Source organism: Eschscholzia californica, unplaced genomic scaffold, assembly GCF_041429995.1.
Source record: "Eschscholzia californica isolate CP2 unplaced genomic scaffold, dmEscCali1.0.p SCAF_2, whole genome shotgun sequence".
Taxonomy (NCBI): domain Eukaryota; kingdom Viridiplantae; phylum Streptophyta; class Magnoliopsida; order Ranunculales; family Papaveraceae; genus Eschscholzia; species Eschscholzia californica.
Genome location: NW_028238309.1, coordinates 32,350,723 through 32,422,811, shown reverse-complemented (window position 1 = coordinate 32,422,811; position 72,089 = coordinate 32,350,723). Strand labels below are relative to the sequence as shown.

Genomic DNA, 72,089 nt, shown 5'->3' with positions numbered 1-72,089 from the left:
CGTTCGTCGTGTGAATTATGCTTGGCATGAATTTTTTCCCTATGGTATTTATTTACCCACTCTCACAAATGTTCTGTTTTTTTATTCTTTTGTATTTCGATGATAAATGTTCTTTCTTCAATGCAGCTACACACAACTATGGTGCCGTTGTTGCTCTCTGGGCTCCAGTAGTCTTGGTATAATTTACATTTCATCTTTGATAATTTTGATTCTATCTTCGCAGTACGGATTTTGGCTCAATTTTGCTTTTCAAGAACTTTTTCTCTTCCTTTGTACTTCAATGGATTCATGAAGTGGCAAGTTTTGTGCAGGTTTATTTTATGGATACTCAGATTTGGTATGCCATCTTTTCGACCATCTCTGGTGGTGTGTCTGGAGCATTTGATAGACTAGGGGAGGTAAGAAAGTGTGATATGCTTACAATTCTTGATGTTTTCTACTTGCATTAATGTTTCGAGGATATTATATTTCTAGGTTATGTTTGAGTGACAAAGAACAGCTTATTAACCGTATGGATAACTCTCTCAGGGCCTAGGTCATCACAACTATTTTTCCTCTTGACTCGATTTATGACTACAGATGAAGGACTACAAAACCCATAATAGTTTGTGAGCAGAGTAGCATCTGAATATTTCTTCCCTACCTCTTTCACTATTTTCTACAGCTAGAAACATCTGAACCTATATGTTATTATAGATCACCGCTCGAAGGAATCGCAATTTTCTGTTAGAATAATCGACTCCTATTCATTGCAAAGTCTGCTTAAAATTTTCCATTCGTAACACTATAGCTTAATGATTATCTATTGCCTTTGCTTTTGCCTTCTCATAGATAAGGACATTGGGCATGTTAAGATCACGTTTTCAATCTTTACCTGGAGCCTTCAACACATGTTTGGTACCTTCTGAAACGACTCGGAAAAAGGGCTTTTCTTTGTCAAAGAGCTTTGCGGAGGTTGTATCCTGTGTTTCAGTAATTCTGATATAAAATGCATGCTTGTGCATACAGAAGATTTTGTATTCTGATTTTATTTTCATCTTCTTTTGGCAGGTATCAGCGAGCAGGAGAACTGAAGCTGCAAAGTTTGCTCAGTTATGGAATGAAGTTATCTGCAGTTTCAGGGAAGAAGATCTCATAAGTGATAGGCAAGGATTAACCATGGGAAATTGGTTCTCTTTATGATTTTGTGTACCTTTCACTCTTTCAGTTCTGTGTAAGAATTAAACTAAGTTTGCCTTTTGATTCAGGGAAATGGATCTGTTGCTAGTTCCTTATATATCTGATCCAAGCCTGAAATTAATCCAGTGGCCTCCATTCTTGCTTGCCAACAAGGTTGGGTTTCTTACTTTTCGTTCTATTTTAATGTTTTTAGGGTGGCTATATTTTCTGGTGACTTTTAATTTTTGTCGCAGATCCCAATAGCATTGGATATGGCAGCCCAATTCCGGTCTAAGGACTCTGATCTATGGAAGCGTATATGTGCTGATGAATATTTGAAATGTGCTGTCATTGAATGCTACGAGTCATTTAAACTCATCCTGAACGTTTTGGTTGTTGGGGAAAATGAAAAAAGGTTGTTTTATTTCTTAGTGTCTAACATACCATACTGTTTACTTCAACTAGAAACAACTTAGGATTCTGGTTTAATGCTGCATGCCCTATACTCACATTAGATAGTTTAGGCTCCTACTGTTTGTTGTTTACTTGACCATTTTGGTATTAACATCTATTACTGTTTTCTATTTGACAGGATAATACATATTATCATTAAAGAAATTGAAGGTAACATTTCAAAGAATACATTTCTTGCGAATTTCCGAACGAATCCTCTACCTATTCTTTGCAACAAATTTGTGGATCTTGTGGGAATCTTGGTGGGTAATCTAAATTCTAAAACATACTATCCATTTTTGTAATATCTTCAGACGCTCTTATCTTCCATAATTTTTTAAAGAACGTAACATCGAGTTCGGTTTCCTTGTTTCAGAAAGAGGGTGATCCATCTAAGCGAGATACTGTAGTGTTACTGCTGCAGGATATGTTAGAAGTAGTTACTCGTGATATGATGGTTAATGAGATCCGGTTTGTGAAGTGTGCTTTTTTTGTATTTTTAGTTGAACCAAAATCCTCAAACTTCAGTAAAAGGTTTCAAGCTTACTTTGGCTCCTGTCCTGTCCAAATTGTTTTTCAGTGAATTGGTCGAACTTGGCCACGGTAGCAAGGATTCAGTACCTAGAAGACAACTTTTTGCGGGTACTGACCCGAAACCGGCTATTCTATTCCCTCCTATAGTTACAGCACAATGGGAAGAGCAGGTACGTAATTTTCCGCTCAGATTCGCTTTCTTCTGGGAATTTTGATTCTTATGTATATCACGGAGTTTCAATCATATTGTTTCAGATAAAGCGTCTCTATCTCCTATTGACAGTAAAAGAATCTGCTATTGACGTGCCAACAAACCTTGAAGCACGTAGAAGGATTGCTTTCTTTACAAACTCTTTATTTATGGACATGCCACGTGCTCCCCGAGTCCGTAAAATGCTCTCATTCAGGTATTATTTGGCTCTAATGCTGGAATAAACTTGACCTGAGTTGTTATCCTGTAGAGATACTTGTAGGTTAGCGCTGTATCACACTATCGACTTATTTATGTAGTCGCATTTGCTTAATTGCTTGTACAGACTTTTTTTTTGGTATTGTCAATCATCTTTTTGTTTCCAAGCATCTTGTAATATGGAAAGATCTGAAGCGAGCTTGCTGGATTAGCTCCTCTAGTGTTTGAAGTACTTATTTATTTTCTGCTCTATTTCCAGTGTTATGACCCCCTACTATAGTGAGGAGACAGTTTATTCCAAGAGTGAGCTCGAGCTGGAGAATGAGGATGGTGTCTCTATCGTATTTTACCTGAAAAAAATCTTCCCAGGTGAGAGCAACATATTCAAATAAACTGATTTTTACTTTTAATTTCCTAAAGGGTAAAGTATGGTAATGTGTTAATGGTTTCTCCTCCTTTACTTGATTCTTTAGATGAGTGGACTAACTTCATGGAGAGGCTCAATTGTAAAAGAGAAAGTGAGATTTGGGAAAACGAAGAGAACATCTTACATCTTCGCCATTGGGTCTCCCTAAGAGGGCAAACCCTGTCCAGAACTGGTAATAAACGAAATGAATTTTTCAATGACTTTATAGTATTTATGGAATATATTCTTATGGGTTTTGTTGTTTTTGCAGTTAGAGGCATGATGTACTACCGAAGGGCTTTGAAGCTTCAAGCGTTTCTCGACATGGCTTCTGAGAGTGGTAAATGAACAAAAGACGTCATATGTTTTGTTCGAGTGAATGTGGCTAATAGTATCTCATGATTTATTTTTGAATTTTTTCAGAAATTTCGGAAGGATACAAGGCAGTTACGGTTCCAACAGATGAAGATAAGAAGAGTCAGCGGTCACTTTATGCTCAACTAGAAGCTGTAGCTGACATGAAGTTTACATATGTTGCGACCTGTCAGAATTATGGAAACCAGAAGCGAGCTGGAGATCGTCGTGCAACAGATATTCTGAATTTGATGGTTAAGTATGTCCATCTCCCTAGATAGAATTCAAGGGCCTTTCTTTTCTATACATGTTTAAAATTCATTGCTAGGGTTATAATTTCATTCGGGAAGGTGGAAGCTAATCTCTGATCCTTTTGCTACAGTAATCCTTCCCTTCGTGTAGCATATATTGATGAAGTTGAAGAAAGTGAAGGTGGGAGAGTACAAAAGGTCTACTATTCTGTTCTAATCAAAAGTGTAGATAATCTTGATCAGGTAATCTTCCTTTACGACTTCATATTGAATCTCATACATACGCCACTTTCATCTACCACCATTTAATTTTTCTCGCTTCATTTTCGAGCTATTCTTTTCTAATCTAGACTGTGCTCCTCTTCGTACCACCACTTATCCATCTAAATTCGCCTACTAACGAGAATACTTGTGTTCCTATCGTTTTCTCCGAAAGGAAATATACCGGATAAAATTACCAGGGCCAGCAAAGATAGGGGAAGGAAAGCCTGAAAATCAGAATCATGCTATAATTTTCACTCGAGGTGAAGCTCTTCAAACCATTGACATGAACCAGGTAAGTAATTACTTAATTGTGCTTTGAGATTTCCCCCTCATCTGCTATGTAACTCAATTTCCCTTGGTTATAGGATAACTATTTGGAAGAAGCCTTTAAAATGCGTAATCTTTTGGAAGAATTTAACGAGGATCATGGAGTGCGTCCACCTACAATTTTGGGTGTCCGTGAGCACATCTTTACTGGAAGGTATGCCTAAATACATATAAGAATTTGCTATTCACTAGTTAGGAGTTAGAATTTTCTATTGCACGCATTTTATCATCTGGCAATGCTAACTGCAATTTTTTGCATGTGAACTACAGTGTTTCTTCTTTGGCTTGGTTTATGTCGAACCAGGAAACCAGTTTCGTCACTATTGGTCAAAGGGTCCTGGCAAGACCCTTGAAGTAAGTTCTATTTGTTACGTTCTCCTAGTTGCTGCCCTAATATTTGCATCAGTTCTAACAAAATATCTTGTAATTGCTTTCGTTTTGAGATTACAGTTTGCTTGACAAAACTATCTCTATGAGCCTATTCATTTTCTTTTGACGCGGGAAAACTTAAATTACAAACTGCCACTCACTGACTAATGTCTTACTCGCTTTATCTATTCCAGTCCCTAAGCTTCAATTGGTTAACAAATTTAATCTGAATAAAAATCTCAATAATAGTTTGCTTCGGCAGTCAGCATTTTAACGCAAGTATTCAGCAAAAAGTTACACATTCATCTGAATATTTGATTCAGATTACTAACATAAAATCACCTTTGATTTTACTAGCTGAGTGGGTTAAGGAGTTACATTATTCAATATTTTGATGCTCAGAGTATCTCGTTTGCTAATAGGGTTCGATTCCACTACGGTCATCCTGATGTGTTCGATAGAATTTTCCACATTACTCGTGGGGGCATCAGCAAAGCTTCTTGTGGTATCAATTTGAGTGAGGACATTTTTGCTGGTAATATGTTTATCTACACCTTTCCTAGATGTTCCTTGTTCAGTTGTTCCAACGTTTCTTTAAAGGTTCAACTCAAACTCTTTCTTCCTTTTCTTTCTTAGGTTTTAACTCTACCTTAAGGCGCGGAAATGTCACTCACCATGAATACATCCAGGTCGGGAAAGGAAGAGATGTTGGTTTCAATCAAATATCACTCTTTGAAGCTAAAGTTGCTTGCGGTAATGGAGAACAAATACTCAGTAGGGATATATATCGGCTGGGTCATAGATTTGACATGTTCCGTATGCTCTCCTGTTATTTCACTACTGTTGGATTCTACGTCAGCTCAATGGTAAGAAACTCTACCAAACTTACATATACATAGTAGATAATATTTGGATTCAGAAGAATTATAGAAGTTGATATTCAGCCACAGCAAATTGTACAGTTGCCGTTTTACTCGTTTCTCATAAAACATATCAGAACTAGAAAGCTCATGAGAAAACAGTATCTCAATCTGGAGTTTCACCATGAATTCTTCATGCATATAAAGGTCATGCATTGTCGAATTACAGTTTACTAAGAGTTATGGTGTTAATTTCATAGCTGAGAGAGTCAAATATTTGCTCCACCTGAAAAGCTCTCAGCATGTCTTGTATTTCAAATGTAACTTCATTTGAGCCTCAAAAAGATGGACAGAATAACAAGAAACAGAGAAGGTGTAGGAAATATTAGTAATATTCTTTCTTTGGTGATGTTACCTTTTGCAGATGGTAGTCCTTGTAGTTTATGTTTTCTTGTACGGAAAACTTTACCTGTCATTAAGTGGTTTAGAAGATTCAATTATGAAGTTTGCAAGGGCCAAGGGAGATGATCCTCTGAAAGCAGCCATGGCATCACAATCCCTTGTTCAGATAGGTCTGTTGATGGCTTTGCCAATGGTCATGGAAATTGGACTTGAAAGAGGGTTTAGAACTGCTATGAGTGACATCATCATCATGCAACTTCAACTGGCAGCTGTCTTCTTCACGTTTTCCCTTGGAACGAAGACCCATTATTTTGGACGTACAGTTTTGCACGGTGGAGCCAAATACAGAGCTACGGGAAGAGGGTTTGTGGTTCGACACGAGAAATTTGCCGAAAATTATAGAATGTATTCTAGGAGTCATTTTGTGAAAGGATTGGAGCTAATGATATTACTAGTTGCTTATAGAATATATGGTTCTGCTACTTCCGACTCTTCAACTTATCTTTTGTACACAATCTCGATCTGGTTCTTGGTCATATCTTGGTTATTTGCACCATTCCTTTTCAACCCATCGGGATTTGAGTGGCAGAAAGTATACGAGGATTGGGAGGATTGGTCAAAGTGGATACATAGTCGAGGAGGTATTGGTGTACCAGCAAATAAGAGTTGGGAGTCATGGTGGGAAGAGGAACAGGAGCACCTCCAATACACTGGCCTATCTGGAAGGATCTGGGAAATCATCCTCTCATTCCGTTTCTTTCTCTTCCAGTATGGAATTGTATATCATCTACACGTCGACAATAATAACAAAAGCATCGTCGTGAGTATCTTATTACTACGTACTCTTCCACCATATTGTTGCTTTTTCCCCGTACTAATTTTACGTTGCAATTTTCTCTTAGGTTTATGGTCTCTCTTGGCTTGTCATTGTTGCTGTTATGATTGTCTTGAAGGTGAGATAGATGTCCAATCTGACAGTTTTCTCAGTACATCAGAGAAATTCAATTTCCTCTCATGCTTAATTTTCGATTCATTCATTCTGTGGGATATTAATATACTTCCATACCTGTACAGATAGTGTCGATGGGTAGGAAAAAATTCAGCGCTGATTTCCAGCTTATGTTCAGACTGCTAAAGCTTTTCCTATTCATGGGTTCCATTGCAACACTTGGAGTCTTGTTTTCGTTGCTTCATCTCACTGTAGGAGACATATTCGCCAGCCTTCTGGCCTTCATGCCAACAGGATGGGCACTTTTGCAGGTCACTCAATCTAAACTGCATACCTGTTCTTCCTTTTAGAGCTTTCTTGTTTTAACACTCTTCATTCGGAATTATATATATATAAATTTAAATTTTTCTTTTTTGTTTGTGCAGATATCACAAGCGTGCAAGCCGGTTATGAAGGCACTAGGCTTGTGGAGTTCAATAAGAGCCCTAGCGAGAGGATATGAGTACATTATGGGACTAATTATATTTGCACCCGTGGCAGTTCTGGCCTGGTTCCCGTTTGTATCCGAGTTCCAGACAAGATTGCTCTTCAACCAAGCTTTCAGCAGAGGGCTTCAGATATCACGTATTTTGGCTGGTGGGAAGAAGCAGAACTAAGTCCAACTATTTTGATATTATTACTTCTAACACAAGATCATAGATCCTGTACACTTTCTGGCATTGCCTTTTGATTTCCGAAAAACAATTTGTGATTATATTATTATACGAAAATAACTATGTATAGCAATTGTTGGTCTCTTCGTACCCAGATTTCATTGTTGTGAGAATACAACAGATTAGTTCAGCCTAATGAGACCGAAATGTCCCAGTCTTATATTTACTTGAGGCAGAAACATGGTGGAGAAGTAGGGCTTTTTGGGTTTACCCCTGATACTAATTGGTAATTGAGTTTACCTCCCTCGGTAATTGGGATTTGAGTTTATTTTTTTTTGTTAAGAACACTAAGACAATGTTTCACACAGAATATGAGGCTAGAGTTCTAGGTTTGAGTTAAGGTAATGGGTAAAAATGTAATGTGAAGGTTGAAAAGAAGATTCAAACCCTCTCTCTGTGTAGAACATATTAGATACTGATTGTTTTGGCTCCCAATCTATCTATCAGATCTTTCAGGAAAGAAGAGAAATGGAGAAAGATTATCAAAAGTTGTTAACTCATTTTGAATAAGCATGTGCTTATATCTTGACTGAATCTAGCCTGTTACAAGTTCAATTGGCAATGGAAAAGGGTTTGCCTTAGGCGCCTAGGACAATTGTGCCAACCCCCTCAGTTCCAGGTTTGGGAGACTGACTTCCTTTAGATTCGACCTCCCTTGCTGACTTGACGTGGGTTGCCCCACGGGCTTTTGGCCTTCTCTTGACTCATTGACCATAGTCAACTGATGACCATTTTTTGTATCATCACGAGTCACGTCGCTCTTTGGTCGAAAGTAAAGAAGCTGAGGAGAAGAGATTAGAAGTCTTTCCTTTGGCTTTCTCTCGTGCATGTGATCCAAATGTGGATTATGATGATGCCATAAATAATTTAAATAGATAATTGAATAAGTCTTTAAAGTTTCGAGTATACTTGAGACAGGGCTATGCGTGAAGGCCGACTGTTCTCCGTGTGACTTAAATATTTAGGTAGCGCTGATTGTAAAGTGTGCGTATTTTAGAACTCTTTTTTAAGGGCTGCATTGCAGGGTTGTTTTGCCGAGCTTGACTTTACCGAGCTCGTCCGCGTGTCTATTTGCATTCGTGTATCATTAAAACTTTGCTTCGAACGACGAATTTCATTCCTTTACTCTTTGATCTTTTGATGTTAGACGCTTGATCTTCTGATCACGCGCTTTCTGAATTCGTCTTTGGGGTAAACTGATCACGTTACCTTCTCTATTCGCGTGGGACGCGTGTTTTTCTTTTATTGGCGCACGACTCTAATCATTTCTTGCCAGTTTAATGTCATGTCCGACTGAGTTAGAGTTCCGTCGCGATTTCTTGTAGTGTCATTATTACTTGGTCAATTTTTGACACACTTTTGATTCCTTAACGTTTATGTCGAGGCATTTTTCTCTTCATCTTCCCTTTATAAATACCGTGTGTGGTGTTTTTTTCTTCATGGACAACTTTTCCTAAGTTGTTCTCTTTCCTTAGAATTTTTCTTCAAGTATCCTGATTTCTTTGAATTTAAGGATGAGACCTTTATCTGATTTTCGCCTTAAAGTCCTTTGTTCTTTCATTTTTCGCACAATAGTGATATTTAAGGGGATTGTTTCGCATAATAAGGATGTTGACCTGGGATACCAATTGGGGTCTCTTGTCCATGAGGTACGTGATTCGGGCATTAACGAAACATATTGCCTGAGTTGTTCTCTTGAAGAAGTCTTGCCAGTAGTCCCTTCTGAAATCTTATTGATTTGGGAGAAGCCTTCAAATCTTCGGAATCTCTATACTTCAGAGTGGTCGTCATACTTTACTTGAGTGGTTCATTCCCCGCTCTTTTTCCCTTTCCACTGGCCAGGTTACAGGAGGTTTGATAAAATTTCTTCAGCTCTCTTACAATTTCTTCTGTAATAGACTTGAGCAGAAATGCTTGTCCTGCTATCTTTAGTTGTAATTTCTTCTGTTATAGATATTATTGTGATAAATAAAATCCATCGCATTTACTTTTTGTTAATCGATGGTCTTCTGCCTTATTTTAACTGTTTTAATTGCATTCATTCGTTTTACCACACGATCTCCCTAGTTCTTGACTTGCCATTATATTTTTTCAATTGTGGTGCCCGGTCATTCCAAATTCTCAAAGTGGTTGTATAGACTTCTTTCAATCATGAAGGACGAAAATGCTCCTCCTTACATGACTCCTCTCGTTGTTCGTCTTACCCTCCCCTTACACAACATCGGTATGACATTATTTTTGACTTTCTCAGGTCCTGACTTAACTATTGATACTCTCCAAGCAGAGGTAGAAGGATAAGGTTTTGTAAGGGTCCTACGGTTGGGGCTGATTGTTTTTTAGAACTTCAGACTCTTCTTTAATGTCCATCCCTTCTGCCCCCCTATTACAATCCGTAAGGGGTGTCCTGCTGATTCTAGACGGGTTATTTTTTAGGTGATGGGGTATCTTGTTCGTCCGAGAGGGATACGCAGGCTTGTGGCCTTGGTGGTGTTGGGTTCAGTCACTTTGGTCCATCCTTTTTTAGCATTATTTTTGAAAGTGTCTTGAATATGGGTTGATATCGAACCCGGTTTACGACCCGCCAACCCGCAGAATTTTGGACCCGTTAGCGGAGCTGATTACCGGGAGAGGGCTGGTATGCGAAGCAGGGCTATGAGGCAGAGCGGGACTCAGAGACAGAGCTGGGCTCAGAGACAGAGCTGGAATGCGGAGCAGTGCTTGTGTCGGTTATTAATGTTAGCGTATCCATGTGTATTCGGATTTAGAAAGAGAGAGTCGGTGATGCGGTGGGATTAGGGTTTTATTGTCTATATAAACTAAAACCCTAGGAGATATCAGTAGCACAATCTCACGAATCTCTTGCGTAACTTGTTTGCTTATCATAGTGGAAATCATCGCGCGGTTGTCGCCGTGGAGTAGGTCTCACCAACCGAACCACGTAAAGCTCTGTGTTCTGTTCTTGATTGTTCTTTATTTCCTATTGCTTCTGTTTGATTACTCGTTATTGATCACATTAAACCCAATTATGATAACAATTATCTTCATCCTCTATAGTGTAAATTGATGACTTTTGATAGTGGGTGTAATAATTTTCCGAAACTTCTGTTCCTGGTTTATCTTCTTACGCAATTTTACCTGCATAATTGTTCTTAGAGAAATAAATATTAATGGGTTAGTTTAAACCATGCATGACCTATGCTTACTATTTATACGCCCCAGCTAACTAGGGTACCAGATTTCTCCTTTGAGATTTCCTGCAAAATCCAAAAGATGTTAGTACTATAGATAACCTGTGAAACTTCATAGATTTGCCTGCCTAACCATGGCTTCTTTCGTAATTATTGCTTAGCCATTGCTTGGGCTACTAGGGCTTTGATTCAAGCCTGCGAAGTGGGACTGTATTTTTATTTTTGTGTAAGATGGTCGTAGCTATCAAGCTATATTTAATGATTTTGGGAGCCTGCGATGCAGAGCCTTGGTATTGCTCGGTTGACGAGACTTTGTTTTTTCACGGTGTGTTGCCTTTGGATGCCTGTTGAGCAGGGTTTATCTTGTCTTTATTAAGTTTCTAATAGGACTTCTCCTTCATTTGAGTTTCAACTAGGACTCCTTTTTAGGCATGTGTTAGCAAGGCTTATTTATTTTGGTGGCCAGTTCATCACTTGTGCTATCCAAGCTTACTTTTAATGAATTTCGACTATCGCTCCCCCTTAGGCCTATGTTAGAAGGGTTTATTTATTTTTGTTGTCGGGTATTGCTTTCGCTATCCGGGCTTACATTTTAACGAGTTTTGATTAGGGCTCTTCCTTAGGCATGCGTTAGCATGGCTTATTTATTTTGGTTGTTGTCGGGTTATGCTTGGGCTATCCAAACTTACGTTTTAACGAGTTTCGACTATGGCTCCCCCTTAGGGCTGCATTAACAGGGCTTATTTATTTTGGTTGTCGGGTTATCGCTTGGGCTATCTGGGCTTATGTTTTAACGAGTTTTGACTAGGGCTCTCCTTTAGGCCTACTTTAGAATGGCTTATTTATTTTGGTTGTCGGGTTATTGCTTGGGTTGTCCAGGCTTCTGTTTTAACGAGTTTCGACTAGGGCTCCCCCATAGGCCTATGTCAGTAAGGCTTATTTATTTTGAATGTCGGGTTATCGCTTGGGATATCTGGGCTTACGTTTATGTTTCCAAGTACGACAAATGAATAATCCTCTTAAAATTAAATACTTATATATATATATATACATATGCATCATTTTCCCCTTTTTAATTTGAAGAGTTATTTAAGTAATGTGGAGTACCTTATTTGTCTTCATCATCTCTCATGTGTATGCTAGCCTGGGGTGTCCAACGTTCCATGGCCAGGGTAGTATGTTCTTTGAAGCATCTTGTAAGATAAACGTTCCCGGGCGTAGAACTTTGATTATCTCATAAGGGCCCTCTCAGATTGGGTAGAGCTTTGCTTCGATGACTTTTTTAATGAATCTGGAATTTCTCCAGACCATGTCTCCTAGCCTGAACTTTCTTTCTTTCATTGCGTTTCGTGGTGCTTTACCGTCATGTTTTTTAAACGAGGTTTTGTGTTTTACTTTTACGGCGTAGTTTGTTCCAAGTTTGGGGATGGCGATGAGCTGATGCGGCCAAAAAGGTGCAAACCCAAGTGGAGGTATCAAGTAGTAACTCGGTAAAACCGAGGTCGATCCGCAGGGATAGCTTACACGTAGCTTAGCGACTGAGTGTTGATTTTATCCGCAAAGATAACTAAAGACTGACCTAAAACCTAACTAACTAAAACAAGCAAACATGAAGGTTTTGATAATTAGGCACAAACAGAAAAGAAACAAAAGGAAAATGACTAAACTCAAATCTATAACTAAGGGCTTATTGGGAGGCTTAGGGTATTATTCTAAATATGATAGAGGTTGAGGATTTCGGAATCCATCTTGACATGATCATGTGTATGCTTACTTTGGTCCGAATTCGAATTCGAGTTATTCTCGACTCTAAGGTAGGCAACCTAAATACTAGCGTATATCTCTTGATGATACCTAGTTAGAGGATGACATGTTCAAGTAACATCGGAGATAATGCCTAACGAACTATGATGGATGCATGACATACAACATGAAATGGGTTTAGACATTTAGTCGATCATGAGATATGCATCGAATTCAAGAATCATACCATAATAGACACATACAATAACACATCAAAATTTCATCATAATCCTCAACGAGAGGCTTAGCTAGACATATAAAGATTATTGCGTCTGAGCCCAAATGATAGAGTAATTAACATCATAAATGTCATGGAACACATAATCATACTCTCTTGATTTCTAATTTCTCTATACATAGGATTTATTTAGCAAACAAGTAGTAATTAACTCTAGAAAGATTATTTGTTAACTTTGAATCAAGTATGAGAGTAGTTATTCACAAACATAATAAAATTTAAGCATGATAACATAAATCACTCATAAAAAATACTTTATCTCTTTAGAATTTATCACAAACAAGTCTAAATAGCCAAATACAAGCCTAAGAATAGCCTAAAAACCTTAGAAACTTAAAGGGGAAGAAGATACAAACAAAAGAACACCAAAAGGACCAAGATTTTGGCCTTGCCAAGCCTTGCAAAGGGGTGGCTCAGCCTTGCAAGCTGTTGTCTGGTCAGATCTGGCCGTGATGGAGGCAGCCCATGCTTCTCCTTGATGATTTGGCCCTTAGTTCACTCATGGTCCAGGCTTGGATGCTCCTTCCTTTGCCTTTTACCCTTCTTGTTTCTCCTTTGTCTTTAGATCTTCAAATCTCCATGAACCTTTGTCCAGGCTTGGATGCTCTATTGTTATTTTCTCTCTCTAAAAATCAGCACATAAGGAATAAGATGAAGTTTTGAGACAAAGTTAGGGCATTAATGTGACCCCCCGTGTCCCAAAAAAGACACGACCACGCCCCGGCAATTCACAGACGAGACTAAAATCCGGCATAGTCTCCTCTGTAAATCGAACCGGTCGCACCTGCAAAACCTTTCATGCAAACCATACATTCGCATACACAAAGAAATAAACTATCGAGCGAAAGCTAAACAAACCCAACTCAGTTTCGGGTAAAAACCCGAACCACAAAAATATAAAAGGCTCATAAACATCGATACAATCGATAAACAACTCTAAGTGTTACGTATATACATATTAGAGTTTGGTTTCTGCAATAAATACATAAATTGGAAATAACGAAAAGTCAATAAACGAAAGCCAAAGAAAACGACGCAACACCACTAGCCTCGTCAGACAAGATGACCGGCTGGAATACAACTCTGCCTCGAGGCTACGACACAGCACCTGCACACTAACAACTGGTAGGTGGTCATAATACTCACCGACACGAGTTATTCTGGTAGAAGACCAATCCAAAACCTATCACGTTTTTTAAAGTTCATTTAATAAGTTGTAAACATCATGACAAAATGAGTTATCAAACCAGTTACCATATATACTATATACAAAACCATTTTCCTTAATCTAGCAAGCAATAGCATGATTAGCTGCCCACCCATGGTGAGCTCCCAATTAAGAGGAGAGTTCCTCAAGAGATCTTAGAGTGCGTTAGATAGTACCTGCCCATTTAGGCACTAGCTAATGCACTAACGTCTCCTCGAGAAAGAGACTTACCCCTAGCCAGTAAGCCCCTCTCCCACTAAGGGACTCCGCAATCATTGAAGAGTTTACCTCATGGTACATATATACCTTAAATATCTAAATACGTTTTTTGATCACCGAGTTTGAATAAGAGAGCCGTCCCCCAATTACCATTGAAGGACTTGAACCTCATTCTCTTCGGTACCCTGACATGCATCTAATGCGATCTTTCAAAATCAGTTTCATACATTTATCTAAACCAATATTCATATTCAATTCATTATCTTATCAAACACGGAAGTGGAACAACCAATAGCCATATCACACACACAGCAGAGGGATTCCCAATCAATGTCACCTCCCAGGCGAGCTGTCAGATGTACGTCCCTGAGCCTCGAACTGGAAGCACGAGCACCAATGGCCAGCAAGTGAAGCACTCTACTCCCACGGGTCTCATGACTAGTGTCACCCACCTCACCGGTCTCACACGGGTCACACCTGTGTCCACATGTCATCCTACCCTCAATGGCTACATGCCTGTAGGTTGACATAATCCGCAGTCGGGTACATACAAGAAAATCCCAAGTAGTTCGCAATCACTGTAAAAACAATTCGAAAGCATTTTTCATATTGCAGTAAAACCATTCAACCATATTTCAGGTCATCACATAAATCGAGTTTAATGTTACCTAAACTCTAGTTATAATGGCGCATATATAACGATAGAATCTAGCATATTCATTATCTATAAAATCATGTTGGATAAAGGATTCAGAACCCCTACCTCAGTCCTTGCATCACCAAAGACCTCCCGCCTACCAGACGATCAAATTCCTCCTCATTCGCATACTCTGGGATAAGGAAGAATAACCAAAATCGAAAAGAAACATTAGGTTCTTATACTAAGAACCTTCGTAAAACAAAAACAATAGACAAAAGAAAACAATGAAAACATAAAATATAAAAGCAAATTCGTCAACTTTGGAAGTCTTCGAGTAAATTTATTCGATTTTCGATCAATCTTTAACTTTTATAGCCATGTCCATTGAATACCCGAAATGCATACAAACTAACCAACCAACTTCCCATAAACTCTGTTTTTTATGTTAGAGTCTTCATAAACTGACAAATCCTATAATGAACCTCATAATATAAACCTATAACTGGAATTGTCCATTCATATGAAATACGGCAAAATTCGGGTAACCATCTCTATTCCAATTCTTTTCTATACTATTCCAAATATGAAATTCGAGCACTAAAATAATTCGGCAGCACCCTGTCTATATTTGGACACCCCGAAAAAGTCTATAATCTCCTAAACATGTTTCTAAACACAAATCATTCGAAGAGATTGAATAATAATCGTCTATATAGCTCCAAATTTTGATCCCATCTCATCACCTCTCTCTACCACCTCATCTTCACGCCATCCCATCATCTTCTCCGACGAAGGTTGCCGACCGGCCAATTTTCCGGCCGGTGACCTTCAAACATTAAAAAAATATATATATATTTTCTCTCTCTCTAAATTTTTTTTTCTCTCTCTAGAACAGATCTAGAGAAAGAGAAGGTATGTTCGTGAGAACATACCTTCTCTTTCTCTAGATCTGTTCTAGAGAGAGAAGGAGAAAAGAAAAAAAAAATTTAGAGAGAGAGAGAAAATAAATTATTATTATTATTATTATTTATGTTTGCCCGGCCGGCGACTTTCGCCAGAGAAGATGATGAGGTTGCGAGAAGATGAAGTGGCGGAGAGAACAAATGAGATGGAGGAGAACTTCCAAAAAAATGTATTCTGTATTCCCTATAAAAATTTATTCCCCGGAGAACTTTCAAAAAAATCTGGATTCTCTCGAAGAATTTATTCCCCGGAGAATTTTCTTTATTCCCCAAAACTGCGGCCTTTACAGTGGGTTGGCTTCATTTATAAAGATAAGAAAAGTGGTTTTGGCGACATGTTATAGAATTAATTGCAAGTCCCTCTCTCTTATAAACTTAATGAACAAATACCCTCATATTTGTATACAACTAAATTAACCTCCATTAATTAACATTTAGCCCCCAAATTGACATTTTTTAAATGCCAAATAGTCCCTCTTCTAACCGTAGTCTTCTACATATTTGACCGAAAAACGTGGGATGTTACAATTAATTTCTATGTCCTACCCAAAAGACCACTTTGCCCTTCCTTAGTAGTTATAGCCACTCCTTGGTCTAGTTTGACTTCTTCAAGTTATTTTGGCTTATTCAATGACTCCATTTAATTCTAACTTGACTAAGGGCTCTCTAGCTTGACTAAAGGGTGCAAAATGACAATTTTGTCCTTGTCTTCTAACGTGTTCATTTCTTATGCTTTTCATCTCTAGTCTTCACCAAAGTGATAATCATGTTTCCAAGACTTCATAGACCTTCTCAAACTATATTTTGACCCTCTTAGGTGCAAATAACCATAATACCCTTGGTGAGTCTTTATCTCCTTACTTGCTCCCTTTTGCTCCTAGACTTTAAGGACTTATTCTTAGATTCTTTTAAGTGCTCTTGACTCTTCTAGGGTCTCCTTAGCTCATTTCCTTGCATAGTTCTTTTATGGTACCTTGTCATGAATATAAACATAACTTATTAGAATTGAAGCATAAAATGAACTAATTCATCTAAGATAAGTGACCTAAATGTGATGTATTTACATCACATCAAACATCCCCAAACTCAAGCTTTGCTTGTCCTCAAGCAAACAGTAGAAAATTACAAGTTATAGCCAGCCTCCCTGTATGATGTGATGTGATGTTCTCACATCACATCATGAGCTTGGCATCAACTTGGAACCTCTTTATACATGAGTTTTGATAGTATCATCCTTTTATCTCCTCCGGTTATGTTAATATCTCTCCAATATTCTCTTTAAATTGATGTGCCTCTTTATCTTTTTCCGAGTATATGGTTAGAACATTGAGGACAATGTTAGTTTAAGTTTGGGGATGCGAGATATGACCATAACCAATGCATGACCATGGGTTTCAAGGACAAAAAGGGTTCAAATTAGCCAAAATTTGAATTTTTTTAACATTTTGAGTGGATTTGCATGTGATTGTAGTGATCGTTTTAAGAATGTTGATGCGTATGTGTCGAGTTGATGAGTTTTGTGATTGCTAATGACCTTTGGATGAAAGTCGAGTCTTTTGGTGTTTGTGTTGTACCATAGGAGCGACATCTTAGTGAAGAACAAACATCTCTAAGAGGCCTAGAGTAATCATTAGTGAGGCCAAAGTCGAGGCGAAATGTACTAAACTAGGAATCAAGGCTTTGTGGCTTCGGAACATAGATGTTGATCGTTATGGTATGACACTTGCATTTTAGGGTAAGACAATTAGTAAAGAGGCGTTTAGCTTTTACATATACTTATTTGCTTGATCATTATGTGTTGACATGCTTAAACCCTTTACTACATGAACTATGCTTATCTATGATTTGGATGTTGGACCCTTATGTATTTCAAAACACGATGTTTGTGAGTGTCATCAATAGAAACCCTCACGAGACAACAATCCTCCTTTAGGGGTAACCTATGGGTTTAAGGCTTGTTGCATATGCTAAATGCAACCAGGATTCCTCAAAAAGTGAGTTGGGTTTTTATTTTGTTTCATTTTGCTGGAGGATTAGCAAAGTTTAAGTTTGGGGATGTTGATGTGACATGAAAATGTCACATTTGGAGCGCCTAAGTTAGACTAATTAGTGCGTTTTGGATGTTATTTCTAATACCTTATGCATGTTTTCATGATAGGTGACGAACATGAAGCTAAGCATGAGTTTGGAATAAAACGGAGCAAAACATCACATTTTCCTCTCATATAAACGTGAAGGGCGAAAAACGGAAGTAAGAAAGCTCATAAATAAGATCGTAAGGAATCAATTAGATCAAAGGAGATATTATAGACATATGGGCGAAACGAAAGAAAAGAACGCCAAGGGTATTTTGGTCCTTTCAAGAAATTAGAGATGTAGAGACATAAGATGAAGTCAGCCCCCTTGGTTTCTAATCAAAGCCCAACTCCAAAAACCCAAAGAAGGATTTTATGAGCAACTCTATTTATGTGTCCAAGTCAACAAAGTCTAAATAAGTTGATTAAGTCATTGGACCTAGGGTTTCATTAAGAGAAAACACAACATCAAGTTTGAAAGGAAGTTAAGGTTTCAAGTTCTTGGTTGGAGTTTGAAGCTTAAAAGTGAAGGATACTCCTTTGTAAAGGAGATGCCCTTCGACCAAAGATGCAATGCGAGCAATTTTTCGGATAAGACAACCGTGAAGAAGATCATCAAGTCCGGTCGATTTAGGGGGCGTAGTGTTGAGCTAGAAACCAACTACGATCGTCGAATTACGAAGTAATTCACGGCTAACTTCGACCGGATCCTACATCAGGTTACACATAAGAATGTCTATTTGATCGGATGATCTTCGCCGCCTCTTAAGCTTATAAAAGGCCCCCAAATCGTCCTTCGAAGGACACGATCTCTAAACCCTAGAAGGTCACAGTTAACTCTGAGTTCTCAAGACTGGCCCCCAAAAGGATCGATCAATATTCATTCTTTTACTGCAAAGAGCACCCTGACTGTCTTGAGCGTCGGAGCGGTTTTCGAACCCTTTGCAGGTTTTTCACCCTTGAGAATAGACGAACAGGAGCTCGAACAGGAGTAAGGAGCAATAAGCAGGAGCAATAAGCGAGGAGTACGAGCAAGGAACAGGAACAAGGAGCAGGAGTAGAAAAGCAGAGAACCAGAGCTGGAAGCAGGAACACCCTACGGAATATAACTTAACTTAACAGAACTTTCAAAATAACGGAGGTTGTCATGCACCAACTCCCTGTTTCATGCTGATATAACGGAAAGCCATTTTTTGACATCAATATTTGGCGCAAGAATGAGGGGATCTCTCCAGTAAAATCATCAGTCCGGTAACCCGAACTCTTTCCATTACTTTTTCAGAACTAAACCGTTTCTTCAAGACCCTCAGGCAAACACTTCCTCAGAGGAGCACACTCCACGCGGATTCCAGAACCAGATACCCAATGCAGTTGAGCTCATTGCCACAATTGAACAGCTTAAGGCCGACTGCAAACGATGGAACTAAGAGGTAAAGCTATTACACAAAAGCCTCCGTAAGGCTAAAACAATCAAGAAAAACACAACAACGGAGAAAACATAGGAAGCAATCATGATGCACCCCCGAAGACTTTTCTCGCCAGGTAACGCATTTTCGACCGGAGCTCTGGAATTACAGCCTGGCGACCAGATGCACTTAGAGAGCATCTTAGACGAATATGGAGTACTTGACCATAACCGCCCATACGTCCCCAAAAACAAAGGGATCAGCGAAGGATGTATCGACGATCCGACAGTCCGCGAGGTGCTCATACACCAAGTAGGGGAGCTGACCCGAGAGAGAGAGGGAAAGAGAAGAAGTGGGGAAGAGCAATGATACACCAGCCCCATTTACGTCGGGAGATATTGGAGTCAGAAAAACCAAAGAACTTCAAATGGCCGACACTCGACCACTATCACAGTTTGGAGGATCCAAGAGTATTCATCAATAATTAGACCTCAGTGATGAACCTTTATACTACCAACCAGAACGTGTGGTGTGTGGTTTTTCGCCACCATACTGAAAGGACCATCTCAGGCATCGTACCAAGCATTGTCACCGGGTTCAATCAAATCCTTCGAGCAGCTCGCCCAAGTCTCCTGTGACACCTTCCAAGGAAGCACCACAATCAAGAAAGAAACCGACGAACTGTTTAGTATAGTCCAAAGAAGAAACGAACCCCTTGTCACCTACTGGCAAAGGTTTCGGAACCTCATGGCACAGATTCCCGAATCAGAACCAAAAGTTGCGTTCGCCGCCTTGAAAAGGAGTCTCCGACAGGATGATATCATAAAAGAAATCTCTAGCCGACGGTCAGACACGCTCGGAGAACTGATAGAAAAGGTCCAACAATTTATAAGAAAGGAGGAAGATTATCGAAGAATGAAGGAAGTGGCCAACATCCCATACGAAGGAGAGTTACTCAGGAGGAAAGAACGAGAGGAAGCAAAGCCCCCCAGAGAGCGAGACCGGAGCAGGAGATCAAGACCCGATTTCATCACGTACACCCTGCTTACAAAGGGTAAAGAGGAATTTCTGCAGATATTTAAGTCAAAAGGAAATGTAGAGCTGCCCAAACTTAATGACGACATAGAAGAGTTCAGCACCAGAGACATGACTGCATAATGTGCTTTTCACTGAGGATATGGTCATAACACTAACGATTTCCGACTCCTTATGAACCTCATAGAAGAAATGGTAAGGAAGGGCGAGCTAGACAAGTACATCCGGAAAGAGCAACAAATGCCTGAATATAGTAACAAGTGGTTAGCAAGCAAAGGAGGAATTAGGTCGGGATTGGACACCAACACACATTTCACGAGCTCCAAGAAAGCGGCTAAAGGATCAGAAGAGAATGCCAGAGTAATCGGCGACATCAATACAATTGTCGGGGGGCTAACCCTTAACGAAAACACCAAAGGAAAACAGAGCCGATACCTTAATGAGGCAAAAAGCATGCCAACCTTGTTCAGTAGGCCAGCGAGGAAACGCTGTCCATCACCTTCACTGATGATGACCTAGTACGGGTAATCACTCCACACACATACCCGATGGTAATAACAGCAATGGTGGCAAATTGGAATGTCAGACGTATTCTAGTCGACACAGGAAAATCAACTGAAGTCATGAGCCGCACATGCTTTCGAAAGCTCGGGGTAAGTCCTAAATCCCTTAAATCGTACAAATCTTGTTTGACAGGTTTCGGCGATAATCAAGTAAAAACCGACGAAACAACGTCGTTACCTATGCTGATAAGAGACAGGGAGGTAAAAAAGGCTATGATGCTAAACTTTGCCATAGTCGACAAAATGCACGCCTACAACATCATACTAGGAAGGAACTTCCTAAGGGAATCCGAAGCCATAATCTCCATGAACCACCCAATGATAAAATTCCCAGTCCCTGGAACCAACCTCGTAGGGAAGATGAGAGGGAATAAAGAAGTAGCTCGAGAATGCTATCTGATCTCGGCCCAAAAATGTGGAGAGGAGACAACCAACCCGGCGACCGTAAGAGGATATAAAGTTTTCTACGGAGACCCCACAACGGATATGCCGGAATAAAAGCCGCTCAGGTATGACGAACAATTACTACATTATCATATTCTTAATCTAATTGACAAATAAAGCCGTTAGGCGGGAGAATAACACTACAAGCTAGAGTTTTTATCAATAAATGGTATTTTTGAACGAAATAAACTCGATCTAGGAGAAGTCCTAACGAAACTAATCAATTCAAGCCGACGAAAATAGCTTTGGTAGCCCAAGCTACGACCAGAGGTCTCAGGGAGAAGTCCTAACGAAACTAGTCGAGCTCAAGCAGACGAAAATAACTCTGGTAGCCCAAGCTACGACCAGAGGCCTGAAGGAGAAGTCCTAATGAAACTAGTCGTGCTCAAGCTGACAAAAATGAATAGCTTGAAGGAGTTGAAGGAGATGTCCTTCGACCAAGATGGAAATGCGAGCAATATGTCGGCTAGGACAATTGATGAAGAAGATCATCAAGTCCGATTGATTTAGGGGTCGTAGCGTTTAGCTAGAAACCAACTACGATCGTCGAATTACGAAGTAATTCGCGGCTAACTTCGATCGGATCCTACATCGGGTTACACATAAGAATGGGTATTTAATCGGATGATATGACTAGTGGGAGTGTGATATAACATTGGGAATGTCCCATAAACATATCTCACAGGCCTAAATAGAATTTGGGCAAAAGATAGCAAAAAGGCCCGAAATAAGGGTTTTGGGTCTAGGCCGATTCGGGCACTTTTAGGGCTCGGATTGGGCTGATTTTTGGAGGGACGTTTCCTTATGTTATGAACATTAAATCTGCAAATTTTGGCTGGGTTTGGACGTCTTCTCCTTAGGGAATTGAGAAAATATCAACTAGTTGCTATTTTCGACTATTTCCCTAAATCTTTTTCTAAAGGGTGTTTTAGGAAACCTAAAAGGAGGTGTATTCTTATTAGGGTTCTATATAAACACTCTTAGGGCAGAGAATAAGGTGTGGAATTTCTCTCTAAGATTTCTTACTCTACCACATCAAGTAGAGAGGAGAAAGTGAGCTAATTCCCAAGCTATCTTCTAGTCAAGCAAGAAGAAGGTCTTATTATCAAACCACCATTGGAGTGCTAGCAAGCTTTCAAGGAGGGAGATTAAATACACTATTCGGTGTCCCAAGTAGAGGAGCTACGTTTGAAGCTCTTGGTCTTCTTTAATCTATACAACTAGTTCGAGGGAAATAGCGATTAAGGTAATCTACTATCTTCTTATTGGTTAATTACTAATTTTGCATGATGATCTTGGGGATACTAGTGTTAGACATTAGATGTCGTTATCCGCTATAAACACTAATATAAGGGTATAATTACCTTCATAGCTCTGGTAGCCCAAGCTACGACCAGAGGCCTCAGGGAGAAGTCCTAACGAAACTAGTCGAGCTCAAGCCGGCGAAAATAGCTCTGTTAGCTCAAGCTACCGGAGGCCTCAAGGAGAAGTCCTAACAAAACTAGTCAAGCTCAAGCCGACGAAAACAACTCTGGAAGCCCAAGCCACGGCCAGAGGCCTCAAGGAGAAGTCTTAACGTAACTAGTTGGGACTCAAGCCAACGAAAACAGCCCTAGTAGCGAAAGCGACGACGAAGGGTCCTGGGAGAAGTCCCAGCGAAACTAGTCGTGCTCGAAGTTGACGAAACAACCCTGGTAGCTAAGGCCATGGCGAGGGGCGGAATCCAGACATGAAAATAACTCGAAAACAATTATACAGGGTTAGTTTGGGCTTTATTTTGCAGAAGGAATTAGTCTGTTAGGTCATGCTAGAATAAAGTAATCAGCATCATCTTCTTCATTTAAAACCCACCACCATTAAAGCTTCACCAAGCTTCCTCTCTCTAAGCAATTTTCAACCAAAATCAAATCAAATCATATGGGAAGCAAGCCAATGACATAGGGAACAAAAGCCCTAACTTTTCCGGCCAAACTAATGGCCGGAAAAGCTAGAAGCTCTCAGTCAAAGAAAGAAAACTAGGGTTCGGCCAAGGCAAGAGTCCGGCCAAGAAGCTGCTGTCGCGGCCGTCCCTAGCACTCCCGTGCACGTCCCGACCGTCCCGAGCTATGAAGCAGCTATCCCGAGCAGATCCGAGCATGGGAAGCTTCCAAGGGAGCTGCTGTCGCGCCGGAGCAGCTGCTGGTCGCGTCTGCAGCTGCTGGTCGCGTCTCCAGCTGCTGTGCGTTGCTGCAGGTGCGACCTCCATTGCTGGTTCGAGCTGCTGTACGTCCGTTCGTGCTTGCTGGTCCGAGCTTCTCTATGCATCTGGCCTGCTGCTCCACAGAAAATCCCGAGCTTCTTGTGTGCTGGCCTTGCTTGGCCGGCCTAGGGCTGGCCGGCCAAGCTTGGCCGACTGCCTCCTAATCTCTCTTTCCCTCTCTTTCAACCTTCAACCTTTCAAGAAACCCTAAATCTCAAGAACACCTCTCTAGCCTCTTTCTTGGTGAAGAAGATGATGAATAGTCCCCCCTTCATTTCTTTTTCTCACTTGTGTATACACAACCCTAGACTTAGTCAAACTAAGTCTTAGGCCATTTTGACTTGGACCAAAAAGGTGCCCATAGAATCTCTATTATTCTCTTCCTCTTTGGGCTCTTGGGCTGGGCTTCTTTCTAAAGCAAGGGAGTGCCTTCATCGAATCCTTGTTTCAAGACCGAACCTCCGCTTCTTTCCTTCACAACTTCTCCGGCCGAACTCCGAATCGACTTTCGTTTTCACCGTCGGACTCGTCATTGACTTCACTCGTTGTTTGACTTTTGATTTTGACCAAAATGACCAAAATACCCCTGGTGCTCTTTTCTTCCCTTTTGCCGCATAAGATGAAAATGTGATAATTCGTTCTCTTTATTCCGAATTACACGCCAAACCCCAAATAAACTACCTAGCAATAAAAACACATAAATAATTAGAAATAAAACTCGAAAAGAACTAACTAATCAAAGTTAAGTGACCTAAATGTGGCATTTTCACGCCACATCACATGCTAGAATAGGTCTAACTTTTCATTTGTGCCTGAGCGATCATCTGGAGCATGCGTATTAAGATAGGAGAATTGCATCAGTAAAATTAGGACTAATCAAACATGCTGATGTCAAAAAATGGCTTTCTGTTATATCAGCATGAAACAAGGAGTTGATGCATGACAGCCTCCGTTAAGTTGAATGTTCTGTTAAGTTAAGTTAGATCCCTAAAATTAGGACTAATCAAACATGCTGATGTCAAAAAATTAGGACCAATCAAACATGCTGATGTCAAAAAATGGCTTTCCGTTATATCAGTATGAAACAGGGAGTTTATGCATTACATGCTGGATCCCGTAGGGTGTTCCTACTTCCAGCTCTGTGATGGGCCTAGAAGGTTACCCTAAAAGGTCTATACCCGCAAGTATATGGGCGTCGAGTAATAATTCCGGTAAGACTGGGTCGATCCTCAGGGACTACGTGAAACATATTCTAAAACTCAGAAGTAGCATGGTTTTTGTTTTTGAAAGTGGTTTTGGTGGTAAAATACTAAAAATACTAAAATGAATAACAGAAGTGAACTCAAATGGGGGAAAAGTCTAGGTAAAATCTTCAATCGAGTCTCCTACTTGCAAATTCCAAAAAGATATCCAGCTATCTCTCTCGATAAAATCTTCAATCGAGTCTCTCTCTAGTCTCTAATGTAGATTTCGAAATCCAATCTTCTCTATAACCTTGCTGTCCATCAACGCCTTCATTGATCTCTCTCTGTTGTCCTTATTTTCCAGAAGATAGAGATGAGAGAGGGATGAAGAAAGATAATATCTCATCAATATCTCTCTCTCTCTCCAGTTTCTGTAAAAACATCTCATTCCACCTTCTAAATAATCTCTCAATCAATCCTCCAATCCTTCTCCATACAATGCCAAATCTCCAGCCAATATTAACCCAGCCCTCTATACAATGAATATGTTTATGGGAAGATTTTTTTCTCTCTTTAGCTTTATATTTTGTTAGAAGATGGTGAGAAAGAGAAAAAGGGACGTTTAAAGATGGGGATGGTGGTGGGTCACGTGTGCAATTCCTATTGGATTTCAATTCCAAGTAGACTTCACGTGATCAGGCAAGCTGGTGAGGTGCAAGATTCCACGGAGCAGGGTCTAACGAATTTATGTGCGACACGTGTATCAGAGAATTAGTTGTTGACCTTGGTCAATGGACTTTCTACCCAATCTTCGACCCAGACTATCTTGCTCGTCCGGACTCCGATTTGACCTCCGTTTTCACCCACGGGCTCGTCTTGGACTATACTTTTCACCCTATCATCAATATTGGCCCAATTTCCAGAACACCCTCATCTCTAAATGACCAAAATGCCCTCAAGTGTTTCTTTTCCCCGATTTTAGCTATTTTTCACACAGATCTCCGTAAAGACACCTGAGAACGAAAAATAAGTAATTCATCAGAACAGCTCGAAATGGACTAACTAGCCCTAGTTAAGAGATTCAGATGGGACTTTTTCATGTCTCATCACTCAGGTTCTCTGCTTTTCTACTCTTGCTCCTCGCTTCTGCTCCTTGCTCCTCGCTCCTGCTCCTTGTTCATGCTCTTTGCTCCTTGCTCTTTGCTCCATGCTCCTGCTTATTGTTCCTTACTCCTGTTCCAGCTCCTGTTCATCTGTTCCTCAAGGAGGAAAAACCTGCAAAGGGTTCGAAAATCACTCTGATGCTCAAGACATTCAGCGTGCTCTTTACAGCAAAAAAATGAATATGGATCGATCCTTTTGGGGGCGAGTTATGAGAACTCAGAGTTAACTGTGATCTTCTAGGGTTTAGAGATCGTATCCTTTGAAGGATGATTTGGGGGCCTTTTACAGGGTTAAGAGGCGACGATGATTGCCGTTGAGGGGAACTTTCCCTTTGTGTTTATCTTGCATCCATGATATATGAAAGTTCCTAAGTTCAAGGATCTTTCGTAGATATCATGCCGATGTGATAGATCTTTGGAGAGAAGTTTCCTCCCTTGGACACGTGAAGTCCACACTTGCTTAAACACTTAAAGATCTATAGCTGCCTGAGATCTCCGCAGAGATTTTGGGATTAAGTCGGTAGATTGCTGGTGCGCTTTGCCTTCCCAGTTCTGGGCGTAAGATATCGACCGGACCTACGTGGACCCCCCTCATTCCTTTAGAAACCCCAGGGCTGATCTGTTCATGACATATCGTCAAGGATTCAGCTGACCAGTTACCTTAAGCCGGGTTGACCAGATAGACTTCACGTTTGATTTTGACTCTTTAGACGTTAGTCAACGTCTGGACATTTTGTGCATCATCATGAGTCCCGCCACTCCTTAATCGAAAGTAACGAGCCTGAGGAGTAGAAGTAACTCGTGTTTCTCAAACATAGAAGACCCTGAAGACAGACGGTTTACCTGGACCAGAGTTGTTTTGAGAAGCTTGGTCTTTCCTTTTGGTTTTCCGGATCTGCGCATTCTTGAGTTGCTTTGTACCGAGCCCTTCGAGGTACTTTATGAAATCTTCTTTCTGATCAGTACTGATAAGATCTTTTTTACTTGGCTATCTTTGGCCAGAGTTCATTTCAAGAGGTATTTGTTTTCTCCGACATGAGGTTCACATCTTTTTCTAACGTGACACGTCTCCGGCTCTGCTAGAGAGAATCAATTTTCTTTCCATGCGTAATTATATGATGTCACAGATTTGATCTTCTGATCGCGCGTTTTCGGCGATAATCCTTTAGGTAACTGCGCACGACAGCTTTACTGACATGCGTTGACACGTGGCGTTTTGCGATCGGAGAAGTTGGTGCGTCTTCCTAGCCGTTACTCAAGCCATCAATGGTTTGATTGGAAAAATAAAAGGGCCTTGGGGCCTTCTCAATACACGGTGACTATTACTACGTGTCCCTGTTTCATTGGTCATTCTTCCCCTGCGCGGATTCTTCGCTTCCTTCTCCGATTTGGGAAGTTCCCCATTCTTTAAATATCTCAACTATTCAGTTCGCTTTTCCTTTCCTTTCCTGCAGATCTGGCGTTTATCTTCTTGCTTTGTTTCCTTCCTTTTCTTTTATTTATAAAAGATATGGCTGCTCCTTCCTCCAACGCTAACTTTTCCGGCCAGATGCATTACCCGAGCCGTATGACTCAAGAAGGCGGTGATGGTCTTCGCGCCGAGCATGTGATTTCGGCTACTGTCGAACTCATTCTTCCCTCTCCGGAAGATCGCATCTGTTTCACCGATGATCGTCGTGTTGGTGTTTACGAAATCTTCTTCAGTATGGGTCTGGTGTTTCCTTTTCCGTCTTTTCTCTTGGAATTAATGAATTACTATGGGCTTTAACTGTTTCAGTTAAGCCCTAATGTTGTGATGACTATTATGGCGTTCTACTTTCTCTCTCTTGGAAAGGGTGAAAAGGTAAGTCTCTATGCCTTCGATAAGATCTTTTGTCTCAAGTCCAGTGATCGTTGTTGGTACTATTTCTCTTTTCGTTTTGGACCGTTCTTCTTTGCTCCTTCCATCCGCAAAGATTATAAGGAGAAGTTCCTTTTTGTTCGTCCTACTTTTGCTACCGAGGATTTCAATTTTGCTGTTCATGCTACTAATTCTTCCGTTGATCGTCCCTAACTCATCACTGACGTCGAGAATGCCAGATGTTTGGAAAAACTGATCAGCTTTGAATAAGGGGAAAGAGGGGCCAGTTCCTGAAAATCTTGCTAATCTTCGCAACTTGCATCAGACCCAAGTGGTTCCATCTCTTCCTAGTATGTCAGTTAACCTTTCGCCATATTGTTTAAATTTGTTGTCACTTTTTCTTGTAAAAGTGGTTCTTTCCGGTATTTCTTTTTGTTGTTTGTGTTTTTGAAGAAAAGGGTCAGGACTGACGACCCACCGTCTTCCTCTGTTGCTAAGGAGTCTCGAGTTAAGTCGATAACCGATCGAAGTTTCGCCGGTATCGTCATTCGCGAACTTGGCATCTCAGCTACTCCTCCGGCTCCTTCATCCTCGTTTAGGACGACGCCTCCACAGGATACTGTTGCTTCTCGGACCAGGGCTGGGATCCATTCCTCCGCTAAGAAGAGGAAAGCTCTGCCTGTCCTGGTTTTGTCGGCAAAGATGGCTCTTTGGCTTAAAGGTCTTCCTTGTTTCGTGGTTTCCTTGATTAACGGTCTTGATCACTATTTTCAGGGCAAGGTATTGTCTTTTTTCTTAGCCTGTGTCTCTGACTCATTGTTTGTCAACTAGTTACCCCCTTACTATTTTTTTCTTTCTCTTTCAGGGCTTCCAAGCCAGCCAGCAGAATCTTGCATCTTACCTAAGCCAAATCGAGCGTCTGGAGGCTTAGTTTTCCCGGGCTGAAATAGAAGCCCTTTTGTATAAGGCTGAAGTCGAGATTTTGACCAATGATTTGAAAATCACTGCTGCTGACCGAGACTTCTGGAAGCTAGCAGCGGAACAATCTCAGGCTCGTGCTGACCTTCAATCTTCCTAGTCTACTGCTCACGTTTCTACTCTGGAGAAGTAGCTCGAGGCCCTTAACGAGAAGGAGATTGCACTGGAACTTCTGAGGGAGAAGGACAAGGATGCCCTTAAAGACTCTCGCCGTAACACTTTTGAGCTTGCTGAGTTGAGCAGGGCAAAGGTAGTGGCAACCTTCAAATGCGGTGATGAATTTTTGGCCATTATGGGGAAGCAACGCAAGTTGGGGTTCCAAGTCGCCTGGGAGGCAGCTCGACGTTTTTATACTCCTAAAGGCTCTGTCCCTCTGCGACATATCAACAAAGACAGGGTGGCCATATTCGTTAATGCGGTGACCGCTAACCGGGGCTCCAGAGAGGACTTCCCCTTTAGCGATTGTGAGTGGGATAGCGAGGCAACTACTTCTGTGGTTCCGGTGGATGATGATTCTAATGAAGGATCTACTTTCTCTGTCCCTCAACCCAATCCTGATGATCTTCCTGACCCTCCTCCTTCTGAGGAGGAGCTTTAATTGTTTTGTTCCTTGTCCTTCCTTTTGTATTTTGTTACATATTTTGACTGTTCATGTTTGGATCTCATTTGGTTGTTGACTCTACTTTTGTTCTTATTTATTCCTGCGCTTCCTTCGTCTAATGCTGCACAAGAGATCTCACAGAACTGATGTTAATGTATCTTAGGCTTACTAATGCAATTTTCTTATCTCACTACGCATGCTCCGAATGATCGCTCCTGCACAAAAGAAAAGTTAGACCTATTCTAGCAGGACCTAAGTGACTAATTCCCTCTGCAAAATAAAGCCCAAATTAGCCCTATATAATTTTTTTTCGAGTTATTTTCAGGTGCGGATTGCGCCCCTGGTCATGGCCTTAGCTACAAGTGATATTTGGTCGGCTTCGAGCACGACTAGTTTCGCTGGGACTTCTCCCAGGACCCCTGGTCGTCGCTTCGCTACTAGGGTTGTTTTCGTTGGCTTGAGCTCAACTAGTTTTGCTAGGATTTCGATCTCATTAGACCTCTGGTCGTAGCTTGGGCTACCAGAGTTATTTTCGTCGGCTTGAGCTCGACTAGTTTCGTTAGGATTTCTCCTTGAGGCCTCTGGTTAAAGCTTGGCCTACCAGAGTTGTTTTCGCCTGCTTGAGCTCGACTAGTTTCGTTAGGACTTCTCCCTGAGGCCTCTTGTCGTAGCTTGGGCTAGCAGAGCTACTCGTTTTCGTCGGTTGAGCACGACTAGTTTCGTTAGGACTTCTCATTGAGGCCTCCGGTCGTAGCTTTGGCTGCCAGAGCTATTTTCGTCGGCTTGAGCTCGACTAGTTTCGTTAAGACTTCTCCTTGGGGCCTCTAGTCGTAGCTTGGGCTACCAGCGCTATTTTCGTCGGCTTGAGCTCGACTAGTTTCGTTAAGACTTCTCTTTGAGGCCTGTGGTCGTAGCTTGGGCTACCAAAGTTGTTTTCTTCGGCTCAAGCACGATTAGTTTAGTTAGAACTTCTCCTTGAGGCCCCGGATGGGAGGTCGCCTTTTAGTAAAATGAGATTAACTAGGTCTCCTCGTATTTTAAATAAAATATTGTTTTCAAAAAAAGGTCCGCAGCTGGTAGCACTGCTCTACCGTCTAACGACTCTTAGGTAAATTATAACTTTAAAAGTATCGTAGGGAAGTCTATCCTACCTGAGTGGCTCCGGTCTTATTCTTGCATGTCCTCCCTGTGTTCCCGAGGGGTGGCCTTTTCTTCGCCTATGATGGTAGGGAAAAACTTGATGCACCCGAAAAGGTTGCAAACCCAAGCGGAGGTATCAAGTAGTAATCCGGCAAAGCCGGGATCGATCCAAGGATAGGAATGTAGCTTGGATATCGAATAATCTTATTCGTCGGTTTAGATATCAAAGGCTTACTTGGACAAAAGCGAAAATAAACGAAGATAATGAGAGGTTTTTAAACGCATAAGCAATAAGAGAATAAAACAAGTAAAACAAACTAAATTAGCAATGTAAACAAGCGAGAGATATTCGAGAGAGGAATTGAAGGAACAAGTGTAGGGAGGCAACAAATAAGTGAGAGAAGTGTCGAGGTCCGGGAATCCTTTGTGGTGAACCTACAACTATTTACGGTTCGATCGAATGGATTGATACAAACCTAGTCTCGATTCCTACGGTGGATGTTCATAAGCACTACGTATGTCCGGAGATAGTACTTAGTCAAACAAACTTCCTAAACGATTAAAGTCGAATCATCGAAAATGTCGTCTAGCCGCCTAACTATGTGAAGTGGATGACAGGACACATGAAATTGGGATCTAGACTACGATCGATATCGATCACTTTGCCTAATCGATTAACTATGCGAAGTACTTGATAAGACACATGAAAAACGATTGAAACAAGTAATCAAAATAAGAGAACATCAATTTATTATCAAGCTCATTAAATCATCTCAAACATAGTCATAAAATTCATCACATTTCATCCCATAATCGACACACTTGATTTAGCTAAACATGGTGAATTAGTAATAAATGAAAAGAAAATGATAAGAGAATCCCCCTTTTCCGATATGGTTCAAGGCTAGGTTCGTCGAAAAATTTGAGTAGTTAAGGTGCAACCGATCTCCCCTTAGCAAATTTCAGGGTTCCCCATAGCGACCACCATCATCTTCTCCATTTAGAACACAAACTCCATTAAAGCTTCACCAAGCTTTCTCTCTCTAGACATTTCAAATCCAAAATCAAATCAAACCACATGGGAAGCAAGCCAAGAGGATGGGGAACAAAAGCCCTAAGGTTTCCGGCCAAGAAAGTGGCCGGAAAACCCTTCAAAATCCGGTCAAAGAAGTGAAGATTCCGGCCAAATATGGAGTTTCCGGCAAAATCAAGCAAATCCGAGCCGCAGCCGCACATCCCATGCAAGGATCGATCTGTCCGAGCAACTCCCGTGGGCAGCAATGAAGATCCCGTGTACAGCAGCTCCAGCCCGTGCTGTCTCGTGCACGGTTTTGAGCTCCGAGCTGCTGCCCCTGCGTCCCGTGAAAGCTTCCCGATCTTCTGTTCCTCCTCCCGAGAGCTGCTGCCGGAAGCAGCCCGAGCTGCTGTTGAAAGCAGCCCGAGCTGCTGTGAAGACAGCAACTCGGCCGGCTAAGCTAAGCCGGCCTAGTGTGCTGGCCGGCCTATGCTTGGCCGGCCCTCCTCCTTCCTTCTCTCTTTCTAGCTCTCAACCCAACCTTCTTGATGAAGAACCCTAAATCTCAAGAACTTTCAAACCCTAGAGCCCTCTTTTCTCTCTCTATCTTCCTTCTTGGTGAAGAAGATGATGAATAGTAGTTAACATCCCTTGACCTCTTTCGCTAACTTGTGTATACCCAAGCCCTAGACTTAGTCCATCATTAAAGACTCTTGACTTGGACCAAAAAGGGTGCCCATAGGATCTCTATTATTCTCTTCCTCTTTGGGTTCTTGGGGTTGGGCTTCTTTCTAAAACAAGTGAGTGCCTTCATAGAATCCTTGTTTCAAGACCGAACGTCAACTTCTCCGTTCGAACTCCGAATCGACTTCCGTTTTTACCGTCGGACTCGTCATCGACTCCACTCGTTGTTTGACTTCTTATTTTGACCAAAATACCCCTGGTGCTCGTTTGTTCCCTTTTGCCGCATAAGATGAAAATGTGATAATTCGCTCTCTTTATTCCGAATTTAACATCAAACTCAAAATAAACTACCTAGCAATAAAAACACAGAAATAATTAGAAATAAAACCCGAAAGGAGCTAACTCATCAAAGTTAAGTGACTTAAATGTGGCATTTCCACGCCACATCAAACATCCCCAAACTTAGAATTTGCTAGTCCTCGAGCAAACAAACAAAACAAAACAATAAAGTAAACCTAGCTCACTCTCGGAGGACTCCCGATTGCATTTAGCGTATGCAACAAGCCTTTAAACCCTTAGGTTACCCCTAAAGGACGAGTTTTGTCTCGTGAGGGTTTCCAGTGAATACACCCACAAAGTTCGAGATTTCCAAGAGACATAAGGGTTCAACTATCGATGCAAATAAGGTGATGATCAACAAGTGAGAGACTTAAGTATGTCAAACATATGAACCAAACCAATAAACACAAAATCATGCTAAGAGTCTCCTCACTAATAGTTTCATACTCAAGTGCAAATGTCTCATCATTATGAGTATCATCCAAGGCTAAAGTTACAAAACCTTGTTTCCTATCATAGCACATTTCGCCTCGACTTTAGCCTCATGGTCATACGCTCTTAAACATGAAATCACTCAAAATCGAATTGTAATGGTTCACTCTCATGTGTGAGCATGGAATAAAGTAAACTTAACACATACAAAATTAAATGAGGATATCAAGTTCTAAAACGAAATGATCTCTTAGGAATGGAAACAACCACTAACGGAATGGGGAAGCTCACTCACCCTTCTCACCCACTCTACCCTCTAATAATGTCTCCTAAAGGTAAACGGATACAAGTGATGGAATGGAAGATGATGAAATCCCGAGAATGTCGACGCATTCAATGATAAAAGAATACTCAAACAACCTTTAAACTTGACTTTTTGCCTTGGATACTTTATTTTCCACAACACTTACACAAACACAAAATAACACATATCAACACTTTCTTTTTTTTTTTCTTTTTTTTTTCTTTCTTTTCTCTTCTTTTCACTTTTCTCTTTTTCTTTTTTTCTTTTTTTACACACATACCCAAACACCAAAACAAAAATACAACTAGTATTCTCAACAAATCACCTTTACTTTCACATTTTGCTTTCACCTCCTTTCTTCTTTACTTTTCATGCCGTCATTCTCGAGAGTAGTATGATGAATGGATGGTGGAGTATCCGTTTCCCTAAAGTTGACACCATTATCAGGTTTCATGGATTACAAGAGTAAGGTTTATTCGTTATCCTGATGTCACTCCTAGTGGCTAAGGAAGTTGAGCTCATGAGATCGTCTAAGCTCTATTGAAAGTTGCGAAGTTGAGTAGCTCTTCATTCTACTCGGAGTTAGCGCGGAAGAGTACAATCAAAGGCAATAAAAAGGCTCAGATATCTCACATGGGTTTAAGTCTCCACTAATGACTATTTTAGGTCACTTAGAAGTGTTCCTTCTTCCTTAAGATGATACTCACATGATAGCACACGAACACTAAAGGACTCAACATTCATGAAAAGACTAAGAGCATGCATAAGATTTATCGAGAAAGAGCCATATGCATCAACATACTTAAGAATACCACTAGAATCATACCAAATCTACCCAAAAAATTTCAAATTTGGTCAATTTGTGGAACCCTCTTGTCTTTTGAAATCTAAGGTCATGATGTCATGCGACTAAATGGTCGTATCCCCATCCCCAAACTTAAAACTAACATTGTCCTCAATGTACTAAGCATATACTCACCAAAAGATAAGAGGTACAATAAGTTAAAGAGAATAGTGGAAGGATATTACCATCGAAGGAGATAAAAAGTGATACTACCAAGACTTAAGTATTCGAGTTCCAAGTTGATGATAAGTCCATCGCCATCCCCAAACTTGGAACAAACCACGTCCCAAAAGTATACAAATTGAGAAACGCTCCTAACACATCAATAAATAGAATAAGAATGAAACATAAGCATGACCATATAAAAATGACCACTCACGCGGGATCACTCGATTGCATCAAGCTATGCAACTAGCCTTTGAGTCTCTCGTATGCACGAGAGCACGAGTTTTGTCTCGTGGAAGGTTTCCAGAGATGATACCCACAAACATCAAAACCTATCTTAATCGGTTCAACGATCATAAAGCAAAAGACGAAAGATTTGGGGATCAACCCAAATAAAAATATGTACAGGTGCTAATCGTCTCACAATAATATCAACGTAAAGAAGTGCACGTGAGACGACAAAAGAAAAGAAGCCATCCCCAAACTTAGTGGGTGGACAATCCACTAAGTAGGCATAAATACAAGGAGTGAAGACTAAGAAGTCATCAAAAGGATCAACATGCAAGTGTAGGGTCAAGAGGTCAGTCGAAGGCATAAAATCATCTGCAAGCTTAGTGGATAAAACATCCACTATGTCTATAGATGTCTTCGGGAAGACGTCTGAAATGTCCCAAAAGGGATCAACAATCGAGTCTGAGATTGTATGGAAGGTCAGACGAGGCTCTAAGGATAATGCAGTAGGTTCGGGGACCAAGTTAAGGTCCATGATTTCCTTAGGTAAATGGTCTGAAAAACTATCCAACATGTCTCTAACTACTACGTCATCAATATCCTCAAAGGCATGTAGAGCCTCGCAGTAAGTTATAATATCAGGCCTTCCTAACATGGCATCTAAGACTGACTCCTTACAAGTGTCAAAACTCGGAAAGTTCAGAATAGTGTCATTCCCAAACTTGCTCATATAGCCATCATTTTGAACATCGAAGTCTTAGTGTAATCCTATCATGGTGAGACGATAATGGTCCAGGTAGCGAGCAATAAGGGTCATCGATCAATTCATGCTCAAAGGGTCTACCAGAAACATCTTCGACATTTAAATTAAGACTAGGGTTAGGTGTATTACCCTCACCATCATTCCTAGTCTCCTCTTGAGTTTAGGGTGGGAAAACCCCTTCCTCGTCGACGATAAGCTCCGACTCAATTGTATCAACAATTTTGAGCATCCATTCCGTGATCTCAGTTACATCTCGATTAAATCTAGTCTGGTACTCTAAATATGCTTGGAGACTATCTTGAGAAGTCTCCTCGTAATAAGGCATATGAGTATAACTAGATGAAGACTCTCGCGGAACACGGGGCATCGGACAATACTCGGTCAAATGGCTTAAGCTCGCACAAATAGCACAAACCGGGTTAATGGTCTCCATGGTCCTTTCTTCACTACCCTCACGTAGATACATAGGCTCGACTCTTTGAGTGGAATCATCGAGTCGGGTATTTTCATCACTAAATGAGCCATTCATATATGCTTGTCGATAGTCACGAATACTTCGACATGGTCGATCACTGGTAATACAACTACGGGCATCATCAAATGACAAATTCATACATGAAGGTGCGGTCAACCCAAATGTTTGTTGATAGTCTCGAAGACTCCTACGGGATTCGTTACCCTCATGCTCATAATCCCTAAGACCATATCCATCTCTAGTCTGACCGTCTCTATACATCTGTCGGTATTGACCCATGGTCATCCGAGGTCGGTCAGGTTCAAATCGCATATTCCCATTACTAGTCGGGTCGTGCCTATATGCATGTCTATTGTCTTGGAGACTTCTAGGTGGTCGACTAGTATTAATGGCATGGGGATGACTAATGTAGTCACCATCCTCATCGTAAGGCCAATCATTAAAATAATGTGCCATTTGTACCAATGAGACGATACTATGCAACTATTTTCAATGATGATAACAGACAAGCTATGAATGGAAACTAACACTTTTCCAACTAATCACACACAACTAAGAAAGAGAGAATATAATACGTAACTAGCGAAAGCCTCTTGCTTTGTTCCGCTTCTCACTTTCCTACCCTTCTTGATTCCTTTCTTTTCCTCCACTCTAATGTCTGTTTTTAGCTCTTTTCGAAGAACAAGTACCTAAAAAATAACAAGAAAAAGTAAGAAACTAAGAAAATAAAAGAAAAAAAAACGCCTAAGTAAGCAAATAACCCTAAACTAATGAACAAAACAAACAACCTATATCCAAACTACTAAAACTATCCCCGGCAGCGGCGCCAAAAACTTGATGCACCCGAAAAGGTTGGAAACCCAAGCGGAGGTATCAAGTAGTAATCCGGCAAAGCCGGGATCGATCCAAGGATAGGAATGTAGCTTGGATATCGAATAATCTTATTCGTCGGTTTAGATATCAAAGGCTTACTTAGACAAAAGCGAAAATAAACGAAGATAATGAGAGGTTTTTAAATGCATAAGCGGTAAGAGAATAAAACAAGTAAAACAAACGAAATTAGCAATGTAAACAAGCGAGAGATATTCGAGAGAGGAGTTGAAGGAACAAGAGTAGGGAGGCAACAAATAAGTGAGAGAAGTGTCGAGGTCCGGGAATCCTTTGTGGTGAACCTACAACTATTTACGGTTTAATCGAATGGATTGATACAAACCTAGTCTCGATTCCTACGGTGGATGTTCATAAGCACTACGTATGTCCGGAGATAATACTTAGTCAAACAAAGTTTTTAAACGATTAAAGTCGAATCATCGAAAATGTCGTCTAGCCGCCTAACTATTTGAAGTGCATGACAAGACACATGAAATTGGGATCTAGACTACGATCGATATCGATCACTTTGCCTAATCGATTAACTATGCGAAGTACTTGATAAGACACATGAAAAACGATTGAAACAAGTAATCAAAATAAGAGAACATCAATTTATTATCAAGCTCATTAAATCATCTCAAAAATAATCATAAAATTCATCACATTTCATCCCATAATCGACACACTTGATTTAGCTAAACATGGTGAATGAGTAATAAATGAAAAGAAAATGATAAGAGAATCCCCCTTTTCCGATATGGTTCAAGGCTAGGTTCGTCGGAAAATTTGAGTAGTTAAGGTGCAGCCGATCTCCCCTTAGCAAATTTCTGGGTTCCCCATAGCGACTACCATCATCTTCTCCATTTAGAACACAAACTCCATTAAAGCTTCACCAAGCTTTCTTTCTCAAGACATTTCAAATTTAAAATCAAATCAAACCACATGGGAAGCAAGCCAAGAGGATGGGGAACAAAAGCCCTAAGGTTTCCGGCCAAGAAAGTGGCCGGAAAACCCTCCAAAATCCGGTCAAAAAAGTGAAGATTCCGGCCAAATATGGAGTTTCCCGCCAAATCAAGCAAATTCGAGCCGCAGCCGCACATCCCATGCAAGGTCGGATCTGTCCGAGCAACTCCCGTGCGCAACAATGAAGATCCCGTGTACAGCAGCTCCAGCCCGTGCTGTCTCGTGCACGGTTTTGAGCTCCGAGCTGCTGCCCCTGCGTCCCGTGAAAGCTTTCCGATCTTCTGTTCCTCCTCCCGAGAGCTGCTGCCGGAAGCAGCCCGAGCTGCTTTGAAGACAGCAACTCGGCCGGCTAAGCTAGGCCGGCCTAGTGTGCTGGCCGGCCTATGCTTGGCCGGCCCTCCTCCTTCTTCCTTCTCTCTTTCTAGCGCTCAACCCAACCTTCTTGATGAAGAACCCTAAATCTCAAGAACTTTCAAACCCTAGAGCCCTCTTTTCTCTCTCTACCTTCCTTCTTGGTGAAGAAGATGATGAATAGTAGTTAACATCCCTGGACCCCTTTCTCTAACTTGTGTATACCCAAACCCTAGACTTAGTCCATCATTAAAGAATCTTGACTTGGACCAAAAAGGGTGCCCATAGGATCTCTATTATTCTCTTCCTCTTTGGGCTCTTGGGGTTGGGCTTCTTTCTAAAATAAGGGAGTGCCTTCATAGAATCCTTGTTTCAAGACCGAACCTCAACTTCTTTTATTCACAACTTCTCCGTCCGAACTCCGAATCAACTTCCGTTTTTACCGTCGGACTCGTCATTGACTCCACTCGTTGTTTGACTTTTGATTTTGACCAAAATACCCCTGAAGCTCGTTTGGTCCCTTTTGCCGCATAAGATGAAAATGTGATAATTCGCTCTCTTTATTCCGAATTTAACATCAAACTCAAAATAAACTACCTAGAAATAAAAACACATAAATAATTAGAAATAAAATCCGAAAGGAGCTAACTCATCAAAGTTAAGTGACTTAAATGTGGCATTTCCACGCCACATCATAGGGACGGCCGCTCTTTTGCTGTAATTCCGGGCGGAGACAACATAACATTCCTTAGCTGTTGCCTGATCTTCCCTTACGACTCCCACGAGGCTCGTTCCGAGGATCGGGAATTTCATCATTAGGTGGTTTATGGATATGATCGCCTTCGATTCCCTCGGGAGGTTTCTTCCCAAGATGATGTTATAGGCGTGTAGTCTGTCGACTATTGTGAAGTTTAACATTATTGCCCTACAGGTCGTTCCTTCTCCGATGAGTATGGGTAAGGCGATTATTCCTCCGGTCTCTACCCGGTTGTATCCGAGTCCCGTTAGGTACCGCTCATAGGTTATCGTATGTTGTACCCTTACTTGGAGCTTTTGCAGGCACGCTCTGCTTATGACCTCGGTGGAGCTCCCAGTGTCGATTATGATGCACCCGATACTCCAATTAGCTACTAGTGGTGTTATTACCAAGGGGTCAATATGAGGCATGATTATTCCTCTTAGGTCCTCATCTGTAAAGACTACAGGGGGCGTTTTCTCGACACGCGGTGTCGCAAACGCCATGGTTTGTCTTCCTGTCTACGCCTTTTGTTTCCTTTGTTTGCTTCGTGAACTGGGCCTCCGGCTATGACGTTGATGTCGTCCCACGTTCACGGCTCTAGTTCTGCTGTTTTTCTCTTCTGGCTTTCTTCCAGGTTGATTTCTTCCTTTCGTCTGAGTTCTTCTACAAGTGTTTTGGTTATGTCGTTGAGATGTTGTATCAAATCTGATTGGCGTTGAGCCAACGTCTCGATAAGTGTTAGGTTACATATCCGTTCGAGGTTCGCCTCTGCCTTTTGAAAAGCTCCTGATCTGACCATGGTGTTGTGACTGTTGAAGTCTGACACTTTGTGATCGCCAGGACATCTCCTATCAGGGGGGGTTTACTCGTCCTTCGATCAGTTTACCTATGAAAGCCCCGAGAAAGGCTTGGGCGAGTTCTTCGAATGATTTTATGGACCTGGGGGCCAAAACCTGATACCACTTCTGCGCTGGCCCTTTCAAAGTTTTCGCAAAGAACGGCGCCAGACATCTTGATTAGTCGTGTAGAGGCTCATTACCACCACGTAGTTCATGAGGAATCTCCCTGGGTCCTCTTGTCTCTGGTACTGTTCCAAACTGGGAATCTTCAGGTCCTCAGAGCTCCTGGATTCCGAGGCCTCCTGCTCAAGAGGGGACTGGTGGGTTTCCCGTGCCACCTTCCTCATTATCGCCTCGGCTGTGCGGAGATCTTCTCGCAGCCGCGCAATCTCCCTTTCTTGTTGCTGGCTTTCGATTTTAAGTCGCTCCATAGCTGGTACAAACACGGTCTGGTTAAGAGACATCTTCTGGGCCCCGCCAGGTGTGTAATCTCTCAAGGACATGTCTATCTGATGAATTTTTAAGAAGCAGTCAGTTCTGAAGAGTAACGAAAAAAGTTTGGGTTGCGGGAGAGAACCCCTCCTTTTAGCGCCAAATGCTGGTGTCAAAAGATGGCTTTCCGTTATATCAGCATAAAACAGGGAGTTGACGCATGACAACCTCCGTTAAGTTGAATGTTCTGTTAAGTTAGATCCCGTAGGGTGTCCCTGCTTGCAGCTATGGTTCTCTACTTTTCTATTCATGCTCCTCGCTCCTGTTCCTCGCTCCTGTTCTTCGCTCCTGTTCCTCGCTCCTTGATCTTGCTTATTGCTCCATGCTCCTATTCTAGCTCCTGTTCATCTGTTCCCAAGGGGGAAAAAACCTGCAAAGGGTTCGAAAACCGCTCTAATGCTCAAGACAGTCAGGGTGCTCCTTGCAGTAAAAGAATGAATATTGATCGATCCTTTTGGGGGCGAGTTATGAGAACTCGGAGTTGACTGTGATCTTCTAGGGTTTAGAGATCGTGTCCTTCGAATGAAAATTTGGGGGCCTTTTATAGTCTTAAGAGGCGGCGATGATTGTCGTGGAGGGAAACTTTCCCTTTGTGTTTATCTTGCATCCAGGATGGATGAAAGTTCCTAAGTTCAAGAATCTTTCGTACATATCCTGCCGATGTGATAGATCGTTGGGGAAAAGTTTCCTCCCTTGGACGCGTGAAGTCCACACTTGCTTAAACACTTAAAGATCTGTTGCCGACTGAGATTTCTACGGAGATTTTGGGATTAAGTCGGTAGATCGCTAGTGTACTTTGCCTTCCCAGTTCTGGGGTTAAGATATCGACTGAACCTACGTGGACCCCCCTCATTCATTTAGAAACCCCAGGGCTGATCTGTTCATGCCAAGCGCGTCAGAGGGCTGGTTTCCTCTAGCCGACCTCCCTCTTAGGCGAGTACGGGACGGATCGTCAAGGGTTCAGCTGACCTGTTACCTTAAGCCGGGTTGACCCGATGGATTTTAGGTCTGATCTTGACTCTTCAGACGTTAGTCAACGTCTGGAAATTTTGTGCATCACCAAAACATAATGTGTATTTGTTCCATTATTTTTGGTTATTTCCCTAATGGCCACCTACTTTTTGACCAGCTTCCCGCCTGGCACCATACATTACGAGAAATACCCATATGGCCCCCTTCCGTTATAACATCGTCACTCTCTCTCCTCTATCATGTTTTCTCTCTCTGCTAAGTCACGCCACATCATTTGTTACGCCACCTCATCACCTTCTCTGGCAGAGGTCGCCGGCCGGAAATTCCTCCCTTGGACGCCTGAAGTCCAAACTTGCTTAAACACTTAAAGATCTGTAGCCCGACAGAGATCTCTATGGAGATTCTGGGATTAAGTCGGTAGATTGTTGGTGAGCTTTGCCTTCCCGATTCTAGGCGTAAGGCATCGATCGAACCTACGTGGACCCCCCTCATTCCTTTAGAACCCCAGGCTGATCTGTTCATGCCAAGGGCGTTACAGGGTTGGTTTCCTCTAGCCGACCTCCCAGTTAAGGGAGTACGTGACGGATCGTTAAGGGTGCAGCTGACTTGTTACCTTAAGCCGGGTTGACCCGATGGACTTCAGGTCTGATCTTGACTCTTCAGACGTTGGTTTCGTCTAGACATTTTGTGCATCATCATGAGTCCTGCCACTCCTTAGTCGAAAGCAATGAGACTGAGGAGTAGAAATAACTCGTGTGTGTCAAACATAGAAAACCCTGAAGACAGAGGGTTTACCTGGACCAGAGCTGTTTTGGGAAGCTTGGTCTTTCCTTTTGGTTTTCCAGAGCTGAATATTCCCGAGCTGATTTGTACAAGCTATCTGGGGGTGCTGTGTGAAATCTTCTTTCTGATCAGTACTGATAAGCTCTTCATTACTTGGCTATATTTGGCCAGAGCTGATTTTGTGAGGTATTTATTTTCTCCGAGATGAAGTTCACGTCCTTTCCTTGTACGACACGTCTCGGGCTCTGCTATAGCGAATCAATTTTCTTTCCATGCGTGATTATGTGACGTCATGGATTTGATCTTCTGATCGCGCATTTTCGGCGACAATCCTTTAGGTAACTGCGCACGGCAACTCTGTTGCCATGCGTGGACACGTGGCATTTTGCGTGCGAAGAAACCGTCGCGTCTCCTCGAGCTCTGCTAACGCCTCTTCTCGAATTGACCGATTCGAGCCGCGAGTTTCTCCTAGTCATTATGACTCCGCGTGTTTCCGAGGTGCGTTTATTCTTCTGTCTTATTTGTTGAGGAGGTCCCTTTGTGACTATAAATAGGATCCTCTAGTCCCTAACTTCTCATCCATGCTTTCCTCTTTTATTTCTTCTCATGTTTTACTGTATTTTTATCTTCAGCTGCTAAAGTTTTCAGATGAGGCCCTTGTTTGAGTTTATGCTTGTTGCCCGATTGATGGACGATTTTCGATAATGTCCGTGGTAAAAGGTGGACTTCTCCATAATGGTCGTGGTAACCCTATGAGCCATTCTGGTAGATTCCACAAGGAAGGAGGGATACGAATGCTGCCTCCAACTGGGGTGCAGTGCCGAAGGTGACGTCGGTGGAGGAGAATCTTTCCCCTCTAGGTTGTCTTCTTGCCTTGGCAGTTCTTTGGAAGACAGTTCTTGGTGGTCTTTTGACTTCTCTTTTGACCGAATCATGCGATTGTTTTTTGGTTTTTTTTTTCTTGCCCCGTCTCTTCGTTTTGTGGATTTTTTATCCATCTTCTCTTTTTTGCAATTTCTTCTGTAGTTAATAGATCTGAATAGTCAAATTTTTCTTGATGTACTTTGGTTGCAATTTCTTCTATAATAGGTCCTGCTTTAAGAATTAATAGAATCAATTTTTTGCTTTCTCGTTGTTTCTCTATTCTTCCGCACGTAAGTCTGTTGACCTTCTATTTTTCACTCGCTTCTGTTCGCCGTGACTCTTCGATGGTCGTGCCCATTCGTGGCTGCCCTTTGTGCTATAAATATGCCTGGAAGTGCAGTACGAGTATTTTGTAATCCTTGTCATGGATATCTTAATGGTTAATGGAACTTTTTCTGGTGGCGACATTGGGATGACCTTTTACATGGCTCTCAACAACGATGATTCCTCTACTGAGAACTTATGCATGGAAGTGGCTGGTGAAGATTTCATCGAGGTCCTTCGCCCTCGGGACCTGTTGGATGACGACAATCTTTCGGCGTTGGCCGTAGCAACACCTCTTTATCCTCTGGTTTATTCGTTAGTCGGTGTCACAAGTGCCTCTGAACCTGCCCTTTTTTCGACTGTTAGATTTCTGGTTCGTCGTCGTGGGGGTGGTCGGTTGGTTGCCATTATTATCAAAGACTCGGTGGTTATTGGCAGCCCTCCTCCTGCTCCTTCCTTTTCTTCCGATGTATAATTATTATAGCTTCTTGCATGTGATTGTTCCCTTTTGTTCCTTTTACTCGCTTGTGTTTTTTTTTGCTTCTGTACAAAAAGATTATGGAACCAATACACATTATGTTTAAATAGTCCTAACCTTACTAATGCAATTCTCCTATCTTACTACACATGCTCCAGATGATCGCTCCTGCACAAATGAAAAAATTAGACCTAGTCTAGCATGACCTCACTGACTAACTCCCTCTACAAAATAAAGCCCAAATTAGCCTTGTATAATTGTGTTCGAGTTATTCTCAGATTTGACTTCCGCCCCTGGTCATGGCCTTAGCTACCAGGGTTGTTTCGTCGGCTTCGGGCAAGACTAGTTTCGTTGGGACTTCTCCTAGGGCCCCTGGTCGTCGCTTTTGCTTCCAGGGATGTTTTCGTTGGCTTGAGCCTAACTAGTTTTTCTAGGACTTATCCTTAGGCCTCTGGTCGTAGCTTGGGCTACCAGAGTTATTTTCGTCGGCTTGAGCTCGACTAGTGTCGTTAGGACTTCTCCTTGAGGCCTCTGGTCGTAGCTTGAGCTACCATAGCTACTCATTTTCGTCGACTTGAGCAAGACTAATTTTGTTAGGACTTCTCCTTGAGGCTTCTGGTTTTAGCTTGTGCTACTGGAGCTATTTTCGTCGGCTTGAGCACAACTAGTTTCGTGAGGACTTTTCATTTGGGCCTCTGGTCGTAGGTTGGGCTACCAGAGCTACTTGTTTTCGTCGGCTTGAGCACGACTAGTTTCGTTAGGACTCCTCCTTGAGGCCTTTGGTTGTAGCTTGGGCTACCAGAGCTATTTTCGTTGGCTTGAGCACGACTAGTTTCGTTAGGACTTCTCCTTGAGGTCTCTGATCGTAGCTTGGGATACCAGAGTTATTTTCGTCGGCTTGAGCTCGACTAGTGTCGTAAGGACTTCCCCTTGATCGAGTTGTATTTTTGTGTAAAAAATACCATTTATTGATAAAACTCTAGCTTGTGGTGTTATTCTCCAGCCTAACCGCTTTATTTGTCAGATATATTGAAAATAGGATAATGTGGTAACCGCTCATCATACCTGAGCGGCTTTTCTTCCGGCATATCCGCCGTGGGGTCTCCGTAGAAAACTTTATTTCCTCCAACGGTCGCCGGGTTGGTTGTCTCCTCTCCACGGTTCTGGGCCGAGAGCCGATAGCATTCCCGAGCTACTTCTTGATTCCCTCTCACCGTCCAAACGAGGTTTGTTCCCGAGACGGGGAATTTTATCATCAGGTGGTTCATAGAGATTATGGCTTTGGATTCCCTTAGGAAGTTCCTTCCTAGTATGATGTTGTGGGCGTGCATTATGGCGAAGTTCAGCATCATAGCCTTTTTACCTTCTGGTCTCCTATCAGTAAAGGTAACGATGCCATTACGTCGGTTTCTACTTGATTATCGCCGAAACCTGTCAAACAAGATTTGTACGATTTAAGGTATTTAGGACTTACCCTGAGCTTTTGAAAGCATGCACGGCTCATGACTTCGGTTGAACTTCCTGTGTCGACTAGAATGCGTCCACAGTCCAATTTGCCACCATTGCTGTTATTACCATCGGGTATGTGTGTGGAGTGATTACCCCTACCAGGTCATCATCAGTGAAGGTGATGGGTGGCGTTTCCTTGCTCAGCCTCCTGAACAGGGCTGGCATGCTTTTTGCCTCATTGGCATATCGGTGCTATTCTCCTTTTGTGTTTCCACTAAGGGTTGGCCCCCCGGCATTGGTATTGATGTTTCCGATTACTCTGGCATTCTCATCTGATCCTTTAGCCGCTTTCTTGGAGCTCGTGAGATGTGTGTTGGTGTCCAATCTCGACCCAATTCCTCCTTTGCTTGCTGACCTCTTGTTATTATATTTAGGTATTTGTTGCTCTTTCGGTGTTAGCTCGGTGGGGCGTAGTCGATAGTCGTCGGCATACACTTGGCCCGGTTCGCAGTACTTGGTATACTTGATGCAGTCCTCTAGCATTCCTGGCCAGTAATACCCGGCTAAGGTCAACTGTCTGTACAATGTTCTTGGTCCCGCGTGATTCTCCGCAGCCACTTCGTGTATCTCGGTCATTACATACTCTTACTCATCCTTTGCTAAACAGCGCCGTAAGGGGTGAATGAGGGACTTTCGGTATAGCAGCCCTCCAAGCAGGGTATATCTCGAAGCGTTCCTCCGTATCTTCTTAGCTTCGTTGACATCCTCCAGTAGCTTCTGGGTTAGTTAGTGTTCGATATATGGTCTCATCCAGACATCCCCTTGTGCTATTCTGATAGCCATTATCTTTTGTGCCCTGTCAATGCTTATTTCTTCTAATGTGTGGAATATTACTCCAGGAATGGTAGTCGGGCCATTGATCATCTTCGACAAAGCGTCATCTAGTGTATTTTCTTCTCGAGGTATCCTGGTGAGGGTAAACTTTTCAAAGCGTCTAATTAGTTCTTTTACTTTTTCCAAATACTTTATCATGTCAGTCCCTTTTGCTTCATAATCCCCGTTGACGTGATTGACGACCAGCTGAGAATTGCTATATACCCGAATAATAACAACTCTGGCTTTTAGGGCTAGTTTCAAACATGCCAGTAGGGCTTCGTATTCACCTTCATTATTGGTCACGACGAATTTGAACGTTGTGTCTGGAAAAGTCTTCTACTCTTCAGGCTGATCAGCACTGCCCCCACTCCTCTCGTGGCTTCGCTCGAAGCTCCATCTACGAAAAGGGTCCAGACCTACTCTGGCCCAATGTGGGCTGCTGCGACCGAGCATTCCATTAAGAAGTTCGCCAACGCTTGTCCTTTTATCGCAGTCTGTTGTTCATATCTAATGTCGAATTCACTCAGCTCTACTGCCCATATAGTTAGTCTTCTTGAAAGGTCCATTTTCTGGAGTATGTTTCTGAGTGGTTGATCCGTCCGTACAATCATTACGTGAGCCTGAAAGTAGGGGCGAAGCTTCCTGGCTGTCAAGATGAGCGCGTACACCAATTTTTCTACGGTCGGGTAGTTCAGCTCTGCTCCACCCAACACTTTGTTGACGAAGTATATGGGATGCATCACTCCTTCTACTGTCTTGCTCACTACTGCCGAGACTGCCTTTCCCGAAGTTGGGAGGTAGACGGTAAGCTCGTCTCCAGGGCTGGGACTGACCAATAGCGGTAGCCCATCAGGTGCGTTTTTAATTTTTGTAACGCCTTTTCTGCTTCGTCCGTCCACGAGAAATCTGGTAGTTTCCGGAGAGTCTTGAAGAAGGGTAGGGCCCTGTCCCCCATTTTAGTAAGGAACCTAGAGAGAGATGCTAGCCTTCCCGTTAATCGTTGAACATCCTTTCGACTTTTCCGACAGGGTATGTCTCTCAGTGCCGTGATTTTAGTCGGGTTGGCTTCTATTCCTCTATGGCTTACCATGAAACCCAAAAATTTTCCCGACGTTACTCCGAACGCACATTTTTCGGGGTTTACCTTTATGTTGTAGGCCTGAAGTCTATCGAAGGCGATCTTGAGCTGGGTATCAGGTCCCTACTACGGATTTTATTTTTCACGGTCATGTCGTCAACGTAGCACACGACCGTTTTTTCGAGCTGGTCTCCAAATATTCCATTGACTAGGCGTTGATATGTAGCCCCGACGTTTTTTAGACCAAAGGGCATTTGTTGGTAGCAATATAGCCCTGGGTCAGTTAGAAATGAGGTGTGTTCCTGCTCTGTCCAGTACATGGCGATTTGATGGTATCCCGCGAAAGCATCCATAAAGCCGAGTAGTTCGTGTCCGGTTGTGGAATCCTCCCATCTGGTCTATAAATGGTAGCGAAAAAACTGCCTTCGGGCAGGCTTTGTTCAGATCGGTGAAGTCTATACAGATTCTCCACGTATCGTTTTTCTTCTTTACTAGTACTACGTTGGCCAACCATTCCGGATATCGTGCTTCCCTTATGACTCTTGACACCAAGAGATTCTCGACTTGTTTGGCTATTTCGGCCTGTTTAATCGGTGCGAAGTTTATCTTTTTCTGTTTTACACGTCTGCTCCCTTCTCTAACATTGAGTCTGTGAGTGATGATCCCGAGATCTATCCCGGGTACCTCGTCGGTACCGAAGGTGAAAATATGACGGTGTGCACTTAGAAAAGAGCCCAGTTCTTTCTTCCCGACTGATTTGGGAGAGTGGGAGATTTAATTTCAATGAATCAATTGCCTAAAAAAAAATTGGGAGATTTAATCTCAATTTTAAGTGAAATAGTTAGGAGAGAAATTAGGAAGATATGGGAGGGTGGGTTAGTTATTTAGTTTCTAAGATGTAATCTGTGGGAGAAAAAAATAGGGAGAGAAATATGTGAGTAGTTATTCTAACCAATTTTGACTGATTTACATAGATACCCTTCTTTTTTTAGTGTATTTGCATAAAGAGATTTTATATTATCCCTCGGATGTGTTCCTAACTAAATCTCTAAAATAAAATGAACGGTCAGACTTATTCCTAGATAACCGACTGATCTATTTTAATATAATAGATATTTTGATAGAAAATGACTAATGGTAATACATTGAGGCTTTTTTAGCTATTTTGAAATTTTTTACTACCCAAATAGTCATTTTCTACAACTATAACATATGCGTCTGTGTGTACATATGTCAGTTATTGAGCAAGCACTTTGTCAATAACTATAACCTATGCGTGTGTTTATATATATATGTCGGTTATTGAGCAAGCACTTTGTCAATAACTATAACTCGCGTGTGTGTATATATATATATATGTCGGTGAGCAAGCAAATGAAACTGCCCCCCATACATAAGATAAAGATAAAACTAATCAATACTAGTAAATCCAAATTCCTCTCTTAACAAAAAAAAAAAAAAAAATCCAAATTTCTTTTTCCAATATACATGGTCAAAGTAAATACCGAGGACCCATACTAATTCTTCATATCCCTCTTTATTTGCACGTGGTCGTGATTTTTTTGTTGCGTCTATAAGCGCCTCCCAAAACTACCGTAGGGGCCTCTCCTCTGTAGGCGCCTCCCTAACCGACTATAGGGGCCTCCCGAGCACCTCCCTCTTCTCCTCCTCTTTTTCGTTTTTCTCTTCATCTCTCTCTACTTTCATTCTGAAAATTAATCCCAAATCTGAAAATCAACCAACTAAAACTCATTCATCTTCAAAAAGATTTAACACAAAAGATTAAACACAAAAGATTAAACACAAAACGATAATCCATTTTCTATCTCCTTTGGCTTCTTTCTCTCTCTATCTTAAACCATCTTAAACACAAAACTGAAAACCCTAGATTGACCATTCAATTTCGAAAATTTGGTGCAAAAAACCTTAGATATGTTGTCCAACTTCAAAAATGTGAAGATTTAAAACAAAAATTAAGCAAAAAAAGATCCATTAATCTATAAAAAAGATCAAACCAAATCTCTATATTTGAAAGTAAAAAAAAAAATGGATTTTGATTGATTTTAACCTAAACTAATTGGTGATGAATCAAAATGCTTTTTGATATTAGAAACAAGTTTTTGGAAGTTGACGATTGTCGGACTCTCCAGTCCGAGACAAAGTTGTGGGCCTCGGACTGGTCTACCCGAATGGGGGGCGCCTATAGGTGTCGGGTGTTGACTGCTGGTCAAACAACTAAGGGAGGCCCCTATAGCAATTCGGGGAGGCGCCTATAGAGGCGCCCTTTTTTTTTTTGTACGGAACCTGTTGTGAGGTTTACCAAATTTGTTTTGGAGACTGCATTTATCTAATTTCAAACAAGAAAAATACGAAAAAGGAGTTTTAAAACACAGTAGGTACTCTTTGTTCAAAAACTTAGTACTCTTCGAGGCAGTAGCCAGTAGTCTAGTACCTGTTTTACTTATTCTCACTTCTGTCTAAACCGGATAATGAAGTGCATCAACATGCGCCTTGAAGGGGCACATTCAAAATTTTTATTATGTTTAAGTTAAAGTTAAAGTTAAATGAAGATACACAAAATTGGGCTCAAGAGTCCCCCGAGGAAGAAACTTCTCCACAGGAATGTACAAACTCAGAAACGCAATCTATCAACTATCCCCAAATAAAGTAAATTCTAAATATCAAACATATGGGATAAAGAGGAATCCAAATATGTCACAACTATAAAATAGTAAATCTAGTACAATACGGTGGAACACGGTATTTACTAAAATTGGGCTTCAAGAGTCCCTGGAGGAAGAAACTTCTTCTTAGGAATCTACATCTCAACCCTCTATCTGTAGTCGGTTACTGTTAGAAGTGACTCGAATATGGATTGGTATCGAACCCAGTTTACGACCCGCCAACCCGCTTACAAGACAATGGTCGGTCTCGGCGTCGAATTTCGGACCCGTTAGCGGAGCTGATTGCTGAGACAGAGCTGGTATGCGAAGCAAGGCTGTGAGATAAAACTGGACTCCGAGACAGAGCTGAAATGCGGAAGCTAGGCTTATGTCGGTGATCAGTGTTAACCGTGTATAATGTCGGTTGTAGAGAGAGTTGGTTGTAGAGAGTCGGTGAGGCGGTGAGATTAGAGTTTAGTGGCTATATAAACTTAACCCTAAGGAGATATCAGTAGCACAATCTCACGAATCTCTTGTGTAAACTTGTTTGCTTGTCATAGTGGAAATCATCGCGCCGTTGTCGCCGTGGAGTAGGTCTCACCAACCGAACCACGTAGATCCCTGTGTTCTGTTTTTTATTGTTCTTTACTACTCCTATTGCTTATCTTGGATTACTCGTATTGATCACATTAATCTCTGATTGGCACAAGCAGTGGAGTAGGTCTCACCAACCGAACCACGTAAATCTCTGTGTTCTGTTCTTGCGGTCCCTCTCGGGTCTACTCACATAGTGGGGGTAGATACATGTTAACCTTGATAGATCATTTTTCCAGGAAAGTATGGGTCTACATACTGAAACGCAAAGATGAGGCATTCGTCAAGTTCAAGCAGTGGAAGACCTTGATCGAGAAGCAGACTGGAAAATCGATCAAATGCTTGAGGACTGACAATGGCATTGAATTTTGCGGAAACGAGTTTAATAGGTTCTGTGTAGACGAAGGGATAGTGAGACACCATACGGTCAGAAAGACCCCAAAGCAGAATGGGGTGGCGGAATGTATGAACAGAACTCTATTGGAACGAGCTCGTTGTATGCTTTCAAATGCAAGGCTGTTAGAGGTGTTCTGGGCTGAAGCAGTGAACACAGCAGCGTATCTGGTAAATATTTCACCCTGTGCATCTGTTGAGTGTAAAACTTCTAATGAGGTGTGGTCTGGTTATCCTGCTAAGTATGAGAACTTGAGGATCTTTGGTTGTCCGGTTTATGCACATGTTAAGGAAGGTAAACTTGATCCAAGGGCTAAGAAATGTGTGTTTCTTGGGTATGAGCCTGGAGTTAAGGGTTATCAGTTGTGGAATCCGGATGGCAAACCGAAGAAGTTTCTCATAAGTAGAGATGTTACTTTTGATGAGTTACCATGGCAACTTAGAAGGTAACGCCTGTAGATGCTTGATGTGGCGTGAAAATACCACATTTAGGTCATTTAACTTTGATGAGTTAGTTCTTTTCGGGTTTTATTTCTAATTATTTATGTGTTTTTATTGCTAGGTAGTTTATTTGAGGTTTGGCGTGTGATTCGGAATAAAAATAGCGAATTATCACATTTTCATCTCATGCGACCAAAGGAAAGAAAAGAGCACCAGGGGCATTTTGGTTAAAATCAGAGATCAAATAACAAGTGGAGTCAATGGCGAGTTCAACGGTGAAAACGAAAGTCAATTCCGAGTTCGAACGTGGAATTTATGGATGATAGAAGCTAGAGTTGTAGACATATGATGAAGGCACCTCCTTGGTCTCAATCAAAGCCCAAGTCCAAGAAACACCCAAAGAAGAAGAAAAGATATAGAATTTATGAGCTCTCCCCTAGTTTTAATGAAGACTAAGTCAAGTCTTGGAGACTTAGTCAAGTCAAGGGTTTGAAGGGAGTTGTTGGAAAGTCTTTGGGGGTCATCTTCTATTTTTTTTTTTTTAAAGTCTGATTGGAGAGGGGGGGAGGGAGGCATCTTCTCCATGGAAAAGGTTCTAGGGTTCTTCACTCGAGAGAGGGTTTGAAGAGAGAGAAAAGAAGAGGGAGTTGCTGGCCAAAGCTTGGTCGGCCAACACTCAAGGCCGGCTAAAGCTTTGCCGGCACGGGACGTCAAGGGTCTTCACGGGAACAGCTCGAGAAACTAGCAGCTAGGGCTCGACTTCTTCAAGCAGCAAGCTCGGGCTGCTGGCATTCTTCACGGGACGATTCCAGCACAACCGAGAGGAGCATCACGAACATCAGCTCGGGTTCTTCAGCTCGGCACAGCAGCTCGGGTTGATGTTTACTCGGCCGGAACAGCAAGGAGCAGCTCGGATTTTGGTGTATTCCGGCCAGATCTTCTCGATTGTTTTCTTGGCCGAAATCTCCATCATTCTTGCCGGAAAACTCATGGGTTTCACTTGACATCATTTTGCTTTGGTTTCCTTGTGTTTGGTTAGAGGTTTGCTGTTGATCTCTAGAGAGAGAAAGCTTGGATGAAGCTTTAATGGTGGATAGAGTTTGAGAGGAAGAAGATGATCAAGGCTATGGGGCACTCTGTTTTTGCTTGGGGACACCCAATTTGCAATACTAAAGGGAAACCTATATTCTGCTAAGAGGAGTTCGGCTGCATTTAAAGACTTATCTTTTCCGACAATCTTAGCCTCACGCCTCATTGAAAAAGGGGGATTCTCGCTTTAACTCATGTTTTTCTTTATATTCTTTCAATTCATTACTTGATTCACCATTTTTAGCTAATTCTCGTGTGTCGAATATGGGATGAAATGTGATGAATATGTGATTATCTATAATGATTTCATGGTTTGATAATAAATTGATGTTCTCTTATTTCGATTACTTGTTTCAATTGTTTTTCATCTGTCTTATCAAGTACTTCGCATAGTTAATCGATTAGGCATTGTGATCGACGATTCGGTTTTATTCGTTTAGGAAGTTTATTTGACTAAGTATTATCTCCGGACATACGTAGTTCTTATGAACATCCACCTTTGGAATCGAGACGAGGTTTGTATCAATCCATTCGATTAGACCGTACGTAGTTGTAGGTTCACCACATCGGATTCCCGGACCTCGACACTTCTCTCACTTGTTGTTCCTGACTCTTGTTCCTTCGACTCTTCTCTCGAATCTCTCTCGCCCTTTTGCTTTGATAATCTAGTTAGTTTTACTTGTCTTTTCGTTTTGTCGTTTTTCTTCGTTTATAAAAACCCCTGTTACCTTTCTAATTTTGTCTAAGTAAGCCTTTAATATCTAAATCGACGGACAAAATCCTTCGATATCCAAGCTACCAAACCTATCCTTGGATCGATTCCGGTTTTACCGGTTACTACTTAATACCTCCGCTTGGGTGTGCAACCTTTTCGGGTGCATCAATGCTCGGGAGGTTGTTGGTAAAAAGGTGGAGCAGGAAAATCATAGGGAGCAGGTGGAGTTTGAGATTGACACTCCGGAAGAGGTTCGACCTCAGGTAGATGAGCAAGCTAAGGAACATGAACCAGAGTTGGTTCATTACAGTGTTGCAAGGAACAGGAGAAGGAGAGACATCTCGGCACCGGAAAGGTATGGGATGGCAGATATGGTTGCATTTGCAATTGGGAACCACATGTTAAAGGATCAACTACCATGAACCTACGAAGTAGCTAAGAGGAGTGGTGAATCTAGGCAGTAGTCTCTAGCCATGAATGAGAAAATTGAGTCTCTTCGGAAAAACCAGGCCTGGGAATTAGCCGAGCAGCCTAAGGGTCAGAAGATTGTTGGTAGAAAATGGGTTTTCAAGAAGAAGGAAGGAATCCCAATGGTGGAAGATGCACGTTACAAATCACGGTTAGTAGCTAAGGGGTTTACACAACGAGAAGGGATAGACTTCAATGAGATAGTTTCTCCTGTTGTTAAACATAGCTCTATTAGAGTGATACTTGCTACGGTTGCTTTGTATGATATGGAATTGGAGCAACTTGATGTTAAGACTACGTTCTTACATGAAGAGCTGAAGGAACAAATCTATATGGGTCAGCCAAAGGGGTTTGAGATTCTCGGGAAAGAAGACCAGGTCTGTTTGCTGAAAAAGTCTTTGTATGGACTGAAACAGTCTCCTAGGCAGTGGTATAAGCGTTTTGACACGTTTATAGTTAAAACGGCTATGACAGAAGCAGGTATGATAGTTGTGTGTTCCACAGAAACTATCAGATGGTTCTTATGTGTATCTACTCCTGTATGTGGATGACATGCTGATAGCTTGCAAGGATATGTCGGAAATCCACATGTTAAAGGATCAGTTAAAGGGTGAGTTTGAGATGAAAGACTTGGGTGCCTCAAGGAAGATATTAGGTATGGAGATACGGAGAGACATATCTGCTGAGAAACTGTTCTTGTCTCGGAAAACGTACATCGAGAAGGTGTTGGAACGTTTTGGTATGACTGAGGCAAAACCTGTCGGTACTCCATTGGCAGCACACTTCAAGCTTTCGGGTGAACTATCACCAACAACTGATGACGAGACGGAGTACATGTCTCGGGTGCCTTACGCAAATGCAGTAGGTAGCATTATGTATGCTATGGTGTGCACAAGGCCTGATATTTCACATACTGTTAGTGTAGTAAGCAGATACATGGGAAGACCTGGGAGAGGTCATTGGCAGGCTGTGAAATGGATACTGTGGTATCTGGGTGGAACTACGGAGCTTGGTCTGGTTTACGACAGAAGGGCTGACACTTCTGGTTCGGTAGTTGGATTTGTAGATTCGGATTTTTCGAGGGATCTTTATAGGAAGAGGTCGCTGACGGGCTATATGTTCACTCTGCGGGAGTGCCATTAGTTGGAGAGCAGTGCTGCAATCAGTGGTAGCATTGTCTACAATTGAAGCAGAGTACATGGCAGCAGCAGAGGCGGTGAAGGAGGCAATATGGCTGAGTGGTTTAGTTCGGGATTTGGGCCTGAAGCAGGAGGTGACAGAGGTCTACTGCGACAACCAGAGTGCTATTCATTTAACCAAAAATCATATGTTTCACGAGAGAACTAAACACATTGATGTCAGGTATCACTTTATCAAGGACGTGATTGAACTAGGGAAGATCATGATGAAGAAGGTTTCTACGGCAGAGAATCCAACGGATATGCTAACCAAGGCAGTTACAACTTTCAAGTTTAAGCATTGCTTAGACTGATTGGGATTTCTAGATGTTAGCCCCACCTGGGTTGGAGCAACAATGGCTTAGAGGCGCTGAGCTATGATGGTGGCAGATCTAAGTCAATAGGAGCATATTCAAATCAAGGTGGAGAATTGTTAGAAGTGACTCGAATATGGATTGGTATCGAACCCGGTTTACGACCTGCCAACCCATTTACAAGGCAATGGTCGGTCTTGGCGCCGAATTTTGGACCCGTTAGCGGAGCTGATTGCTGAGACAGAGCTAGTATACGAAGCAAGGCTGTGAGGCAGAGTTGGACTCCGAGACAGAGCTGAAATGCGGAAGCTAGGCTTATGTCGATGATTAATGTTATCGGTGTATAATGTCGGTTGTAGAGAGAGTCGGTTGTAGAGAGTCGGTGAAGCGGTGGGATTAGGGTTTAGTGTCTATATAAACTAAACCCTAAGGATATCAGTAGCACAATCTCACGAATCTCTTGTGTAAACTTGTTTGCTTATCATAGTGGAAATCATCGCGCCGTTGTCGCCGTGGAGTAGGTCTCACCAACCAAACCACGTAAATCTCTGTGTTCTGTTTTTTATTGTTCTTTACTGTTCCTATTGCTTATCTTGGATTTCTCGTATTGATCACATTAAACCCCGATTGGCACAACAGTTACAAAGGCCTATAAAAGGTAAAACTCCGCCTTGAACATGGTACAAACTCAATAATACAAAAATTCCAAAAACTCACGTTCATTCAGTGTTTCAGTTATTTTAGTGGAAGCACAATGTGACTAACTTGAGCGTCAGAGACGTTTTCCGAGTTCCTTGCAGGTTTTTGCCCCCTCAAATCGAGAAAACCAAAGTGAGATTCAACGTAGCAGTCTCAACCCCTCGACTGATTCTGGAAAAATACATTTTGACATCATAAAATTGACGCGGAGCTAAGGAACGGTTACTCAGTTAGAGCAAAGAGATGAGCAAAAAGATATAAGGCCATATCGGAAGCTTGAAAACCCCTCGAGAAGAAATCATTCTGACTATCGAAGCCTAAATGGTGGAGATCGAGGCAATTCCGCTACACCTAGGAACTTGAACGATTTCCCCATAAGCGATCTGGTTATTCATCAACTGACTGAACTCACTAGGAGATACGAAAAAAAGAATACGCCAACAAGGGCGGAAGTTTTACCACCAAGGAGTTTCGAAATACTTGAGGCGCAAAGGCCCAAAAGCTTTAAGTACCTATCACTTCGAAACTTATGATGAATCGGGAGACCAAGTTATGTTAATGCAAGATTACATCTCACTTATGAGCTTAAGTACCACTAATAAGTCAACATGGTGGCTGGTCTTCCGGACAGTCCTAAAGGGACCCGCAAGATCGTGGTATAATGCGGTGGAAGCCGGAACTATCCATTCATTCAATGAGCTTGCCTCACCCTTTTGTACTGCTTTTCAGGGCAAATAATAGATAAAACTGGGAAACCTGTTCAATATAATACTGGGAAAGGAAGAATCGTTGGCAAGCTACTAGCAGAGGTTCGGAAATGAGATGGTATAAATACCTCAACTGCACTCTGAAGTCATCCGCATAGCCCTGAAAGGGTCTGCGGTAATCGACATGAGAACATTATCAGGGAAATAAGTTAAGAAGAATCTCCCCTCTTAAAGAATTTCATCGCAAGAGTACAATTACTGGTCTAAACAGAGGAAATATACAGGAAGATGAAGGAGATCACTAAACTCTTGCGGAGAAGGAACCCTCATGGAGAAGAGAAAGAAAAGAAGATCGTGTTGGGTTTTGTTGCCTTCCTAGTGTTTTAAGTGGAATCTCAGACCTCTCATGTCTAACACTAGTAGGTCCCAAGATCATCATGCATAAGCTAATAATTAACTAAGAGTTTAGGATTACCTTAACCGCTAGTTTCCCTCGAACCTTTCCAATCGAATGCGAAGACCAAAGCTCCAAGTGTTGCTCCTCTACTCAAGACACCCGAATGATCAATTTGATCTCCCACCTTGTAGCTAGCTAGAACTCCAATGGTGGTTTGATTAAGAAGAACTCCTTCTTCTTTTTGACTAGTTAGATAGATTAAGAATCAGCTCACTCTCTTTCTTACTTGATGTTGTAGAGTAAGAAAGCTTCTTGAGAAATTCCACACCTTATTCAAGTCCATTGTAGTGGTCGAAAATCGTGTTGGGCCCACTTCGTCTAAAGGTCGCCTAGACCGAGCCTAGTTCGAATTTCCGTCACTTGGGCCCGACCCACTTGCCTACTAGTGGGACACTCTCCAACGTGGAATTCGGCAACCTAAAGGTCCAAACAGCTCTAAGCCCTTGTGAACGTCCATCTAGACGAACAATAACCAATTTAAAGTAACAATACTCCAAGCACCCCTTGGTCGCCCTCAACCGAGCCTGCCGGTTACAGAGTCAACCTCAACTCCGGAGACCTCGCCACGTATTCATTTGACGAAGTCCCTCTAAAACCCCACGTCGCCTTAAGTTCCGTTAGGCGATCTCAGACTACGAAGAGTCTAAAGTCGAGGTGGCATAATCGTACGATCGAGTTACTCCAGGCGACAGATCGACGGCCAAGAACGAGTCTCCCTTAGGGTTTGAGGTCACCCTCGACCCCAATCATCTCGGATCTGACAGACTCCACGAGTCCATCAGTCGCCTATAAATAGAAGGAGACTCAGACTCCAAAGGCATCGAATACCGACAAGAAAACTACAGAACACTCTTCTCTCTCTCATTTTTAGTATCTTGATCAGTGCTCTGGACTACGATAATCGACCTTCAAATTCCAGAAGACTTTAAGGGTAATCTTCTAGGGGATCACTCTAGACGGAGATATTATATCTTCAAGCTCCATCACTCTCGAAGTCCCTCTAAAGTCCTTGTTACATCCCACTTCTCCATTATCCAGAATCTCCGATCAAGATGACCTTTCGACCTGCTCCAGGAGATCAATCCGACCAACTATCCCGTAGAGTCGAAGCTCCGGCCACTCTACGAGTCTAGCCACCCTCCGACGATACAACACGGTGACACCCTCAACATTCAATTGATTAATATTTATCTTTTATAGTTTGCTGACTTGACCGTCGGAGTGCCCTTGGCAAGACACCACCCCGGTGTCCCCAAGACTTCACGGTTTTACTCGTTTTTGTCTGTCTACAGGTCCAACCGGAACTTCGTTCGTCTCGAGGTCTAAAGCCCAAGTTGTCGGTGGCCCACCAATCGACGATCTATCAATTGTGTGATTTTTTACCACAGAGTTATGCAGACTCCCTTTTCGTCGACGCCATCGCCTTAGTGGAGATGCCGAAGAAATTTTCATTCCCAAGTATGAGAATGTATGATGGCACCTCAGATCACGACGACCATATTGCATCCTACAAGCAAAGGATGTTCACTGCAGCCATACCTAGGGACCTTAGAGAGGCTTGCATGTGCAAAAGCTTCGGGTCGAGCCTCATTGGTCCAGCTCTCCAGTGGTACACCAACCTGCCGAACAACTCCATCGCCTCATTTGCCCAGCTGACAGAAAAGTTCGTTGAACAGTTCGCGAGTAGTAAGAAGTTAGAGGAGTTCTCCGGAGACCTTTACCGACTTAGCCAGAGGCGAGGTGAACCACTTAGAGATTATGTAGGGAGGTTCAACAGAGAGAGTCTCGATCCCCTATTGCAACCAAGAGACGGCAGTGGATGCATTTCGAAAAGGGTTACTTCCAGACAGTGAACTCTATAAAGAACTCACCAAGTTCAACTGCACCACCATGGAGGATGTCCTTGCTCGAGCTTGGGTAGAGATCCGTTGGGAAAAAGACGAGTACCATCGAAGCAGGCACTACCTTAGCGACGAGCGATCCCGAGAACGTCGCTTGAGACGAACAGATCGTAGGTCAGACGGTAGATACTCAGAGCCTTACACTACCTCAAGGAGACCTCTACCTCGAGACAACAGAAAACCACTTGACCCACCAGGTCGAATTAGCGAAAGGCCACAAGGACCAATTCGCACCAGAATTCCAGAGTACAATTTGAACGTGGAACCAGCTGAAGTTGTAGCAATCTTGAAGGGCATGGGAAACAATGTCCGATGGCAAGGAAAGACAAAGACCCCAAACGAGAAACGAGACAACTCTAAATGGTTTGAGTTCCATGGTGATCATGGATATACTGCTGGGATTTATACCCTTATACTAGTGTCTATTGCGGATAATGACATCTAATGTCTAACACTAGTATCCCCAAGATCATCATGCAAAACTAGTAATTAACTAATAAGAAGATAGTAGATTACCTTAATCGCTATTTCCTTCGAGCTAGTTGAATAGATTTAAGAAAACCAAGAGCTTCAAACGTAGCTCTTCTACTTGGGACACCGAATAGTGTATTTAATCTCCCTCCTAGAAAGCTCACTAGCCTTCTAATGATGGTTTGATAATAAGAAGACCTTCTTCTTGCTTGACTAGAAGATAGCTTGGGAATTAGCTCACTTTCTCCTCTCTACTTGATGTGGTAGAGTAAGAAAGCTAAGAGTGTTTATATAGAAACCTAATAAGAATCCACCTCCTTTTAGGTTTCCTAAAACACCCTTTAGAATGAGATTTAGGGAAATTGTCGAAATAGCAACTACTGATATTTTCTCAATTCCCTAAGGAGGACGTGTCCAAACACCACGAAAATTGGCAGATATAAGGAGGAGGTATACTACTTTCATCCTTTAGCCTTCTGGGATGTTTCAGTAGTGATTTGGGTTTCCAATCCGAATTGGATCTCTAAATTCTCATCAAGTTCAACATGACTTGACTCTATGTTTTCAAACATAAAGGTCTCTCTCATGCGTGCTTGCTCCATCGGAGTCTTTTCAAACTTCGATTTGGCAACGCTCTTTGTCATGAGTTTTGGGTCGAAATTCTTTTAGACTTTTCCGAGTCTTAGATTTTCTTTTTCGGGTCTCAAGCATCTCAGCGTACTGAGTCTCTCTAATCCTATTATCTTTTTGATCTATACTTATAGATCTTCAGATGCCCAAAAATGACATTTCATCCTTGTGTGTGGTCCTTTTATTGAGTCAGTGTGTTCACTGTTACACAACATCTTATGTCGTACTCAATATTTTGTATGTACTCTGCATACGGACCCGGAAGGTTTGTTTCTCCCACTTACCTTCTTAAAACTCGTGATTCAAGATTTTTCTTCATTCCTCAGGAATCAAACTTCTTTGATTGCCTCTTTGAATCGAAGATTCTAACTCTTGCGTGCTTTTAATCCTTCGATGGATTTCTGAAGCATGCTTATGGACATAACTTGATTGGAAGAATCTTATTCTTCTTGTCTAGTTTCGGGAAACATGAATGTTTCCATCCTTCTCAATTTTCTACTTTGGAAACCAATTTAGGTCTTCCGTTGACTTAAATTATCAAGCTTCATGTCTTGACGAGATATGGATTCCATGATGATTTTGGCTTCCAGCCAAAATCTAGAGTCAGTTTCCGTTTCTGCGCAGGTCTTTTATCTCTTCAGAAATAACCTTTATTTTCTGAGTCTTTGAGATTTTACTTTTGACCTTTTAGGGCTTTTGAACAACAATTTGGAATTTTCTCAACTACTTTGAGATATTCCTTTAGAGACACCTTTCCTTTTCGGAGGAGCCGCAATTTGTTGCTCTTGGTCGAATTTAATGGTCTTGTACAAGTTTCATGATTGTTCTTCATGACCCTACATGATTTTTCTCATGATCGAATTAAATCGACTTGTACTTTTCTCCCACTTATTCTTGTAATAATTAGTACTTTTCTCCCAGACTACTAGGTGTGCTAATTACTAGAAGAATACTATCATGAGCAACAACCACTTTGTTCTCTTGATTGGTTGTGGAAGAAGCCCAAATTTCTTCTAAAGAAATTGCGTCAGACTTGTAGCTAATTTTGTAACGCTTTTACAAGCTTAGTTGTTAAACGAACTTTGGTAAGTGTGAAAACAATCATTTCTAGAATATATCCCAAAAATATTCGGAAGACTGGCTTAAACCCATCATGAATCATGCATAGCAGTGTTCGATTACTCCCACTGAATCCACCATCCCTCAGCTGTGTTCCATGTAGCGAGTTGGGAAACGGTTTCTCAACTCCTTTGATGGTTATCAAGTATTTGACTCAAATTTTTACCACTCCAATCTAATCGGATGACTTAAACTCTCTTGTCAAAAATGATTCTTGACTTCGGTTTGTACATTGTTTGAACCTTTCAAACATCCCGACTTATACTTTATGATTTGTACGTTTCCAAACTTCATGAAGTTGTCAGAGTCCGTATTGAAGTTTCTCTTGTTAGCTTCTGCAAGTAAACTTATAGGTCTGCATAACAATATATGAGTCCTAATAGATTACTAGTCTCTATGCCTTTTGAAAAGGGTGACTATGTCAATTTAGTCCTTAAGACCTATATGACAATGCTGAAGTTTATGAGTTTGAATCTCTTGATATCAGCCATTATCAATGTTACCCTTTAGTTAATTTACCACTGGTTTAAAACATCAGATGTTTCTAGAAGAACAAAATAATCACTATTAAGTTCTAAGCTAGACAGTGTCTAAAAGAAGACTTTGATCCCTTTCAGCATCCCTAGCATTACTGCTTCTGCTCCCTCTTGGATCTTTACTTCTTTTTGGTCAAGTATGTAATTCCCTTAAGCTCCCATTGAGCCGCTCATCTGGTCTTAAATACCTGATGAAGGAATTCTATGATACTTGTTTAACTTTGTTAACAAGGATACTGGAACCGGAATTCATAATTCCATTCCTTTTGTCCTCTAGGTGCTAAGGGTAGTTTCCTCTTAAATGGTCTAGCCATTGTTTGGAAACATTCACAGTAATGAGCAATATTCTTCATCATATACTCAGCAACTGTTTGCTTTTTCTTTGATCAAATGTTTTTTCTCACTTTACTAACTCTTTGTCCTTTTGAATCTCAAGAACTCTTTCTTAGATTCCTTCCATTGAATCTCAAGAACTGTTTCTTAGAGTCGATGTTCCCGTGTGTTTTGCTTAGTTGTTCATAACAATCTGAGTGACTCATCTAAGGTCTTATCTATCTTTGTTCAATCGATATTGAATTGGGTTTTAGATGAATTCTGTTGTCTTCCATTAGGATGACATTCAGATTGCCTTGGAGGTCTCGTACCTCTCCATTTGTGACTTCTGTAGGAACCTCTTCCTCAGTTTGTCTTAATGGTCGTGCTAGCATCCATTACTCTTCCAAAGATAATGTTATATGATTACTTGCAAATGGCTTTTGACCTTATCTGGTATGAGTCAACATTGGGATTGGGTATTCTAGACGCTTTCCTTTTGAATCTGAGAACTATTCTCGGATTTATTCTTCCATTCTAGGAAGTTGATCAGCACCTCCCTTAGGTGTGATTCAATGTTGAAACCGTTTTCATGTGTCATCTTAAAACTACATAAAAGAAATGGCAAAGTTTTAAAACTCGTTATCGTTTTGAAAAACTTAGTTTTCACACATTATTCAATAAAAATCGTCCCCGATTGAATAAGTGATTCCAAGATCCCAGTTCTTCGGAGTAAAGCGGACGAAGGCCCTACCCTTTGACTCTGTTGTTCCGGGTGAGTGAACCACTTCACTGATCATACCTTATGACTCTTGGTTGATAGATTTCATTAATGAATGACTAATCTATCCTTTTGCCTCGAGTATCCAAGACTCTCTTGCTGATCTCGTTGAGTAGAACCATTTAGACGTGTAGGCCTTTTCTATAGACCTACCCGCATTGTCCCAAGGTAGAGGAGGTACTCTGCGAAGGCCGACCCACCTTCCTCGAACAAGGGTGCAACGAGTGTCTTAATCTGGATAGGCGATTACTCAAGATTACATTTTGGGGACTTTTACGCTAGTCTGGCGTTTGTTATAGTGAACTATCTATCTCAACTAACATCCACGACATAAAGCGTAAATAAGTAAGTAAATGTGCGCGGGAAAATAAATCAAACAGACATGGATCCTAGTATGGCCCCTAACCTAGAAGATCTAATCTCCTTTGGTTTGCTTCTTGTTTCGCCTTATGGTTCGTCTAGATCTCCATCTTTGGAACCTCCATTGATTTCTCCCACTCGCCTTTGGATTCCTTCCTTGAGTTTCTTCAATGGACTCATAGACCCTAAACTCTATTTACAAGACTTTAACGATTCGCAGATCGTATAAACTTGAAATTACAATTAATTAGAAATATGCACCCATCCGTGCTTAAAACAAGAATATAGAAACAAATCTGACCATACTAGTTTCCCGCATTCACATCACATGCATTCATATAATATATTAAGGCTAAGAATTATATATGCATGATTATCTTGGGAGACACTTTTTGTGGACATCACATGTCACATTACGGACCTTGAGTCTAAATTCGACGAATTCGATTAATGGTCCGTTCCGGTTTTATCTTTTATGATTTCTAAAATCAACTTTAAGAAAAACTCTGTTTCGGGTTTGAATGCTCGGGTCAATTTCGGAAAAAATATTGGTTCGATTTTTTATGATTTCATAAATCAATTTAAAGAGAAATCCGTTTTGGCCTTCTGGATGGCCCGGATTAATTTTGGAATTATTTGGTTGGAATCGGAAGAAAATTTGGCAAAAACTCCCACTCGAATAATGGTCCCTATTCGTGGTCTGAAAAGCCTCGAAAAAGCCCGGGACAAGTCTTAGACAAGTCCCGGCCCAAGCCCACAAAAGGACTCGGACAAGGTCCGGACACGGCACGGCCCATGGGGTCGGCATGTCCTGGCCGAGGCCTATCAAGGCCTGGTCTCGTCCTGGCCGGAGCCAGGACGCTAGTCCATGCACCAGACGCGTCCTAGACGTGTCTGGTGCTGGACCAGACTAGCACTAGGTGTCTCGGACTAGTCCGAGACACCCAAAACCTCCCAGACGCGTCTCCAAGACGTGTCTGGTGCATGGACTTGAGACGCGTCTCTGGTGCTTCCATCGCAGATGGTGGTCGGGTCCTAGACTCGACCTGGACGCGTCTCCAAGATGCGTCCCAGCTGCTCTGGACGCGTCCAGTAGCAATCTGGTTGCAGCTGCTGGACGCGTCTCCTGGACGCGTCTCAGCAGCTGCTGTGGACGCGTCCAGCAGCTTCTGTCCGGTCAGGAAGCTTCCTGGCCGGACACTAGGGTTTCCAAAACCCTAGTTTCCAATTTTTTTTTTTTGTGCAAATCTCTATTTACTAGCTTCCAATTTTTAAAATTCTTTCTAAATTTTGAAATCCTTTTAGAACACTTCTAAAAATTTTCAAAACTTTCAAATTTTTTTTCAAAACTTTTAGAAACTTTTAAATTTTCCAAATTTTGTTTTGGGAGTTTCCTAAAACTCAAAACAACTCCTTTTAAAATACTTCTAAATTCCAAATCTTTTGCTTTTGGGAGTTTCCTAAAACTCAAAAACAACTCTTTTAATCAACCAATTTTGGATCAAAATTCTAGGTTTTTGAAACTTTTTCAAGAAGAATTTTGAAAACCAATTCAAAATCAATGAAATTCAATGTTTTGAAACAATTTCAATCATCAATTTCGATTTTTAATTTGAAAACTAGTTGAATCATATTCATTCTAATCAAATCATGAGTTTATAATACCTTTTAAAACACTGTTAATTGCAAGAGGCTCTGACCCCACTGCTTGGATTTATACCCTTATACTAGTGTTTATAGCGGATAACGACATCTAATGTCTAACACTATTATCCCCAAGATCATCATGCAAAACTAGTAATTAACTAATAAGAAGATAGTAGATTACCTTAATCGCTATTTCCTTCGAGCTAGTTGAATAGATTAAAGAAGACCAAGAGCTTCAAACTTAGCTCCTCTACTTGGGACACCGAATAGTGTATTTAATCTCCCACCTTGAAAGCTCGCTAGCACTCCAATGGTGGTTTGATAATAAGAAGACCTTCTTCTTGCTTGACTAGAAGATAGCTTGGGAATTAGCTCACTTTCTCCTCTCTACTTGATGTGGTAGAGTAAGAAAGCTTAGAGAGAAATTCCACACCTTATTCTCTGCCCTAAGAGTGTTTATATAGAACCCTAATAAGAATCCACCTCCTTTTAGGTTTCCTAAAACATTCTATTTAGGCCTGTGAGATATGTTTATGGGACACCACAAAAATTGGCAGATAAAATTCTTATTATATCAGCAACTAATCCTCCAAAATTCAGCCCAATCCGAGTCCTAGAAGTACCCAAATCGATCTAGGCCCAAAACCCTTATTTCAGGTCAATTTTGCTATCTTTTGCCCAAATTTTATTTAGGCCTGTGAGATATGTTTATTGGACATTCCCAATGTTATATCACACTCCCACTAGTCATATCATCCGATTAAATACCCATTCTTATGTGTAACCCGATGTAGGATCCGATCGAAGTTAGCCGCGAATTACTTCGTAATTCGAAGATCGTTGTTGGTTTCTAGCTAAACACTACGACCACTTGATGTGACACAAAAATGTCACATTTGGAGAGCCTAACTAAGCCTAGTTAGTTCGTTTTGAGTATTATAAATAATATTTTATGTGTTTTTCATGTTAGGTACCTATTTGGAGTTAAACATGTAAATCGGAATAAAGGGAACGAATTGTCACTATCATTTCATGTGCCGAAAACGAGAGAAAAAGACTTCTAGCACATCAAATGATAAGAGGAGTTAATGACCAGTTCGACGGTGAAAACGGAATTCAATTCGGAGTTCAGACGGGAAAGATGTGAGAGATAGAACCTAAGGTCTTCTCTTGAAAGCACCCCCCTTTTGAAGATGTAGAGACAAGGATGGAGGCACCTCTTGGTTTCTTAACCAAACCCAAAGCCCAAAGAAGAATGATAAGGAAGAATTATATGAGCACCCTCTCTTTATGGATTAGAGTCAACAAAGTTTAAATGAATTGACTAAGTCAAGGGACTCTAGGGTTTTAGTAGTTTAGGCTACTATTCATCATCTTCATCATTCAACAACCCAGGAAGGCAAGAAAGAGAAAAAGAAGGGAGGCTAGAACTTAAGAGAGGTTTTCTTGAGATCTAGGGTTTGTGAAGGTTCAAGAGTTTGGAAGGGTGGTTAGAGAGAGAAGAAAGGTAGAAGAGGGCCGGCCAAGCTTGGCCGGCAAGCACACAAGGGCCGGCCAAGGCTTTGGCCGGCGCGGGACAGAGAAGGGAACGCGGGACAGCAGATTCTTCTTCACGGGAGCTGCAGCAGCAACCCTGCAGCACGGTCCGGATGTGCAGCTCGGACGGCCAGCTGCTGCAACAGCAGCTCGGGCTGTGTTGCTCGTTCTCAAGCACGAACAACAGCTTCCACAGCAGCAAGGACGCGTCCACGGGAAGCTTCACATGCTCTGGGACGCATCTGCAGGAGCGCACAAGGCTCGGGACGCATCATTATGGATTCCCGGACTTTGACACCTCTCTCACTTGTTTGTTGCCCGAATCGAGTCTAACCGTCTCCCTACTCTTGTTCTTCCGACTCTTTTCTCGAATCTCTCTCGCCCTTTACATTGATTGTTTAGTTTAGTTTTACTCGTTTTCTTCTTTTATTACTTATTCAATCTAAAACCCCCATTTATCTTTGTTTCCTTTCCTATTTAGCCTAAGTTAACTTTTAATATCTAGACCGAGGAATAAGACCCTTCGATATCCAAGATACCTTCCTATCCTTGGATCGATCCCGGCTTTGCTGGATTACTACTTGATACCTCCGCTTGGGTGTGCAACCTTTTCGGGTGCATCAAGTTTTTGGCGCCGCTGCCGGGGATAGGTTTAGTAGTTAGGATATCGTTTGTTGTTTTGTTCATTAGTTTAGTGTTATTTTCTTCTTAGACGTCTTTATTTTATTTTGTAGTGTCTTAATTTCATTTATTTTAGTTACCATTATAAGAGAAGAGCCAAAAGAGACATAAAAGCGAAGGAAAAGGAAGGATTCGAGAAGTTAAGAAGAAAGGCGAACGAAACGAGAGGAACACTCGATAGTATCGCATTCTATCTCTTCCTTTTTTACTTGTGTGTGATTGTTTAAGTGTTAGCTCCCATTTTGTGATTGTCTGTTAGTATCCTTGAACATTGTGAGATCATGGCAAGTTGGTCATTTGATGAGAATGACCTTATGCGAACCCTTTCCAACACTAGTCGACCATCTACAAGTCATCAGGACTACTCAAATTTATATAGGAATGTTACGACTAGTGATAGGGATAGGCGAGTTGAGTCTGACCGACCTAGGATGACCATGGGTGAATATCGACGGATGTATGGAGTCGGTCAGACTCGTCATGAACATGGTTTTAGGGATTATGAGCATCAGGGTAATCAACCCCGTAAGAGTCTTCGAAACTATCGACAAGAATTTGGGATGAGCACACCTTCATGTATGAATTTGTCATTTGATGAGGACCGTAGTTCTATTAGTATTGATCGACCACGTCGAAGTCTTCGTGACTATCGACAAGCATATATGAACGGTTCATTTAGTGATGACAATTCCCGACTCGATGATTCCACTCAAAGAGTCGAGTCTAGGTATCTACATGAAGGTAGTGGAGAAAGGACCATGGAGACCATTAGCCCGGTTTGTGCTATTTGTGCGAGCTTAGACCATTTAACCGAGTATTGTCCCATGATCTGTATTTCGCGAGAGTCTTCGTCTAGTTATATACTCATGTGCCTTATTACGAGGAGATGTCTGAAGATACTCTCCAAGAAATTTTAGAGTACCAAACTAGATTCAATCGAGATATAAAAGAGATCACGGAATGGATTCTCAATATTGTTGATAGAATTGAGTCGGAGCCTATCATCGACGAGGAAGGGGTTTGCGCACCCCAAACTCAAGAGGAGACTATGAATGATGGTGAGGGTAATACACCTGACTCTAGTCTTAAGTTAAATGTCGAAGAAGCTCCTGATAAACCCTGTGAGATTTAATTGACTGATGACCCTTGTTGCTCACTCCCTCGACCATTGTCATCTCACCATGATCAGACTACATTAGATTGTAATGTTCATGATGATAGCTCTATGAGCAAGTTTGGGGTCACACGTTATTGAACTTTCCAATTTTTAACACTTGTGATTACTTGGATGAGTTATGTAGAAGTGAAGGTGTTGCAACCAACTTTGAGGCTCCCGATGCCTTTAAGGATGTCGATAACATAGTAGTTGAAGAGATAGCGGATAGCTTGTTGGTTTATTTACCTAAGGAAATTATGGACCTTGACTTGGTCCCCGAGCATATTGCCTTACCCTTAGAGTCTAGTTCGACCTTCCACATGATCTAAGACTCGGTTGTTGACCCCTTTTGGGACACTTCGGACGTCTTCCCTAGCATGTCTAGGGACTTAGTGGATGTTTTATCCACTAAGCTTGAGTTTGACTTCTTGCCTTCGACTGACTTCCTGACCCTTCATTTGTATGTCGATCCTTTTGACGACTTCTTAGTCGTCGCCCCTAGCATTGATGCTTACTTAGTGGACCGTGCATCCACTAAGTTTGGGGATGACTTCTTTTTGATTTTAGTCTCACGTGCACTTCCTGGATTTCATATTCTTATGAGACTTTTAGCATTTGTATATAGTTTTCTTTAGGTTGACTGATGTGGCGTGAAAATGCCACATTTAGGTCATTTAACTTTGATGAGTTAGTTCTTTTCGAGTTTTATTTCTAATTATTTATGTGTTTTTATTGCTAGGTAGTTTATTTATGGTTTGGCGTGTAATTCGGAATAAAGAGAGCGAATTATCACATTTTCATCTTATGCGGCAAAATGGAAGAAAAGAGCACCAGGGGTATTTTGGTCATTTTGGTCAAAGTCAGAAGTCAAACAACAAGTGAAGTCAATGACGAGTTCGACGGTGAAAACGGAATTCAATTCGGAGTTCGGACGGGGAAGTTACAAAAGAAAGAAGCCAAAGTCTTTCCTTGAAGGCACTCCCCTTGATTTCTAGATGAGAGCCAAAGCCCAACCCATAGCCAAGAGCCCAAAGAAGAGAAAGCAAGGAAGATTTCTATGAGCACCTCTTAAAGAAGTCTAAGTCAAAATAGCCCAAGACTTAGTCAAACTTGACTAAGTCTAGGGTTTGGGTATACACAAGTTAGAGAAAGGGAGAGGCACTATTCATCTTCTTCACCAAGAAAGGAGCTACCAAGCAAGAGAGAGAAAATAGGCAAGAGGGTTTCTAGGGTTTGAGTTTTTTGTTCAAGAGGTTGAAGGGGTTTGAAGAGAAGGGAAAAGGGAGAAGAGGAGCCGGCCAAGCTAGACTGGCCAACACTAAGGCCGGCCATAGCTTGGCCGGAAAGATCGCGGGAGCAGCTGCTGCGAGAACCAGCAGCCACTCGGGAAAGCTGCTGCTAGAGCGGGAGTTGCCAGGGACGTGCACAGCAGCAGCGCCGGCACGGCCAGGAACGTGCACAGCAGCAGCTGCCGGCACGGGCAGAGACGTGCACAGCAGCAGCTGCCGGCACGGACTGAAGTCTTCACGGGACGCGTCTGCAGCCTTCACGGGACGCGTCTGCAGCAGCACGGGCCGGAATCTCCATGCTCTCTTGGCCGGATTTCATGCTTTTTGGCCGGATTTGTTCTTATCTTTGGCCGGGTTTTTAAGGGTTTTCCGGCTACCTTCTTGGCACGAAAACTTAGGGCTTTTACTCCCCTCACTAGTTGCTATCTATCCCTTGTGTTTGATTTGGTTTTGGTGGTGAAATCTTAGAGAGAGAAACCTTGAGTTGAGCTTTAATGGTGGTGGGTTCTAAATGAAGAAGATGAGTCTGGTTGTTAAGGGGAGATCTGATTTTTGCTCGGGGACACCCATTATGCACTGTTAAGGGGAAATCCACAAATTTGCTAAGGGGAAATCGGCTGAACCTCAACTACTCAAATTTTCCGACGAACCTAGCCTCGAACCACATCGAAAAAGGGGGATTTTCTCTTCATCTTCTTTTCATTTATTACTTATCACCATGTTTAGCTAAATCAAGTGTGTCGATTATATGGATGAAATGTGATGAATTTGTGATTATCTATGTGATGATTTAATGTTTTGATAATAAATTGATGTTCTCTTACTTTGATTACTTGTTTCGATCGTTTCTCATGTGTCTTATCAAGTATTTCGCATAGTTAATCGATTAGGCAAGGTGATCGATATCGACCGTAGTCTAGATTCAAATTTCATGTGTCTTGTCATGCACTTCACATAGTTAGGCGACTAGACGACATTTTCGATGATTCGGTTTTAATCGTTTAGGTAGTTTGTTTGACTAAGTATTATCTCCGGACATACGTAGTGCTTATGAACGTCCACCTTGGGAATCGAGACTAGATTTACATCAATCCATTCGATTAGACCGTACATAGTTGTTAGTCCACCACATCGGATTCTCGGACTTCGACACCTCTCTTACTTGTTGTTCCCCGACTCTTGTTCCTCCGAACTCTTCTCTCAAATCTCTCTCGCCCTCTTACATTGATATTTTAGTTTGTTTTACTTACTTTATTTTCTTATTGCTTATTCGATTATAAATCTCATATTACCTTCATTTATTTCCGCTTTTGTCTAAGTAAGCCTTTAATATCTAGACCGAGGGATAAGACCCTTCGATATCCAAACTACCTTCCTATCCTTGGTTCGATCCCGGCTTTGCCGGATTACTACTTGATACTTCCGCTTGGGTGTGCAACCTTTTCGGGTGCATCATTGACCCCCAAATCTTCCGTCTTTTGCTTTATGATCGTTAGGTCGATTGAGATGGGTCTTGATGTTTGTGGGTAACATCTCTGGAAACCCTCCGCGAGACATAACTCGTGCTCTTGTGTGAAAACAAGAGAATCAAAGGCTAATTGCATAGCTCAGTGCAATCGTGTATACCCGCGTTAGTGGTAGAGTTCTATATGGTCATGCTTTTTATGTGCTTCATTCTCATTATATTTTTGGATATTTTAGGAGCATTTCTTATATGTTTTACTTCTAAGGCGTGGTTTGTTCCAAGTTTGGGGATGGCGTGAGCTTGGCATTAACTTGGAACCTCGTTATACATGAGCCTTGGTAGTATCATCTTTTATCTTCTTTGGTTATGGTAATATCTCTCCACTCTTCTCTTTAAATTGATGTGCCTCTATATCTTTTTGTGAGTGTATGCTTAGAACATTGAGGACAATGTTAGTTTTAAGTTTGGGGATGCGGGGTACGACCATAACCAATGCATGACCATGAGTTTCAAAGACATTAGGGTTTAAATTAGCCAAAATTTGAAAATTTTTGTACAATTTGAGTAGATTTGCATGTGATTATAGTGATAGTTTTAAAAATGTTGGTGCATATGTATCGAGTTGATGGGTTTTGTGATTGCTAATGGTCTTTGCATGAAAGTCGAGTCTTTGAGTGTTTGTATTATACTATGGGAGGAACATCTTAATGAAGAAGAAACATCTCTAAGAGACCTAGAGTAGTCATTAGTGGAGACTTAACCCATGTGCGAGCTCAAAGCCTAAATTGTCCTTCAAGTGTACTCTTCTGCGCTAACTCCGAGTAGAATGAAGAGCTACTCAACCTCGTAACTATTAAAAGAGCTTATTTGATCTCGTGTGCTCAACTTCCTTAGCCACTAAGAGTGACATTATGATAGCGAATAAACCTTGCCCTTGTAGTCCATGAAACCCAATGAGATTGCCAACTATAGGAAGGCAGATACTCCATCACCATCCATCATCTTATATCCCGAGAATGAAGACATGAGAAGAAAGAATGAAGAATGTCAAAAGCAAGTATGAAATGAAAAGTTGATTGCAAGAATAGAGTTATGTGTGTTGTATTTTGTTTTGGTTGATTGTATTTGTGTTTTGAAAAAGAAGAAAAAAAAAAGAAAAAAAGAAAAGAAAGGAAAAAGTGATATGAAAAAAGAAAGAAAAAAATGAATGATGAATAAAGTGGTTTATGTGTATGTTTGAGCATGTGTTAGCTCTTCTGTGTGAGTGATGTGATTGTATATATGTGTGATTCTGTGTATGTTCATGAATAAGTATTCGAGCAAGAAACAAATGTGGAAGTGCTTGAGAAGTTCTATAATGAAGAAGTCGACATTCTCGGGAATCCACCATCATTATTCCATCATTTGTATCCGCTAACCTTTAGAAGGCATTCTTATAGGGTAGAATGGGTGAGAAGGGTGAGTGAGCTTCCCCACTCTATTTAGTGGCTAATTCCTTTCGAAGATCATTCGTTCCAAAATGTTGTCCTCACCCCTTTTTATGTGTTGAGTCCATGTTAGTGATCACACTCACACATATGAGCGAACCATTCTTGAGCGATTTCATATTTGGAGTGTATGTCCTTGAGGCCGAAGTCGAGGCGAAATGTACTAAACTAGGAATCAAGGTTTTGTCGCTTCGGAACATAGATGTTGCTCATTATGGTATGACACTTGCATTCTAGGATAAGATCATTAGTGAAGAGGCCTTTAGCTTTCACATGAACTCATTTACTTGATC

At 41.6% G+C, this 72,089-nt stretch overlaps 1 protein-coding gene and 1 long non-coding RNA gene across 2 annotated transcripts in view; both read left to right on the top strand.

Moving 5' to 3' along the window:
• Window positions 1-7,562, top strand: part of LOC147557436 (callose synthase 5-like) — an 18,832-nt gene extending 11,270 nt beyond the window's left edge. The window contains exons 20-44 of the mRNA XM_086658292.1: window positions 1-44; window positions 127-176; window positions 312-398; window positions 832-954; window positions 1,051-1,145; window positions 1,248-1,332; window positions 1,413-1,573; window positions 1,751-1,874; window positions 1,988-2,082; window positions 2,192-2,315; window positions 2,401-2,552; window positions 2,814-2,923; window positions 3,028-3,153; window positions 3,232-3,300; window positions 3,384-3,573; window positions 3,697-3,808; window positions 4,002-4,121; window positions 4,195-4,310; window positions 4,427-4,510; window positions 4,948-5,060; window positions 5,162-5,391; window positions 5,810-6,607; window positions 6,690-6,740; window positions 6,862-7,047; window positions 7,162-7,562. The exon at window positions 1-44 is cut by the window's left edge and continues 38 nt beyond it. Of these exons, the coding sequence (XP_086514418.1) occupies window positions 1-44; window positions 127-176; window positions 312-398; window positions 832-954; window positions 1,051-1,145; window positions 1,248-1,332; window positions 1,413-1,573; window positions 1,751-1,874; window positions 1,988-2,082; window positions 2,192-2,315; window positions 2,401-2,552; window positions 2,814-2,923; window positions 3,028-3,153; window positions 3,232-3,300; window positions 3,384-3,573; window positions 3,697-3,808; window positions 4,002-4,121; window positions 4,195-4,310; window positions 4,427-4,510; window positions 4,948-5,060; window positions 5,162-5,391; window positions 5,810-6,607; window positions 6,690-6,740; window positions 6,862-7,047; window positions 7,162-7,392 (3,676 nt within the window). The 3' untranslated portion in view covers window positions 7,393-7,562. The remainder of the gene's footprint in view (window positions 45-126; window positions 177-311; window positions 399-831; window positions 955-1,050; window positions 1,146-1,247; window positions 1,333-1,412; window positions 1,574-1,750; window positions 1,875-1,987; window positions 2,083-2,191; window positions 2,316-2,400; window positions 2,553-2,813; window positions 2,924-3,027; window positions 3,154-3,231; window positions 3,301-3,383; window positions 3,574-3,696; window positions 3,809-4,001; window positions 4,122-4,194; window positions 4,311-4,426; window positions 4,511-4,947; window positions 5,061-5,161; window positions 5,392-5,809; window positions 6,608-6,689; window positions 6,741-6,861; window positions 7,048-7,161) is intronic.
• A 10,026-nt stretch (window positions 7,563-17,588) lies between these two features.
• LOC147557435 (uncharacterized) lies at window positions 17,589-69,667 on the top strand. Its single transcript, XR_015234026.1, has 2 exons — window positions 17,589-17,763; window positions 68,191-69,667. It is a non-coding gene; the product is annotated as an uncharacterized LOC147557435 (long non-coding RNA).
• Window positions 69,668-72,089: the final 2,422 nt, after the last annotated feature.